At 42.4% G+C, this 61,492-nt stretch overlaps 2 protein-coding genes across 7 annotated transcripts; one reads left to right on the plus strand and one right to left on the minus strand.

The window, feature by feature from the left end:
* Positions 1-201: 201 nt before the first annotated feature.
* Positions 202-18,986, plus strand: NIM1K (NIM1 serine/threonine protein kinase). Of its 5 annotated transcripts, none has more exons than XM_036402959.1 (4): positions 202-230; positions 8,952-10,128; positions 15,911-16,179; positions 18,129-18,986. In XM_036402959.1, exons 2-4 carry the CDS (start codon positions 9,837-9,839, stop codon positions 18,876-18,878), a joined length of 1,311 nt encoding a protein of 436 aa, XP_036258852.1. In that variant the 5' UTR covers positions 202-230; positions 8,952-9,836; the 3' UTR covers positions 18,879-18,986. The 5 variants fall into 5 exon arrangements, with proteins under 5 accessions (XP_036258852.1, XP_036258855.1, XP_036258856.1 ...); XM_036402962.1 differs by lacking the exon at positions 202-230 and having other exon boundaries at positions 8,685-9,334; positions 9,798-10,128; XM_036402963.1 differs by lacking the exon at positions 202-230 and having other exon boundaries at positions 8,685-9,235; positions 9,798-10,128.
* A 1,520-nt stretch (positions 18,987-20,506) lies between these two features.
* On the minus strand, positions 20,507-32,092 carry HMGCS1 (3-hydroxy-3-methylglutaryl-CoA synthase 1). Of its 2 annotated transcripts, none has more exons than XM_036402957.2 (10): positions 31,976-32,092; positions 26,826-27,283; positions 26,344-26,469; positions 25,667-25,831; positions 24,797-24,965; positions 24,509-24,679; positions 23,618-23,724; positions 23,146-23,271; positions 22,710-22,873; positions 20,507-22,312 (listed from the first exon to the last, which is right to left on the minus strand). In XM_036402957.2, the coding sequence occupies exons 2-10, from the start codon at positions 27,271-27,273 to the stop codon at positions 22,220-22,222; spliced, it is 1,569 nt and encodes a 522-aa protein (XP_036258850.1). In that variant the 5' UTR covers positions 27,274-27,283; positions 31,976-32,092; the 3' UTR covers positions 20,507-22,219. The 2 variants fall into 2 exon arrangements, with proteins under 2 accessions (XP_036258850.1, XP_036258849.1); XM_036402956.2 differs by lacking the exon at positions 31,976-32,092 and adding an exon at positions 28,458-28,480.
* Between the last annotated feature and the right edge of the window lie 29,400 nt (positions 32,093-61,492).

A 61,492-nucleotide genomic window follows, 5' to 3' on the forward strand; every position in this document is an offset into this window, starting at 1 on the left:
GGCTGCTGGAAAGGGGTGTAGCATTAAGCAAATCCAGGAGAGATTAGTCAGAGAATGAAATGCTGGCAGCATTACATTGTTGTCTATTTAAAAATAGATTGCTATTTCAGAATTTTAGTCTAATAGAAATAGCTTATAAAGTCATCTGCATATTTCTAGTCTCAGATACATTTCTGGATTCTAATCTGAAATTCTCCTGCAGATTTCTTTAAGGAAAAGATTGAGGAAAGGTGAGAAACTAGAGTCTCTTACCTACAGACTTTTAAATAAACTTAGGATTTTGGATTGTGTTATGTGTGTGGTGGTTGTCCACAGAACTGTGTCATGGAAGTGGATGCTTGCAGGAAAGATTATAGCTGAAAGATATTCTAAAATTTGCTTATTTGCTTATTTGCTGTACTTCTGTATATATTGGCTTTCTGCTTCCTTAGTGAATCTATGCTCCCTGAAAGCATGGAATGTAATTAGTATCTGTGTAATCCATAGAGTTATATGTAATGATAGAGTTACTTGTCATAGCATGGACTTATTCCTAATTTCCATTTTTGCAGATTTGTCAAAATCTCTTCCCTAAGCTTCAACATTGAGTGTGTTACTCATTACCATTTTAAGAAAGTATCAACTGTTACCATCTTTTTTACTCAGATTTGCTCTGTTTTTTCTAAGGAAACGTAGTTCACATAACCCTTCATTCTCACAGTAATAATAGTAGTAAGAGCATTATTATTATTATTATTATTATTATTATTATTATTATTATTATTATTATTATTGTAATAAATAGTCTGACTTCCAGGACACATACTCAACAAATGTCTATAAGACTAGCTAATGAAATTAAATGCTAGCAAAATTTATTAACATTAATATTCATTGAATTCAGGAAAGTTTTTGCTGTTTAAATGTGATATGAAAAGTAGCATGGGTTTTAGGGATTTGAGATATAGCAGCTTTTTCACATAACTGTCTTTCAGTGGATCAGTAGTAAGGTCTGTATTGCTTGGAGCTCTGCAGTGTTCCTCTTCTGTAGTTTCCCAGGCTATTGGTCTGTGCCTGCCCTCAAATACTGTGTGCTCTGCTGATCCTCTCAGCAGGAGAGATCAGTTGCCTAAATGTGCTGGCAGCTTCCTCAACACACACTGCTGCACTTGGAAATTCAGTTTGAGACAGCATTATGAATTTTTCACTGCTCCAAAACCAGGTCAGTTAAAAAGGAAAAAAAAATAAGGCTTGTAAAGGAAGCCTAGGATTTAAGATGCATGTGAAGCATTAAGCTGCAATACTGAAGTTGAAGTCTCAAGAGTAAAATCTAGAGTTGTGCTTCACCTTGTTTGGGTTAATATCCCTCACTTAGGGTGTGCACCACACTGATGAAGCTGACAGAACATTTCTTTCTGCAGTGGGCTGTCTTGAGTGTTTTTTCTGCCTTTGTACTGTTTGTCTAGATCCCAGTTTCAAAAATACCTATTCTGTTCTCAATCCAGTGGAAGAGGCATCTTTAGTGGGAGAGATGTCTTTGATATAGAGATTAGTGACTTATGACCTGTAGGATGTCAAATAAGATCAGATTTCTTCCTGCTAAGCTCCTTGCTGCATCTTGAAGATTTGCTATGCATTAACCATTTTCCAGAGGTTAATGAAAGCTTCAGCAGCACTAGGGGAATGAGCTTGTGCTTATTCCCCTGCTCTGTGGCTCTGTGCCTGCAAGGCTTGAGGAGGTCATATGGATGGCAAACCTGGTTAGCAGTGCACTGCAAAGGTTTTTCAGCATGTGGTACCCAAATAGAGTTCCAGAGGTGGGAGCTGGTGTGAAGGGCATGTGGTCTGCATGGGAAGGGGACCCCTTCAGTCTGAGAAGGTGGCACACACTCTTACAATACCAGAGAAATATGTCTGGGACTGTTTTCCATTTCTGTGTTGTTTTCTGGTGTATTCTACATATTTCCAGTCTAATGGTCAGTGAGATGAGAAATGCAAATACCTGTCTTTCTACCCAGATTTTTTTTTTCTCTAAAAGCTCAAGAAATTCTCAAAGCTGCAGTCACTTCAGGACATTTAAAATGGGTGGGGACAGAGAAGTTGCAACAACACTTTCAGGGGATAATTCTTCAGCATTTTTAAAACATTTTTAAGACTTAAAAAAAGTCTTCATGATGCTGCTCTCCTGACACTTTTATGTGGGTATTATATTACTACATCTGTGTCCTCTGTTAGTGAGGAATGTAATTACTGTAATGCACTGTTTTCTTAATATTGATTCAGGGTAAATCTCAGATGTCTTAGAGATTACTCTGAAAAATTGGAAGCTCCAATCAGTATAAAGTATATTCTGAAGTGCAGTGCAGGATTTAAAATTTTCAAGTAGGTCCCTGGAGAATTATACCAACTGCTTATCTTCTGCCCAATTACATTGAAAAATTACCTTAAAATGCTTAACCCTTTATTACTCAGTACTTTTGAGTAGTGCATATAAAGTGATGCAACTAAATTTGATTACCTTGTAAGAGGTAACTAGAGTTGTTTCTATTTGCTAAGTCCCAACTACTAAGTGGGGGTAGTGAAAGAAAACTGTGATAGACAATATGAACCAGAAAATGTTCTGTTGCTCTTGTATGTGAGCACAGTTTCGGTTTCTCTTCCTTGAAAATGACAGGGTGAGTTTATTGTAGGCTGTCTTCTTAGCATTGCATATCTGCCTAAATATGCAATCATTTTCTTGATGTAAGTGAAGACTGATTTCTTCAGTGATTTGAGCAGTACTCTAAGTATTGCCTGTTTCCTACTTCTTGGACTATAGCTTGCTTTATCTAGAGAATTTATTTTATTTTCACTGAAAAAGGAGTCAAACTAATATTTAGACAAATAACCAAGTTAGATGTAATTTTTTTCTGTTATTTAAAAGGCTAGTAAAGACTTTGTTGCATCTCTGTTGACTCAGAAACACATGCTTAATGGAAATTTATTTTATCTTGGAAGAACAATTCTGAGGCAAATTGATGTCATTTGCATTATACCTCAAAGAAGGAAATAAAATAGACTGGCCAGGCTAAAGTTTTGAAAGGGTAAATTTAATTTCAAACAGTCAGACTTCAAATTAATCCCTCCCATGTATTTCAAAGACCTGGGAAATCAATGGGTTCTACTAATGAACTTTTTTGGTCTTTGTTTTTAATGCTATTTTCTGCACAATTCAAAGACTAATTAATTTTAATTCTCTTTCTAGCTGTTTTATCAGCAGTGCTGTGCAAGGATGAAAGGAGCTGCCCCCCTGCACCCCCCCCGCCCCGATTTTAGTTTCTAGTTCACAAGTCTTAATGTACCTGCTTAGTATGGTTTGTGTTATGTAGATTTTCTTTTCCATATGCCCTGTACACTGCAGACAGTGGATTTGATGTGAGACTCCACCAGCTGGGCTGCACCCAGTGTGTGTTGGCAGGGTTGTGTAAGCTCTGGCTGCTAAGGGCTCTGTGCAGCCTTCCCTCTTCTGCCAAGAGCTTATTCCAGTCTGTTGGCAGGTGACCCCGGGGCCGTGGGCAGGTGAGTCTGTGCTGCACCCTGACACCGGTGTCACATGAAGCGCCTGTCAGTGGCCCTGTGGGACTCCTGAGCTGCTGCTGCTGCTGCCACGCAGGCATGGGCAGCCCCACAGGGTCAGTGAGTGCTTGTGCTGGCCCTGCCTGGGGTCCCACTGAGTATTTTTTTTAATTATTTATATTTTTACATTTTTATTTATTTATTTATATTGCCGTAGCAATCCTGGACTCAGGAGGGTTAGCTTGTTGAAGATCATGGAGAGATCTTTTAGAGGTGGACCACAAAACAGGGCACACCAGTATTTTTTTTCTCTATTTCTCATCTCTGGTCTTGGCAAGAAGGAAGTTAGACTAAATAAATGTGGGATGTTGCTTAGATCTACAGTTTTGTGCTACAGTGACCTGTGCTGAATAGTGCTCAGTCAGCAGATCTGGCAAGGGGCTGGTCAGGTAAAAGCCTTGAGAGATCATGTTCCATCAGTTTCCAAGGAATTGAGTTTGTCTTTAGGGGTCCATCCCAGAATGACTGTCGGGTCAGTCCAAAAGATGAAGGTTTCATCTTTTCACAGAGGTTTTGGGATACTCGAGTAAGCATCCACCTGTGTTCTGCTTCAGTATGAAGGGCTCAGGCTTGTTAAACTTTTAAATAGGCTGCAGAGTTCCCTGTCTTTTGCTCTAAGGTACAATTGTAGAATTAAGTTGCTGGTTAGAGTTAGTGTGTTCCAGTGGGGGGGGGGGGGGGGGGGGGGGTGGCTGTTTTTTTCCTTTTTATACCAGAATTTCTTGGGTTTTTGTTTTTGTTTTTGGGGTTTTTTTTTCCTTTTTTTCTGATAACAGTGTATAGAACAGGCACTTCATTGTGAGGAAGGAGTGTGTACAGTACAACTGTTGTTATCTCTTCCTGCTTCCCTTGGTGCTGTGTTAGTGAGGTTTCACACAGAAGCCTTGAAAGTGTTTATGTTCCATTTCAGCCAGGGCTGCTGCATATGTGAATGTTTCCTGTGTGGAAAAACAATGCCATGTCTTAGGCTAAGTACAGTAGGATGATTTCTATTGGTAAAGACCCTTAAGATGATTGAGTCCAATGTGTCCTGGCTTGACAGTGCAATGAAGTGCTCCCCATGCCCTTGCTCCAGCTTGGATTTACCCATAGTCTGTAGTGCCTTAGGGCTGTACCTGCTTCAAGTGGAGCCGTATCTGTGAGTCACAGCCTCCTCAGGGCTATACCTGCTGCAGCATAGATTGATTCAGGCACAGTCCTTTGAAGTGCAACTGCTCCAGTATGGCCTGCATGGGCCATAATCCCTCTCCAGAGGTGTACCTGGCACAGTCACAACCACAGCCACAGCCGCTCTGAGAGGTACCACCATGCTCCCAGCATCCACAGGTCACAGTCCCTTCACTCGAGTTCACCCTGCAGCTGCAGCCTGTGCAGTGCAGCACACGGAGCTGGCAGTGATGCCCTGGCTGTGCCTGTTATCAAAGCACTCCCAGGCACAGCAGGAAGCTGATAAGAATGATGTTCTTCATGTCTGGTTTTCATCAAACAATAAGGGGCAAACTGAATGCTGTGCCATCTAACAGTAGTAGTTCTGGGATGCATGGAAATGGGTGGCGTGTGGGCCTGGGCAGAGAGAGCAGGGAGTTTCTGGAGGTTCTCCATGGTCAGTGCCCTGTTAGTATTTTCTCCTGCGTGAGCTGGGAATAGAGGTCTGTGTTCAGCCTGTAACCATGCTGTATTTTGTATTTTGAATAGTTGGGTTTTGGGGGGGTTTTAAACAATTAATGTGAAGAAGTTCTGCAGTGTATTTTATATAGTCATTCTGTTTTCTGGCAATCACAGAAATAAGACTGAGAGTGCTTCTCGTGTAAATCAAAAACTCTGCTCAAGACAAACCTTGAACAAATGTTGACTTCGTTTGCCACAGCCATGCACTCAATATTACTTGAACATAAGCACAGAAGCCGAGCTGTTACTTTTGCTGTGGTGTCTGTCTGCAGAGCAGCGCTTTTGTGTCACCTGTGGTCTGTGCTACAGATATTGCAGGACTGTTCTGCTGGCCTCTAATCTTTTGTAAAAGATAGGTCTTCTATACCGAGGAGTATACTAAGTTTTTGGTGTTTTCTTGCAACAGTTGAACATTCAAAGCTGTGACTAAAAAATGGGCTTGATATTTTTCTAGCAGATGAGTTAAAAAAAAAAATCCCTGCTATTTTAAATCAGTTTTGATCCAGAGCTGGTGCATGGTGCATATAATCTACTAAGCAGGAGACATGATTTTCTTCAAGGGAATTTAAAAAAATTTGACTAATCCCCTACCCTAGGGAAATACCTTAAAAATCCCTATCTCCTCAGACTAGACAGCAGAGAGGCTGAAAAGGGAACTCTAGTGAATGAGTTGCAATATCCAGTGACATCCTCATTAAAAACACCTGGTATTGTGACAGTTTGAGTGGGAGCAGACCTTCCAGTGTAACTTCCTTCACATTCACTCTAGTAGGAGCCGCAGCAGTTTAAGCACTCAAAGTTGAGTGGATTTTTGCCTCTGAAAGACAGATTTAATGAAAGAGACCAATTTGCCAAACACAGTGCTATCAGAGAGCTCTGGTCTAACTGCTTCTGTGCTTTCATGTGCTCCATTCTAAGCTTCTTAAAACCAGGTCACTTTTTATCTATCTGTCAAAATGGGATTTTAGGAACCAAATTCTCTATACCAAATGATCTCTTTCTTGGTTTAATTCTTTTTCTCCTCATTCTGAACGTCCTTAGAGGTGGGGTTTAAACTGAGTCTGCAGGTGAAGCCTGAGGGTACTCAGCACTTCGTAGAATAGGAGGAGAATGTCAGTTTAAGAAACAAGGCTAAACAACATCAGTGTTAGGTCTGAAAGGATTGATACATTCGTTCACAGTCTTGTAATGCTTTTTATACTGGTTTGCTTTTGGCTTTGGTTTTCTTTTCATTGCTTATTTTATTTTTTAAAGTGATTGTTTGGTCAGATAAATTTTTGTGAAGTTCTTCTCACTGGTCAGCCAGACTGGAGGAAAAAAAAAATCATTGGTCTTTCATTGTGTTTGGATCACTCCTGATTTCCTTATTTTTCCCTTCTCTCTTAGAATTATTTTCTTTTACAGTCAGTGTCCTTTTGTATAATATTAGGACAGATTTTGCTGGGTTTGATTACAGGAAGGAATGTAGGCCATAAATAGATGGTATATATACTGCTAACACCAGGAATACTGAAATAGCTCATCTCAGAAGACAGGGAAAACCTAGCCAGCTGGCCAAGTGCCAGGAGGTTGCAGGGTTGACAGTTACATGTCAAGCCTGAAAGGGAGATTAATGATAGGCAGTGCTCTGAAAAACAGCATGTTGAGCCCCAGGAGAAATTCTGCAGGAGCAAATTCAGGAAGAGCCATGTGCTGATGCCTCAGTGCAGTTTTGCCTTTCTCTTGACTCCTCTGTCCCCACAAGGTTGTGGCATTACCGTGTGGTTTGTCTCTGTGATCCACATGGACTGGGCTAGCTGCCTCCTGTGCCTTAATGGAATGTATTCAGGAGGGGCTTGTCTACACAAGTCTGTTTGAAGGAAACCCTTCTTGTTGCACAGTCAGCCTTTTCTGTTCAGCCAGTTAACTGCACGGGCACTGATAATTTTTACAGAAGATGGTGGTAGTTCTGTGTTTCTTCTTTTGCAGGAGCAGAATTGTCCATACTTGCCACTCGGAAGGTTATAGCCACAAGTTACAGCTATTCTTTGGTGGTGAGGATGTCACCACCCAACTAAAGAAACTTGATTAAATAATACAGTTTGCACATGGCGTGCCTGACACTGCTCATGGAGGTTTCCAGACTTTTTGCATGGACAACCTGTGCTGCTGTTCTCAAGATCAAAGGGCAGAATGGGGCCAGAATTCTGCCTCTGAATTTCTGTGGCATTGTACAGCAGACAAGTAGCTTCCAAAAGCCCTGCTCTGTTAGAGTGTCACCCACTGTTAAAACTGTGAAATACAGTCAAGTTTCATATAAAGAGTTTTTTATTACCTAGAATACTTTTACAATTGTGATATGAAACAGGTTAAAGCAGAAAACCTGTGGGTCAGAATTCTGACACTCCTGAAAGAAATTGTCCTGTTCCCAAATGGAAGAAAAACAGAGTGTAAGGTGTGGGGTTTGGGTTTTTCAGTTTGCGTGGCGATAGGGTGTCCTTCCACACAGATTTTTTTCTTCCAAGGTATAAAATAATAAAATTAGGGGGAATATTTGGTGCTAAGAAAGAGTGGTTTGGTGGGAGAATACTGAAGGATTTTCTTATTTGTCACTTGGTCTCTTCCCTAATAACAGTATCAGGATTTAGCCATTAGCTGTATGCACACATACAGTGTTTGTCAGCGGTTTCACTCTATTCAGCTCCAGAGAATAATACAATTATGTATTTATTATTTTTAGTTTCTGTCAACAATGAAAAGGGCTCTTTTCTTCAAACATGAGTAAGCCAAAAAGAGTTAACAAAGGCATTATGGAAGTAGTAAATTCTCCTTCTGTTCCAGTTACAAACTGCATCAGCCATTAAGTTTGCAGCACACACAGTAAGAAGTGTCCCTGGTTCAGAGAAGTGATAGAGAGAGTCACAGACTCTGAGGAAAAGCCAGGCTTTCTGCCTCACCCTGGAGCAAGTTTGTCTGCCTGCAACGTGGCTGCAGCACAGAGAGGTAAAGTGATTTCAAAATTTCTTCAATGTGTCTCAAGGCAGGGAGCAGTGTCCCAGAGCCTGGGTCAGTCACCTTGGCCTCTCTGTAGGAGCAGATGAGTGCCTCTGTGCCACTCAAGTTCCCATTTAATGAAACCATCACCAGCTGCTTTTTCTTTGCATTTAGGTTGTGTCTCTGACCTCTCTTCCACTTGCTTACAAAGGAGATTGTGGGGTTTAGAGGGCAGCTCCACCTGGCAAATGCCACATGCCCTCTGCTAGTGTGGCACCTTAGGTGACTGTCTAGCTAAGCTTCAGGCAGTGAGTTACTAGTCTGATTCACTCCCCCTCAATCTGGTGCATCTGTCCTGGCAGTCGGGTGTCTCCCGTGTCCATCAGTCGGGTGTGCTGCAGGCTGGGAGCAGGGGAGGTGAGTGCTGCCACTGCCTGAGCTGTCTCAGCTCTCGTGCCCAGCTCACCACCCTCAGGCATGCAGCTGCAGGATCAGCACTTGCTGATCAACTCCTGGCTTTCAAGGTTAAAAGAGAAAGGTAAAAAAGAAAAAATTGGTGTGCTGTTTTAAAGGTAAGTGGTTGCTTGTGTATTTAGGGTAAGTATTTCTGTGTCTGTGCTGCCAGAGTTAAACTGGTGAAATGGTACGGGTCATGCTGTCATTCAGTGAAGCTGTTATGTAAAGGTTTTAATTACTTTCTTCATCTGTCTGCTCAGGAACACCACGCGTCTGGCAAAATTTTGAGAAGGCTCAAGGCGTTAAAGAAAGCTCATCTAAATAAAGGAGGGTTAACGTGACATTGCAGTTACTTAATCCTGTATTGTCCTGCCATGTGACTGCAGGGATACTGAGGCGCAGCATTTCTTTTGCCTGGTGCACAGATTATGCTTTTCCTGTCATCTTCCAGAATCAGTTGCTTTGTTGAACACACCATGGGAAAGAAACAGAGGGGCAACATACTTTTTACAGCAAGGCTTCCACACACAGTGACATTTTCAAGGTACAGTGACAAGCTCACAGGCTGAAGAATGAATCAAAGGCAATCCCTACAGTCAGCTTTTGGACTTTTACCAGAATCAAGGAGAATGACGCTCTTAAGGTCAGCTATTCAAAATTAGCTAGAAGTATCTGGATTTATTCGGAGCAGTTAATCAGCTTTCTGTTTGACCTTTATCTATCGAGTTAGTTCTCAAAGGATCAAGCTAAAATCTGAATATTTGTGTCAAATATTTTGCATGTGTCAAATGTACTGCATAGACAGCGAGCACCTTGCCACTTTCTTGCACAAAGTTTGCAGTTTTAATTGCAAAGCCTCTTTTACCTTGCAGCTGAAGATCCTCACACACTAACTCTGTTAGTGAGGAATGGATGTTTTAGCTCTGATTTTGAGCAGGACATGCAATATGTAGATGTGCCAGATTTGTTTTTGAACAAATTTCCAAACTAATCTTTGGACTTTCTGTAAGCTGCTATTTTTTTTTTCTTTTGCTGCATTTGCCACAGTGTCCGTAATGTGCAGAGCTTGCATATTCATACAGAATTACTTCATTTAAACTTCTCAGGACATCTTGTTAAATGGGGAAGTGATCACCCTATAGACTATGACAACAGGATATGTGAATGAAGGAAGTCTTGGAAAATACCGCTGTTCCAGGTGGCATCATGAGGACAGCAGAGACGATGATGGGCGCCCAGAGTGCCACGAAGGAGATGAAGAGGGTAAACAGCACAGGCTGACCCCATTTGAGAAACTGATGCAGGATATGTCTCATAATGAAAAGGTGGTGAAAGAATTAACACTGGGAAAGAGAATTGCCTTCTATCGAGTCAGAGGAGAAATAGGAAGTGGGAATTTCTCACAAGTGAAGCTTGGAATTCATTCCCTTACCAAAGGTAGGCACCATTGCATGCTGAGTGACCTATATAAATGGCTTCTTATGGAAGAAAGAGGCTGTATGAACCTTAAATACATATATAGAGTTTGTGTGTCTGTGTGTGTATGTGTGTGTATTTTTAACATTTTTGAGTTAATCTATAGACAGGGTCACACATAAATCCTCAGGGTTGGATTCTGCTTTAAAGAAACTAGAAACATTTTCTCTACATGGCAGTTATTACACGTGGAGTTCGTTGCTGCACTTCATGGAGTTTACACATCCTGTGGCTCAGACACTCCACACTTTGAAGTGTGGTATTGGGCCTCCCCTCCTGTAACCTTCCCTCTCCATCCACCCTCTTCCCTGCCCCAGCTCCTGGCCCACAGGGATACAGGTGATGAATGCCCAGGATAGCAGGTTAGGTATGCTCCTGCCTGCAGCCAGAGGCAGCAAGGCTTCCTTTGTTTCATCACAAATTTTACTAGTATGGACAAAATATTTTATTTGGCCTGGTAATTTTGGTGAGAAATGCTAGGCCCACTTAACTGACTTGTTTGCTGATGGCTCTTGACTGTAAAAAGCTAGGATGGGAGCTATAGGTGTGGGAGAAACTAGCTATAGGTGTGGGAGGAATGGGTGCAGGGGAACAAGCTCTGGTATCACCAAACTGGTGTTTGTGTTGAATTGTCAGTTAGTTTTATTGTTTTAATTATACAAAGCACCCTATCTACTGCTTCTAGGAAGGACTGGAAGGGCTAGGTAACTCCAGTGGACACTTCAGTCATAGGTATAACTAAGAACTTGTCATCAGCTGTCCTGTTTTGTCTTCTGCTTTGTCTGACAATAATAGAAATTGTTGTTTTCTGTCAGGGTGACTAGTTTTCTCTGTATCTTTGTACACTACTATCTTGTTTTTCTTCTAAGAGTCTTTGCTTTTCAGTTTGATTGACTCTCCTTCCCTTCATCGTCTGATAGGTGAGAGAACAAGATATGCCCCAAAACTGTGTTATCTATTGTTATTTTCTTTCAGCCCAGATCTGAGAGGGGTGAAAGGTCACAATTATCCCTCGGGGGCAGTGGTTGTTACACTGGGAATCTAAGTGGAGAACCAATGGTACTTAATTTTTCACATTTAAGCCTGCCAACACCCAAGGGTTGCTTTAACTGGGTTTTGAGTTTTTGGTTATTCTTGTTTCAGAAAAGCATCTCTTTTCTACTTGGTTGACAAATTGTTTCCTCTTCTGTGATTTTTCTTTTTCTTCCCAAGGTAACTGTTTTGTGCTTACTGTGAAAAAATGCTGCTCCTGTACTGGGAACATAAGGAATGCTAATGAAAGGCAGTTAGAAATTTGATCTGGGTTAACCCTTTGCTGAACTTACTTAGGAACAGGTTCCTTTAGTATCTAAACAGAGCTGATTGAAAAATTTTGAACTTCAGTGAATACAGTAAGCTAAATACCAAAACCAAAACTGTACTTTTTCTGAAGAGGTTATTTTTCAAAAGAAATATCTCAAAATATTTTCTTTTGTTTGTTTATAACTTTTTTGGTTAAAAGGGAATTGATTTATTGATGTTAAGTTTGCAACTCTCATGAGGAAAGAAGAATGAAAGATAAATATTTTCTGACTCATTCTCCTTGTGAGTTTACCTGTGCCAATAAAATACATGGACATGGACAGAAAAACAGGAATGTGCTCATAGGCATTCATGTATACACACTCACCACCACCAAAGATCATTGTTTTTTGTGGTAGATACACATTGTTGTGTTGGCAATGAAATTATGTTCCTGCACAGTGTTAATGAGTGCAAGTATTTTTTTTTTTCATCTGATTATATAAATCAAAGGCTTCATCATTAATGCTGGTCTGGTCTCTGTGGAAGAGGGTGGTGTATGTGTCAGAGGGCTGTTCAGCTCTTCAGTTACTGCCAGTTTTAATATGGTCTCTCTCCTGTATCATCCTGTATCAAAAGAGGAAACAGTTTGGGTTTTTTACAACAATGAGCCTTTGTGAAAATTACATATCTATGTTTTTCTCTTGCCCATGTGATCTGTTGTAGCAGGACACATGATTTCTAGAGAGAGAGAGAGAGAGAGAGGAAAAAACTTCAGGATCATACTGGATGGTGAGCCTTGTTTCCCTCACAAGGGCTGTCTTTGTTGTTTAGAAAACACAGAAAAATCTTTAGTGCTATGATGTGGATGCCGTGTCCCATGGCTTGGACAGGTGCACTCTTCACTGGATGAAAAGCTGGCTGGCTAGCTGGAAACAGGGAGTGGTGCTGAATGGAGTTATATCCATCTGGAACTAGTCACCAGCAGAGTTCCACAAGGCTCAGTGTTGGGGACAGCCCTGATTAATGTCACTCAGTTTGCAGGTGGCAGCACATTAGGTGGGAGTGTTGATCTGCTGGAGGGCAGGAAGTCCCTGCAGAGGGATCTGGGCAGGCTGGATCATGGGCTGAGGCCAATGGAGTGAGGTTCAACAAGGCCCAGTGCTGGGTCCTGAGTGCTGCCCTTGGGTCACAACAGCCCCAGGCAGTGCCACAGGCTGGGCCAGAGTGGCTGGGAAGGACCTGGGGGTGCTGGTGACAGCAGCTGAACATGAGCCAGGCTGTGCCCAGGTGGCCAAGAAGGCCAATGGCATCCTGGCCTGGATCAGCAATGCTGTGGCCAGCAGGGCCAGGGCAGGGATTGTCCCCCTGTGCTGGGAACTGCTGAGGCCGCATCTCAAATCCTGTGTTTTATTTGTTTTGGACTCTTCTTTACAAGAGAGACTTTGAGGTATTGGTGAGTCCAGAGAAGGTGAACAGAACTGGGGCAGGATCTCTGGAACACTAGTACTGTGAGGAGCAGCTGAGGGAGCTGGGGGTGTTTATCCTGGAGAAAAGGAGGCTCCGGGGTGACCTTATCACTCTCCACAACTGCCTGACAGGAGGCTGTGGCCAGGTGGGGGTTGGCCTCTTCTCTCCCAGGTAGCAAGGGACAGAGTAAGAGGAAATGGCCTCAAATTGCACCAGGAGAGGTGTCACTCACCTGCAAACTGAATGACATTAATCAGGGCTGTCCCCAATACTGAGCCCTGTGGAACTCTGCTGGTGACTAACCCCAGATGGATATAACTCCATGCAGCACCACTCCCTGTTCCCAGCTATTCCAATTGTACCTTGTTGAACCAGGAAAGGCTGATGTTTAGGTTGGATGTTAGGAAAAATTTCTATACCACAGGGGTGGTCAGGCCTTGGAATGGATCCTTGTAGATACTTAAAAGATGTGTAGATGTGCCATTTAAGGACAATGTTTAGTGGTGGGCCTGACAGGTTGGACTTCATGATCTTAGAGGTATTTTCTGATTTATGTTTCTGTGTACGTTGTGTTATTCAGGGGCTTTGCCCACTGTATCTGAATTTTGGCAGAGATTTTCTCCAGAAATTCATGGCATTTTCTTGCTAAGGACTGTTAAATTCCTAAGCCCTGTATAACTTTTATTTTACATGCCTTCCATCTGACAAAGGAAGTGTGAGAGCACAGCTGAATGGAAGTAATTGTATACAAAATTTATAGCTAGTAAGAAGTCTGTCTAACACAAATTGCAAAAGCAGGAATGTCCAGGCACCTTGTTTGCCTTTTTTTTTTAAGCAATTTTAACTTGGTTTTGTTTGTATATTTTTTCCTTCTGACATGACATCATACACCATTTCCTCCTGAAACTGGTATTTCCCAACTTTTTCCTAGTTTCTATTACTAAGATTTCACCTAGCACTTTTCAAACCTCATACACTGCATATAGTCAATCAAAATCTCTTCCAACTCTTTTTGTAATTATTTTGGTAAATAAGCTGCCTGCTAAAAATGTCCTGTTCAGCACAGCTGCTAAGCAACAATAATAGAGGATTTGTAAACAAAGCATTCTTTGGAAGCAGAAAGGAAGAGTTTAGAAAAGAAAAGGAAGGTGTCAGGTTTCTTTGCATGGAATGCATTTGCAACTGCAACGATGTAGATTTAAAGGAGTTTGTCCTGATTTATGGTGGTGTTGGAGTAGGATCAAGCTCTTCCATGCAAAATCTTTTTTTCCTCTCCTCTTTCCTTTTAAAATGTAGCAGGAAAACTTACCAGGAGGAAAAGTAGAGCAAAAAGACAGGGGGAAAAATTAACTTAGAAGATTTTATTTTAAAAGCCCAAATGTCCCCACCTTGCATGGTTAAGACTGTAAGTGTTGTAAGCATTTAGTTGTGCAAATATCACCTACTGCAAGCTGATGCTCTTTCCTCTGGGTTTAGGAGATCCATGTGCTATGAGGGTCCTTCACTCGGTCAGCAGTCACTGTCAGTAGCTGCATTTCCTCCTGGTTCACCCAGCTCCACCCCACACAGGAGGTACCTGCCTCCCTGAGGGGCTCTCCCTCAGCTCCGAGAGAAGTAGTGTGACCAGGATAACTGCCCTGTACTCAGCAGAGACTCCTAAAAATAGGCACATCAAGGGATAAATCAGCACCTTCCACCACAAGAATCACATGTGCTTCAAGCATCTGCTGCACTTCAGTAGGGAGATCAATTGATATATATATCACACTAAAAAATGTAAATATACCAAATATGGAGTTTTCTTGATCTGTACAGACACATGCATAAGTATCCTTAACATTCCTTTATATATGTTGAAGTACTAAACTTGAGTTAAAACTTGATAATATTCAGTAAAAACTTGAATGGTTTTATACCTGAACATGTGTATAAATGTAATAACCTTCTCTCTCTTTTCTTACAGCAACAAGTGAGCAATACATTTTTTTCCTAATTTATTCCCATTTACTAGAAACCAAGGGGAAGTTTTTTTCTGAAAGATTTATCAAAAGTGATTAATTATTAAGAAATGTGTGATTGTTTGACTGAGATAGTCTTGAGGGGAAAAAAAGCCAAAACTGAACAACCAAGAATCCCTTCTTCCCAGGAAAAAATAGTTGTTTTTATTGCTGTGATCCATTTTAATTTTGCTGTTCAGACAAGTTATACAAAGCCACCATAAACCTGTTTTAACCAGACTAATCCTTCAAATACTGGCTGTGTTCAGAAGAGTAAAGACAAAAGCTGTAACCTACAGACTAAAACAGGAACATAAGGGCAACTGTGATTTACCTATTCATACTGCTCTGAGCTACCCTGATGATGTGATGCAGCTGCAGATATGTATAAGTGTTTTGTGGCCTTTGGCTTCTCTGTATAGGCTTCCAGAGACATGTAGTAATTAAAAGCAGCTTTGCATAACCAGAACAGTATGTGCCAGCTAGATTTGCTGTCTTACAGGATTCCTGCGACTTACTTGACTTCACTGCTCAGCATAAAATAGCCAAAGCCTCTAAATTCCCCACAAATTTGTCTGCCTGGTTGGAAACAAAGCACACAAATTTCACACCTCCATTAGTCTCCAAGTACCTGGCTCATCTGAGGAGCTCTGAAAAAGCACAGACTCTCTACCAGCAGTGAACACCAAAAGCAGATGCTGTACCTTCAGACTCGTATAAGCCTGGCACAGCAAAGCACACCGAGGCACCAAGATCAGCCCTTGAAATACTCTACCAGCCTTCAGTTACCTCAGCACTGAGTAGGATGTTGTAGACAGAAAGGGGCAGGGATTGTGTGAAAGATCACAGGACTTAGTAAGTCCTTGCAGCTTAGTTTATACTGATGAGATGAAATTTTATTGCACTTCTACAACCAAGCATCATTGTATGTAAATGGTATTACCATTTTGTATTTTGTTGCATTAACAACATGGAAAAAATGTTTTTCTTCTCAGAGAAAGTTGCAATTAAGATTTTGGACAAGACAAAGCTAGACCGGAAGACTCAACGTTTGCTGTCTCGTGAGATATCCAGCATGGAAAAGCTGCACCACCCAAATATCATCAGGTTGTATGAAGTGGTGGAGACACTCTCAAAACTGCACCTGGTGATGGAGTATGCAGGAGGTGGGGAGCTCTTCACTAAAATCAGTACAGAAGGAAAGATGCTGGAAACAGAGTGTAAAATAATCTTCTCCCAGATTGTGTCTGCTGTGAAGCACATGGTAAGTTGCTCTTACACAGGCATGCTGCCTCTCACTACTCTGAGCTCATTTTGTGGATATTTCTTTTGAATTTCAACAGTAGATTTACTGTTACGCAAAATTTCAGGCCCACATTATTAAAAAGCAAAACAGCTAGCAGCTATAGAAGAGCTTTTAAAGGTATCTGAGAGTTTTCACATCCACCTCAAGTTACTGCCTCTCTGTTGACAGCTTTTGGGAGGAGACTGGGAACACCTGATGGGTGGAATCACCCTTCTAGCACCAGTGTTCTGTTTGCTTTAATGTGCTGTGGGCATCAGTGAACAAAGCTTCATTTCTTCCCTCCCTGTTTCAAAACATAGGATCAGTCGCTCTTCCGCTTCCAGAGAGGCTGGTTAGGCGTTGCAAACATCCAGCTTGCTCATTAATGAATGCACAAATCTGTCACTTAAAGACAGTCAATTCCTGCTCCTCACTTCGATGCAAGTCTGTGAGGTTAACACCCAACAAGTCACTCCTTGCCTGGTCTTCAATATATACATTTAAGATGATGCTGTTTGTGTAGAACCAAAAGCATCTTGTCAAGGCAGAAAAGGAGCAATTTAGTACTTCGGTACATCTATAAATCTTGCAGAGTAATTACAGCTACTTCAAAAAAAAAAAAAAAAATAAACGGAGAACTGTTCTACAAGTCTGAGAAGCAGCATTCGTTAAAATTGGCTCAGGGTGCCCTCCGGTGGCTCCTGTCCTCCTTGCCACATTACAGCTTCTGGCGAAGTCAGAAGCAAGGGTGATCCTAGGTCAGACGTCTGGAGATTGCATCGCACGCTACTCCTGGCTTACATAAACAGCATGGATTTCTTATTTATTTTGACGAAATGATTGTATGTGCTTTAAGTGGTGGATTAGCTTCAACGTTTAATCCATAGGACGGGCACCCTGCAGCTATAGGAATTCAATTTGCATTTCAAAATTACACCACGTTTATTTCTTAGAATTAAACATAGACTATCAAGCTGGCCAACCTCTTCATTTGTACACAGAAACTTCTGCACATTTCACTTTTGCTAAGCCATCACATCCAGGCTACATAAATCCTTTCTCTTTGCTGCCAGTCCACAAGGACAGAGGATCCCTTGCTGTTACTCATGAAAGTTGAAATAGGATGCCAAAGGGTTTCTTTATTGCCTCCAGATACTGTATGATGTTACTCCAAAGGATAAGGCAGAGAGTGCTCATCCATTCCTTCTAGTTATTCCAAAGATGAAGCTTAACTCTTACTTAATCAAAGCAGGTATGTCATCAGTAAGCAGAGCAAATTAATTTTGAGTCCTTAGCTACTACTGGCATTTCCAATGGGAAGAAGGTAGAAATTACAGTGTATGTATTATAGATTTCTAAAACTAGAACACCACTAAACTTGGCTGTCCAGGAACATGAAGTACTCTGAAGCCCAACTCTGTGGTCCTTTTCTCCTACCACCACCAGTTCCTCATAGGACATTAGATCACAGAATGTAATGATGATAGATTTCTTATTTTATCTGTGACAATGTTCAATCAGTGAACTACATATTTAAATCTGTAAGTTGCATGTAGTAACTGCAAAAACAAGTGCCGTGAACCCCAAAAAATACTGATTTTGCACATGAATCTGTCTAGTCTTGTAGGATTAGTCACGCTGCTCTCACACATTTGCTTCACAAAAATAATTGCTATTAGTTAACACGTTGAGAGTGCTGTGTTTAAAAATCCCAGCATCCTTCTCCTCCCTCTACTCAATTGGTTTTCTATCCTTGGAGAATTAAGTTAAATTTGAGTAATAATTTTAATTTTAATAATTACAATACCAGTTTCAGAATTTGCCCAAGATAACTCCCTTTCTCCTTCAGGCTAATAAATGAATTAGAGGTAGCCATTGAGAACTTTCCTGGGAACAAAACAATACCAACTTTTCCTCTTCTTCCACAGCATGACAACAATATCATTCACCGAGACCTGAAAGCAGAAAACGTCTTCTACGCCAGTAACACCTGTGTTAAGGTGGGAGACTTTGGATTCAGCACAATAAGTAAAAGAGATGAAACTTTAAAAACTTTCTGTGGCTCTCCTCCTTATGCTGCTCCTGAACTCTTCCGAGATGAAAACTATATTGGCATCTATGTAGACATCTGGGCACTGGGAATCCTCTTATACTTCATGATGACAGGCAGCATGCCATTCCGGGCAGATACAGTAGGCAAACTGAAAAAGTGCATTCTTGAAGGGACATACACTTTGCCTCCCTGCCTCTCAGAAAATTGCCAGAAACTGATAAAAGGAGTCCTTCAGCCAGTACCAACCAAGAGATACTCTGTCAAACTGATTATGAACAGTGAATGGATGCAAGGAATACAGTTCCCCAAACCTTTACAGACATTTAAACTGGATCCGAAATATTTATCAGACACCAGTACACTAAAAGAAGAAGAAATTGAAGTGAAAAATATTCTGGAAGACCTTGGAATCACAGAACAGCACATTCAGAACAACCAGGGAAGAGATGCGCGCAGCTCCATAACGGGGGTCTACAGAATCGTGTTGCACAGAGTACAGAAGAAAAGGGCACTTGAATCTGTTCCTATCATGTCCCAGCCAGATCCAAAAGAAGACAACTCAAGGAACAGAATCACTCCTTACAGTGGCTTTAAGCACACATCCAAGCTGTGTTCTATTTTATAAAATTGCACTGCAGGCTTTATGCTCAGCACATTTGACAAAGGGGATTATTCACTTATCCTTAAGTTTTAGTGTTCTTTTGTAATTTTTGAATAAACCAAAAATGCCTCATTTTCTTTGCATTTCTCAATTGACAGTGAAGCACTCAAAAACAAAGCTCTTGTGCATTTGTTTGACCCTCTCTCCATATACTTGGTATAGCCAGTGCAAGAACCCAGTGACTGAAAAGAGTATGAGTGGAGGGGATCTTTTAATAAACACCATGCTACTGCACTTAACACACTTGGGAGATTCTCTGCACAGGCATCTAACTGCTAACTTCTGAAAGCTGTATCTAAGCTCAACACAACTTCACCACTGCAAACTGGGACAGTTGCAGAAACTAAATTTAAGCAGAGACCAGACTAATCTAATCGATTGCAAATTCTTTTGAACTTCCTCATCAAATTTAACAAGTTTATTTTTAAAAAGCATTTTATTTTCTTTCAAGAAACATCAAAGCTGTTGTCGGCTGCAGTTCCCAACTTGTCACGATTCCAGAAGACAAATCAGGATTCAGCACTTTAACCCTGTATGTGTGGGTGCCTGACTGGTTGGGCTACCATCAGTTACCCTTCTGACACCTTCCACTGCTTGCATGATTCTGCCACTCTGGAACTGCTTGGACTCCACCTGCATTCCAATAAAGAAAGATTTAAGCATACTCCAAAACCCACGTAGTTTTAAGTTCTCTCCTTAGCCCTAGTTACCAGTAGCTGAATGCAAGCAGCAGCAAAATCTGCTTATATTCACTGAGCATTACAGGCTTGTCCTCACTCCTGCCATCCTGCTTTGGCAGCCAAAGCTTGCACAAAGCTGATTGTGACACTTGATCACTGCAAGTTAAAAGCTGCACAGTCTGACAACTCCAGTTGTTCTGAGCATCACCAAAATGCAGATGCTCTGATTTTCATCTTTAGTCATTTATTCTATGCTTAGTTCTTCAACAGCATCAACTCCAGTGCAGAGGACAAGTGTGACAGCTGTTCTCTGAACAGGGACAGCTGACATGCCTAAGCTAAGAGGCAGAACCTCTGAGTTTAGCTAAGGAAAGATACCCAACACAAGGTGTACACAGGTACAGCTGGTGCTGTCACATTTAAAGGCAGGATGCCTTATCTGTTATGACACTGATGCGACACCAATTTCACTTTAGAGGGAATAATTCATATAAATGAACAGTGGAATGAATCTGAAAGGCCATGCATGGGAAACGACTCAGTGAGGCCCAGGTGTGCACAAAGCAGGAACCAAGCCTCCTTCACAGAATTTAGAATTTGAGGGTAAATAATATCAATTTGAATTAATTACTGATTTATAAAATTTCATAAAATGGGTATTAATTCCTCCACTATAAACAGGTTCTATATAAAAGCATTTTAAATTATCTTGAAACATGGCCCTGATAAGATTGTTTTACACCAGCCTAAGCAATTCTTTTTTCCACTTCTGTAATGGAATTACTAAGAAGAAAGACGCAAAATGTCCACACAGGTTGCGACCCCACAACTCTGGGCTTTTACCAGAGCCAGGTTCTTCTTTCCTGTTAAAGAAATCCATCCTAAAAAACCAACAAGTCAGCACTACTCCAACAGGTTTCAAATATCTCAAACTTTATTTTAATAAAGGATCAGCCTCACAGACCTGTGAGGCCTGTGCCAGTAGCTCACTTCTTGGCTTGTCCACTGCCAGCAATGGACTTTGTTCCATGACAGTTTGTATTACAGGTGTCAAGGTTAAGTTTCATGAGGGCAACCTAAACCAAAATACTTGCAAACACTATCATCATGCATTGCTCCATCATTTTCAGCAGAACAAACAGATTAGTATTCATCAATTCATAATAAACAACTATTTTACCAAGGCTTGACTGTACAAATACAGCAAGTTATCAAATTCTAGTGAGTGACAGGTAATACAAACACTTCATTACACACACACAAAAAAATGTAATTAACAGAAATAATTTTTTGCTACTTTATATTAGATAATGTAGCTTTGTAGAATTAGCAAAGAAATAAATTCAATGAAACTTCATTCTGTACATTAGCTCAACTTAAATATATATATACATATATATGTATGTATATATATATATTTTACAAGCTTAAAAGGCTCATATCATAGTTCATTTCCAATCTGGGCTTTAAAAATCTACCAGAATGGACTCCCCATAACCACTGTAAATCTATCTACTGCTTGCAAAATGGATAGCTTTAGCTTGCACGCTGGGGAAGGAGGGAAAGAAATAAAGGACTCCACTCCTACAGTATTACCAATAGTGAGAAGGACCTCAAAGTAAAAAGCCAGATTCAAAGCTACAAAGAGTTTTTTGGAAATGTATTATATAAAAGACAACTAATAGGCTAGAGTTCCAGACAAAGTGATAAACATCACTCTCTCCTTTGTTTGCCAATTAAAACAGCGCCACAATAGCTCTAAATTTTATTTTAAAATTTTGCTGTCTTGGATATTCTACTAAACCATCTATTATGGTGTCAAATCAATTATCCCCTTTCTTTAGAATAAAAAATTTACTACCTCCCTTCTTCTTCATCTTTCCTCCCAGTCTCCTGTGACTTAAAATGCAGGTATAAATCACATAAGATGTTAGGAGGAATTACATAGTAACTAACACAGTGAATCACAGAGTTTCTTCTAAGAAAACCACTTGTCAGCCTAGCCGTTCTTGATCCAGTCACTTTGACAGGGAAGAGAGGCTCTATTCCAGCAATGGATGTTCTTGATTCTGTGCCTGTCCCAAAGCAATGGGGTGATGGGAGGCAGACTAGGAGATGAAAGGGAAGGTGATAAAGTGAAAGAGAATTGCAGTATTCAGAAGATTGACTGCTTATTGTCAAGGCACTGAGAACCCTAACATTAAAAGCTTGGACAATTTTGCACACAGTTGAGTACTAGTAGAAGTTAACAGTGTAGGTTTCAAGTCATTTTACATGGAAGAGCAGGCAGAAGATTCCTTTTTTTTTTTCCTTTCTGTGTACGAAGACTTTGTAATAGACTACAGCTACTTCTCAGCAATTAAAAAAGTTCAGACATGTTAAGGAATCCCCACAGCACCTGGCAAGTCCTTCTATCTCCAATATACTCCTGATGTAAGTGTTCTGAAAATACTATAAAATCAGCACACCATATTATGATGATTTTTTTCAAGGAGCCTAAAGAGTTTTGTCATGCTCCAATTAAGTACTAGTGTACACTGAAACTTCAGTGCTACTGCAATCCTTTTTCTCTCTCTCTCACCCTGCCCTCACACCTCGTTTCTTTCCCCACCTCACAGAGGTATCTTAATGCTCCCCATTGGAAATGGCGACAGTAACGCCTTCAGATTCTGTTGTTGCAGGGATTCTTGGCACTTTCTTAGCAGGGCTTGGGATGTGCTAAGAAGAAGGGAAAAAAAATATTAAATACAGTTTTCTAGTTCACAGACATTCATACTTCATGGCTAGTCCAACTCTCAAACAACATTCATGCTACAATGGACAGCTTGGCCTTAAGTCAATCAAATTGGTCATGCTTCATGCAAACACATCGTGTGAGAAGAGCCAGTTTGTTCCTCTTTCATTCTTGTGCAGTTTTGTTCTTTTTATGATGAAATGTACTTTTTAAAATCGCAGTTTCAACTTTTTACTTCTGGCTTGTATGTTACATGTGTTAACAAAGTATTCAATGTAACTCATAAAACCACTTCCTCTTAACATACATGCACATGCTAAGACAAACATGTAAATGGTTCCACCATTTACATCAAACTTTAAAAGAGTGCTGAGTGTTCACCTCATGAACAATGCCTGGATGGACAACTCCAACTCTTGCTTCCAGAGGTCTATCACTCATGAGCGGGCGCCGGGCGTAAGTTCTCCTGTGTTTTTCATCCACACGCACAAGGTACCATGTTCCTTCAAAGAGATCCTCGACTGAACACTGCGGAATATAATTGGCTGTAAGAAAGGGAGGAACACATTGTTAGTTGTTTCCTGGTAAGAGTTTTACTCAACACAGGCCTTGGCAGACTGGATGCACTGAGACAGGAAAAAACAAGCCACCATTTTTTACTTCAGACATGTTGGGTAAAATGAACACAAGCTACTTAGAGGCAGAAAGGGTTGGACATTTCCTTCATTCTACACCCTAATCATTTAATGTCTCTCAGATTAAGTGATAAGCAATTTGCTCAAGGACTAGGAATGATTGATATTTATTAGGTTCTTACCCAAATGATGTGTTTCCTGTCTGAGCTTCATGTTTTCAGCAAAGACATCAGGTGCAATACATTTTCTTGAGTCAAGTCTTGTTTTGAGATCAGAAAGGCTGGCAGTTATTTTGTCCAGTGCAGAGCCTGCAATATAGAACCATCCAGGTAGGGTAGAGTCAGTACTGAGAACTGCATACTAGTATGTGAATATTTCAAGCCCTTTCAAAGTACTTTGCATTACAGAATCTAAAGTATTAGTCATTTAAAATATTCCCAATTACCAACTCAAAACATTTAACAGAGTTTGAAGACTATTATTTATTTGTTCAAGGAGACACTTAAACACTCCCTGGAGCTGGACATTCCCAGTGTGGCACTGCTGTCATTAAGGCACTGCCCTGCAGGTTTCCTTATGCCAGTGGGTTGTGCAACAAGGCAGCAAGAACGAGCTGAGCAAGGGAGGCAGATGACATCACCTCCAGTCACTCACCAGGAGTGGCATCCTGTGTGACCCTGATGGAGTACAGGGTAGCAGCAAAACCAGAGCCATATGAGAACACGCTGATTCTCTGTCCCGCAAGCTGCTCTGGGGAGTACCTGCAAATCATACCACAGCTTTTTAAAGTCAGAACTAAGACAAAGTTCCAGTTTTAAATAACTAGAAACTGCATCTAGCTTTGGAAAAGCAACCAGCTTTTTATTATAGTGTCTATAATACAGATTTAGCATACTATGTACATAAACACTGACTTTTAAAAACACAAATTCAAATACTGCTGTTATCTGCTGAATTTGAAAGCTGCCTAGAGCAAAACATGCCTGAGAAATGCCCAGAATATAATGAAAGCAAACATATATCATTCTTAAGCAAACTAAGGCCAAAAAATTAACACATCTTGGAAGAGAATGTCAGAATAAATAAAAATAAAGAAAAAGAAAACACAGGAGGAGTGGTTTTATGTAAACTTAATATGATTTTGTAAAAGGATGTATTTGAAAAAAAAAAATTAAATAGTAATTTAATTTGGCTTTACTTATTATAGTAAGAGAAGACATTCAGATTTTTTTTCCACTTCAGGAGTGTTTCTAGGGGAAGGAAGAGGGGGGAAGTTGGGGCTGAGAACAGACACTACCTTACAAATAAGATCCTGCTTTGCAAGGCCATAAGCAGCTGTTTTGCATCAGCTTCTGACATGGACATTTTCAATCTGCACATTACTTGAACTGAATGTGTGTGCAGAATTGTGTTTTAACTTTAGTTTTTCTGCTTAAGGCAATCTTGTAGGGAAAAATTTGCTATATTACGCTTTTACAAGAAACTTTCTGAAAAAAGCCTTTTATGACCTTATTCATAAACAACTTTTCCCAATGTTATGCTTACTGGGCTAGAAGAGAGGCAAGGCAACCGTAGACTGAAGGGGTATACATATTTCCATTCTGATTGGATACAAGTAATGAAGCTTTGGTTTTCTGATTGAAGAGCTCTGTACTAGCTTTCATAAAAGCTTTTTCCACATCTCTGTCAAAGTATGTATCTTCAAGTTTTATATCCCTATTCAAAAGAGGAAAAAAAAAAGTTCAGAAACAGTTAATAAAATAGCAGAAAGTAAAAACACACTTTGGATGTGTAACAGATTATGTGACGAAGGTAGAGAGCAGCCATTCTCACCTAAAAGCTTCCAGACCACTGAAAACACCATTTGCTGTTTCTGGATTCTGGTCACTGAGAAAATCATTCAGCAAGAGTCTAGCCACAGATTTCTGTACCAGTTTACAGTATGGAGAGTGGAAGATCATGAATCCAAAGTCATTCAAGGTGAAACGTCTGTCTGTCCCCTCTGGAAGTGGCAGAAGTGTTATGTTACAACCTCTGTTTAGTACTCACTTCAATTATGGAAATAAAGTAGGGAGCTGGCAGGACACCAGTCATCATAACATGTTGGCATAGAAGAGACACAAACATACAAGTAACACTAACCACTCCTGTCAAGTGCACTTAACACACTGTACTGCTTCTGTTTAAAATTTCTTTTTTTACCACCTTTTGCACCAGCTAACAATGTTTGCTCTTTCTCTAGAACAAAAAGCTATGTTTAACAGAATCTTGGTATTCCTACCCAGTATTTTGACGTAATAATCTACTTAATTTGCCTCTCTTCACACTTATGTCTCTTAATATAATTAAAGCAATTACTAAACATATTGTGTTAAAAGAAAAAAATCAGTATAATTACAGAACATTTAAATATTAACCTAAGTTTCTTAAAAGTCTGGATGGAGATGGGTAATAGTATGCTTTTAACCAAGGCATTATATCTTACACCAACAAATGCCTGTAGAGACTACTACAGACTGTCAGGAGATTAGCCATACCAGAACAGAAATAAATAATTTCTTACAGGAGAAATATTTCAATCACTTCAGAACATACAAACATGAAGAGACTCAGACTAGCTTTTAGATCACACACTAGACTGCCTGTGTGCTACACACTCAAGCATCTGCCAATGCTGCAGTAGCACCGGGAGAGGCTACGCACCCTTTTGCCACTGGGCGTGGATTTTGTTGCGATAGACGGTGTAGCAGCGGTCCAGAGCACTGAGGTAGCACTGTATGGAGAGTTTGCCATCCACCACAGGATATTCAGACACCATGTCTGGTTTATAGAAGTCATACGCGTGCTGCATGTGGGTTCCACGCAATCCTGGTGGACAGAAATGGACAGAAGTTGAAAATTAATTTATTCAGCTGCTTTGAGTCAATTGGGATGTGTCAGTTGCCACATGTGGGAAAAGAAGCAGTTTTGGCCCTGTTCAGCAGATTTTCATGGCACTTCTGGCCTTTTAAGATAAGGTTTCACACAGTCCTCAATGGCCTGTAAAGCAGAGTAGGACTGAGCATGACAAACACATGCAATAAAGGATTGTCATATTGCCCTGGAAGTAGAATGTTGTTTTGTTCAGCTCTAGTATTACTCTATCAATTTTACTGGAGAATCCTCAAGGAAATAAACAAATAGGAGCACCTTTAATTGTTCTCCTCTGTGTCCTGTAACTGGACTCGGCTGAGTTAGCCCAGACAAGAAGAGATAAAGAGCAATTTCTGACATTAGAGAGTTGATCTGCTGCTTCAGCAAGGCACAAAAACCAGGGAAGAGGCTCCAGGGCAGATGCAGTAATCTGACCTGAGCAGTGTATGTTCTCCCATGGGACTAACCTCTCTCAAAAATCAGCGGTGCATTTGGGCCCACCAGCATTGCAACGGCACCAGCTCCCCCAGTGGGCCTGGCATTTCCCGAGGCATACACAGCGATGTCTCCAGCCACCACAAGGGCGTAGCGACCTGCGAAAAACACACAGGGAAAACGATGAGAAGGCACATCTTAACATCCATCAGCAATTTTTAGACTCTAGTTATTGAGGAGATGACACCAAGATTAAAGGGCTCTTCAATTTTGATTTTTCTCCCACATTTCAATTGGCAATCACCTGAATTTACAGAAGACCTTTACATTAGTAGCTATATCATTATTCATGCTGTAACTGAAGTGGCAAATACCCAGAGCATTTAAGAAAAAGACTTTAGAAGAGAAAAACAGTTTACCCTCTGAATTTTATATGGTTAAACATGACCCTGTCATTGTGGGGCAGACTGATGTAAGGATGATGTAACTTTTCAAGAAAATACCCATGACTTACCGTCCCAGGAACTGGACTCAATCCAATTAATAGCATTAAAAAGAGCAGCAGTGCCTCCATAGCATGCATTGGTGGTGTCGATTCCTTCTACATCTGTGTTACCAGATTCTTCAAAAAGCTGCATCAGGACGGTCTTCACAGATTTTGATTTGTCAATTATGGTCTCCGTTCCAACTTCTAATCTCCCAATGCAATCATAGGAAAGGTTGTTCCTCTCCATGAGCTTCTGGACCACAGTCAAGCAGAGGGAATTGATATCCTCCCGGTCAGAGCAGAACCCCATCCTTGCCTGGCCCAGCCCAATGGTGTACTTCCCAGCATCCACGCCATCGTACTTCTCCAGCTCTGTCTGGTCAACATACTGAGAGGGAAAATATATTTCCAGTGCCACAATTCCCACATCTTTGGGCCAACAGGATTCAGCATTCACGGGAAGAGACCCAGGCATCGTGGCAGATCTTTAAGAAAATAAAAGAAAACCACAAAATCATGTGATTTACTCAGGTATACTTAGAGTAGCCTACTTTTAGTTCCTGTAATTGTAAGGAAAAAGTTGTGTTGCATGTTTTCAATAATGTAATTTGCAAAAGGCAACCCTTTGCCTCTGGTGAAGCTTTGGTATGAGTATATTAAGTGAAAATACAGATTTCAGCTCGGGAGACGAACAGATGTAGGTAAAACCCTATCTTTCTGAAGCAAAAACACACACTTATCAAGTGTTAAGTGTTTGAGAAATTAATGTTCAATATCTTACTTCTGCTTATATGCAAAGTCTCAATTTTGCATATAACCAAGCTAGAAAGATTGGATATTTTTATTAGCATTGCTAGTTGAAAACCCTTACTAGAGAATAACCATCTTAAGACAGGCCAGAAATCTTCAAAATAGTATTTATTTTTAAACAAAGTGACATAGGTCACTTTGTTTTGTTTACACTTGCAACAAGGCAGAAATATTTCTGTGTGGGTTGTTTGTTTTTTTTTGTTTTTGTTTTTGTTTTCAGCGGAAGTGTTGGTGTTTTTTCTATTTGTTGCATATTCTATTCTGGCATTCCAGAACACTGGAACTCCTAGTACCATGCCTGGAGGAGTATTTCATGGGCTGAGATGAACAGTGTTCTCCCTGATAGGCCGAGTTTCCTTATTCTAACCCCACAACTTTCCTGTCACCACACTTGGGGATTTACTATCCCAAGGACACATTACACCCCGTTACTTCAACCCTCCCTCAATTACACAGGCCGGCACCATCCTCCTCAGCTTACATCCCGACAGGGCACCGTCCCTTCCGTGCCCAGCTCCAAGCTTCCAGAAGCCAGGACCAGCTGCATAGAGGGCCAAAGAACGGCCCTACAGCGCACTGCGCGGTTTTAAGCAAAAGAACCAATTTCGCCTTGCTGTGTCCCCTGCTGCCGCCCCCACCACCTCAAGGTTATCCATAACCCACCCTGGAGCCGGGCAGGAGCCGCGGGAATGTGCGCACAGGGGCTCGCAGCGCGCCTCAGCCGCAGGCGGAGCCCAGCGCCTCGCCGTGCCCCAGCTGCCCCTCACGCCGACCCGCCGTGCCCCAGCTGCCGCCCTCTCTGCCTCTCCCGCCGCGCCCCCGCTGCCCCTCACGGCGCCCGCCTCTTACACGCTGCGGAATCCCATGGCCGCCTCCTGCCGCGGGCAGGGCGCATGCGCGCCGCGGGCAGTGCGCGTGCGCAGCAGCCGCCACGCCGCCCAGCGCCGGCACCGGACCGGGAGAGCGGCGGGACACAGGGCAGGGACAGCGCCGGGACAGGGCGGGACAGCGCCGGGACGGGGCAGGGACAGCGCCGGGACGGGGCAAGGACAGCGCCGGGACGGGGCAGGGACAGCGCCGGGACGGGGCAGGGACAGCGCCGGGACGGGGCAGGGACAGCGCCGGGACAGGGCGGGACAGCGCCGGGACGGGGCAGGGACAGCGCCGGGACGGGGCAGGGACAGCGCCGGGATAGGGCAGGGACAGCGCCGGGATGGGGCAAGGACAGCGCCGGGACGGGGTAGGGACAGCGCCGGGACGGGGCAGGGACAGCGTCGGGACGGGGCAGGGACAGCGCCGGGACGGGGCAAGGACAGCGCCGGGACGGGGCGCTTGGCTCGGCCGGCGGGCACGGGCGACAGCTCCCACGGGAAATAAAACCGAATTCGCCAGCATCCAAACCCCTGCTGCAGAGAGGCTTCCTGTGTGGTCTTGGCTGTGTTTGTTTTGTTGTTTTGGACAAGCCCTCGGCACCTCGCTTCTGTTTCCAAAGTGGAGCGGTGCCGTGCCGCCTTATCTTGCTTTAAACTAGACAGATAAAAAACCCCCAAACAACGCACAAGCTGAGCAAACCCATAATTATTCCTGCCTCCTGGGAGCTGTCGGGCAGGGTTTTGGATTTGTTCTGGTACAGCAGAGGGCTGATGCTGTTAGCGGAGGGAGGGTGCTGGTCCGGGAGTGCCCCGGAGCTGCGGGGAGCGGGGAATGTCCCTGCCCAGCACCGTGAACAAGTCACACACACGGCTTGGGGACATGCAGCAGCGCTGGGGTCCAAAACCTGGCCCCAAGAGCTGTGTGCTATCCCAAATCTGCACAGGCACTGCAGGAAGACGCTTTCTGGCTCCCATATGAGTGTAGACACACTGCCCCACAGACAGATCCCAAGGTACCAGCTGGGAAAAGGGCTTTGGGGTCCAGCTCCCTTTCTGGCACAAAACACCTCATTTTATCAAAGAGGAAATTCCAGCTCATCAATGTCTGGCAGCCACACCGAGGGTGAGCCATGTACCCAGAGCAGAGCTCATTGCTGCTCCATGGGCCAGAAAGCTTAAATTTGGAGGCTGCAGAGAATCTCAAAAGGCCTAACTTTATTTAAGATTCATTGAATCTTAAATCATTGAATAACTTGGGTTGGAAGGGACCTTAGAGATTATCTCATTCCCACCCTCCTGCCATGGGCTGGCACACCTTCCACTAGACCAGGCTGCTCAATGTATCCAGCCTGGCTTTAAAATCCTTGCAGGGATGGGGCTTTCACAGCTCCTCTGAGCAGCCTGTGCCAGTGTCTCACTACCTTCACCCTAAAGAATTTCCTCCCCATATCTCATCTAAACGTAGTCTCATGTTGAAACCATTCCCCCTTGTCCAGTCACTACACGTTCCTGCAAGAAGCCCCTCTCCCTCTAATTTTTAATAAGCTCATTGTAAGTACTGAAAGGGTGCAGCGAGGTCTCCCTGAAGCCTGCATGGAGCATGGACTTGACAAATAATGGGTGAAAAACAGCAGCTTTTAACCAGGCAGTGAATTGTTGGGAAAACCAATATGCCAAAAGGAATTACATTATTGATGAGAGCTGATGAAAACAAGTGTTTTCTGTGCTTGCTCCTTGCAGAACTTTGAGATGCCAAAACCAGCATTCAAGTAATATTACTTGCTGCAGTTCTCTCATCAGAAAACTTTGTGTAGAACACAACTGAAGAGAGGGTGTTTCTTTTCTGTTCCCAGGCTCACCAAACACCAAGCTCGCCAGTCACACCCAGCAGGGCGGCAGTCTGGGCTGCCAGGCTGTGCTGCCGAGAGCAGCACTGCTCTGTAAGCACACTCTGACCACTGAAGGAAATGGGACATATGACATCTCGAGTCAGTCAGTCATTACAGAAAAAAAAAAATTGTTTACTCAGTATAAAACAGACAGTCTTTTGTCTTCCTGGTCAAACAGCAAACAACATCCTATCATTGAGTTTTTACTGAAAATGAAAACTTTCTCAGAAGTATCATTTGTTTTAAAATAACAAGAACCCCAAATGCTTTGGTTTATGGAAATGAGAAACACACTGTTTCATGTCTCCTTATGATTCTGCTGGGAATGAACGAGAAGCATAAGTCAAGCCACTTCTTTCTGCTTGTGCTACCAGAAACATGTTTGCTTGTAACAAGTGGTAGCGTTACTGCCTTTCTTAGGAATTTGAGCATATTATGTCAATAATCTGACTGTGTTATTTCCTGCCTAAGTTTTTAATTCTAACGGAACACTTTACTCAAAGGTAGAAAATAAGCTCCGGCCTTGTTTGCTACAAGCGATGCCTTTGGCTCCGGAGGACCGGTGGGAGGGGCAGTGCCCGTGGCGGCCCCGGCTGCGACATCACCGTCTTGTCCCGCAGGGGCCCGCCGGTGACACTGGCGCGCACGACACCTGTGCCGCCACCAGAGGCCGCCGGACCGCGGCCACCTCCCCGCGGGACGCTCGGCTGCGGGCGCCGCGATGGGCCGGGACGGGCATCCCGAGGGATGCTCGCTCACCGCCGTGCGCCGGGATACAGGCAAACCGCGCAGAGCCGCGGGGACGGAACTCGGGCGGAGTCGTGCGGCCCCACCCGCGCGGATGGCGGCACACCCGAGCACGGGGCTCCGTCACAACACGGGTGGGCGCCGGGATGCCCACACCCTGCGGCAAACGCCGTCAGGAAAGAAGGCGGCGGCATCTCCCGGGGCAGCACCCGGCTGCCTTTGCCTGGGCACGGGGGTGGCACGGGCAGGGAGGCACGCTCGGTCCGCCTTTCCCGGCTTGGGAGGGCGACGCTGTCGCGACATTGAGAGGTGGATAAGGGACACACGGAAGGCTCCTCGGTTGCCTCCGAGACGGGGGTAGAGCCCGGCGGAGCCCCGCAGCAGCCGCTCACCGCAGCTCACACAGCCGGGGGCCTCCCCCGCGGGCAGGGCGGGAGGCGGCGGCCGGGACCCCATTGCGGGATGCGGTTCCTGCGGGACGCACCTGGTCACCTGGGCAGTGAGCATCGCCCGCTGCGCCGCCCGACGGCCTGTGATGTTCCGAACAGCGACTGGCGCGGGATACGAGGTGACACCTAAGTTAGGACACCCTGACACACGTTTTTGGGGTGATTTTTCATCCTTTTTTTTTTTCCCTCTCTCTTTTCATTTTTAATTTTTTTAATTCCCCTCAACCCCCGGGGCCGCTCTACGGATGTTCCTCCGAAGGCGCTGTATCCACAGGAAGCCGCTCCCAGCTATGCCGACCCTGCGTGCCGCTCCCCCTCCCAGCCCCGCCGCCCCTCGCGTGCTTCCCCCACGCGGCTCCGCAGCCCTTCGCCCCTGGCCCGAGTGCCTCCGCGGCCCGAGCCGCGCTCACCCGTCGGAGGTGATGGCTCCCGGTGTCGTTCCCGATGTAGCTCCCGATGTAGCTCCCGGTGTTGCTCCACACGCACTCAAGACAGCACCAGCCTCCGGCGGGCGTGCGGCCCCTTTAAGCAGCTGCACCGCCCGCCACCCGGCGCGCGGCCTGAGCGGCAGCGCTGTTCACCAATCACAGCCGCAGCCGCCCCAGGTCCCGCCCCCCGCCCGGCGAGCGGCGGGCAGAGCGGGCGGGGGGAATGGCGTGAGAAAGTGACGCGGCGTGGGCAGAGGGCGGTGCGCCAATGGGGACGCGGCAGGGGCGGCGGGCGCCCAATGGGAGCCGTGCGCCGTGCGGAGACAGCCAATGGGAGCGCGCGGCCGACCGCGGGTGAGGGTAGGAAGGGCTCGGGCCGGGCGCGAGGCGGTTGCCTGGCAACGGGAGTGTCCGCGTGTCCCGGCCCTAGCCGCCGCCCGGAGTGTCCCGGCCCCGGCCCCGGCCCCGGACCCGGCGCATCCTCACCCCAGTGCATCCTGACCCCGGCCCATTCCGGCCCCGGCTTGTCCCGGTTCCCGCCCATCCAGCCCCCAAGTGTCCCGGCCGCGGCGCGTCCCAACCCCAGCGTGCCCCAGCACCGGGGCTCGCACGGGGCTCTGCCTACAGAGTTGCTTCACGCAGGATGTGATGGATGTCCTGTCCTGCCCTGCCCTGCCCTGCCCTGGATCTTCCCGTAACATTTTCGTTCGAGCTCGTTAAATCCTCCGTGTGCCAAGCCATACATCACGGGGTTACTGCTGTCTGACAAATTGGCATTGTGTGGGTTCCTTCTGCCAGCCTGGCTTGCCTTTAGGTCGTGCGATGATTTATTGCCACCTAATCCATTGCTGCACACCCCCGGAGAACTGGGAGAACAAACTTCTGCTGTAGATGGGAAGCTGCTTGACAAAAGTCTAAAACAAATTTTGTACCCTGGATAATTGGGTTGTAAACCACTGCTCAAGTCAAGGAAATGCACTCCCTTGGCAGCCGTCAGGTTCTGTGAGATCTGTCTGCTGAAGCCAGCAGGAGACACCAGCCTGCTCACCTCACTCCACTCCAGGGTGTCAAACCACCATCTTAGGGGCAGGTAAAAACACTGCTAAGGAAATGGGAAAGCCATCATTGAAAGTTTGAACTCCTATCCTGTTTGTTCAATTTGTTCTGCCATTGTCATGGGAAATCATCACAGATTTGTCACATAACTATCTGTAGTGTGAGGATTGAGAAATACTACTGAGAAATCAAGAAAAGTTTTGCTTGCATGTGCTACCCTGCAGTCTCATGATAAGCTTGTGCCAGTCACTGTTACATGCCAGTTCCATTTGTAATTCTGAAAAAAACATGTTGACAAAATGTAAATTCAGTAGGTGATGGTGTAGTTACATCATGTAGACACAGTTACCTCCTTTGCCTACAGAAAAAAGGGACTTGTCAGGAAAGTTCCTCTTCTGTTCTGGGACTCTAAAACTCCATTTCCTTCTTTTCCTTCCTACCACCGGAAAAAAAAAAAAAAAAAACCAAACAGAAAATCAAACCACAAACAAACAAAACCAAAACTCCCCCACCAAAACCAAACAGAACAAAAACAAAACAAAAAACCTACCAAAAATCAACCAAACAACCAACGTAAAAAAAAAACAAAACTCAAAACTACACAGTATGAAAAAACAGAACCAGAGCTGTATCCTTGTTCTGGACATCAAAATGGACTCCTAGTACCAGCCTCAATATGCTCTTGGTGACAAAATGTTTCCTGCCACAGGGATGCCTGGATTGCCCAGGCTTTCTGGAAGAGGTGCTGGGGAGCAGAGGGACCACTCCACTTCCCTGCTCCCTGGGGACTCGGTTGCCTGTGCTCCAGGCCACCACTGGCTGCCGCATCTCAGGTACCCTGGGCTGGGGCTGTCCTGGAGAAGTCAGTGTGATGGAGCTGTGGGGAGCGTCCTTGACTACCTCGTCCCTTTCACTTGGGAGCTGTGTTCAAACTTGGGCCATTGCCAGACGGGCGCCATGAATGTGCCTGTGCATGGTACCGCCCTTGCTGACCCTGACCCAGTGACTTGACTTCCCAGCTTCACCTCCGACCTACTCTGAAAATCTGGACTCTTGTTTGACCCTGTTTTGCCATCGCTGGCCCTGCTCTGCACGTTTGTTTGGGCACTGTGAGAGTGCGCCCTTGGTGAGGTCACTGGCCTGCCTGCTGCCTTGTCATGGCTCTGGCTGCTCCTGGCAATGCAAGCCTGGGAGCCTGCACTCACCTGTGAGGGGGGTTCCTTCTGATAAATGTCTTACTTGCTTTCAAAATGGTGATGTCAGAATTGGGTTCTGCAATTTTTTTTGGTGCATGTATAGTCAACACTAAATGGAGATCTTAAAAATGCAGATCTTCTACAGATGTCATAAAGAAACCCTGCCAAAATTACTAAGATTAGCTTGGGGAGGTGAGCCATGTTATTGCTTTCTTTCCTATAGTCTATGTATCTCTACTCTCTATTTAGAGATTTACCTGGTCTTTACACTGCTAAAAGCATTGGTTTTGTCTCCTCAGGATGTTTATGGATCCAGATGCTAATTTAAATTTATATGAAGTCCAGACATCCTCCTCTTGCAGACTGGTTTGATGACTAATCCTTTAAAGCCTAAGACCTAGAACCTACTTTTTCTTATTAATCAGTGCAATTTATTGTATAATTGTTGTCAATAGTGTTATTATTTTTATTCAGCTTTATGACACTATTTGCTTTTCCTGCTACAGACTGTATTACAAGGGAAGACTTATAAAAAATTGCAGTCATTTCTTCACAAGAAAGGATCTGCCTATGCTGCTGTTGCAATAGTCTACAATTGTTTTACATTAATTTCTCGTAAGGATTGCATTAATATCATTAAAGTTGTTGGTGAATCTTATTCCAAACCTCTTAGTTAATTAATTATAGTTTTCTAACCGAATTATGCTCCAGACATGCAACTGCACTATTTCCAGCCCAGCTAGTGAGAATCCCTTTTGTGGCTGTAGAGCTTAACCAATCTGCCCAGAGAGATATTCAATCAAAAATTGTATTTGCAAATTGTGTTTATTTGTTTGGACTAAGAACAGGTTGTTTTAATAAAAATGGTACTACCAAAGAAGCTCAGCATAACTCAGAATAACATTGTCTCAGAAATGTGCTCAGGTGTGCTAGTCAGGGGGCAAGCAGGCATCCTCTTCCTCTGTTAAAATCCAGGCTGTTTTGGTAAAAGAGGGGTTTGAATTTGAGCCTCTCTCAACATTTTTCAACTGTGTAAAAGTGTGTGGTAACTCCTAACCTAGTGTTTTGAAAGGAAAGTGTTTGCAATCTTATGACTCTAATTTGACTTCTAGTTTTAAGTAAGAGTATCAAATTCAGGGTGCTTGTTTTGCTTGAATAGACTCAATAGGTTCTTTGCTTTTGTTTAGCACTTCTTAAGCAATGCTACCTGTGATTTCGTTAAAGCATCCTAAAGACTTAGAGGCCGTCACATTAAGTTAATAACTCTTAAAATAAATTTAAAAAGTGGATGATAATAATCTATTAAGCTGTTTCTTAAAAGTGGTTGAGTGACTTTATTGCATTTCTCAAGAATATTAATTACAAGTCTAATTAATTCAGTGGAAGTTGCACTTCTAAGCCACTAAGATACTCACTGGTGTTTTCAAATGCATCCAACTATATCTTTTAGGCACCTAAACCTATTGAAGAGAGAGCTTTTTTCAGCATTTTCAGGGAAAACAAAGTAATGTGCCCTAATAATCTCTTCCACAAAACAAGATGTTGAGATGACTTTAACAAAAAAGGCATTGATTTTATTTTGCTGCCAAGTACAAAATAGCAAAGGTCAAAAATAATGCTCAGGTACAGAGAATATGAGATCATTCAAGTGAAGGTTTGGAAACTGGAAGATTTTTCTTCTACATATTTTTGTGGCAGCGTTCAGGGCTAAATGAAACTGTATGAGGCAGTGGATCTTTCAAGTGTTGTTCTTGGTACTTTATATACCAATACCAGGAAATAAAGTTTTTATTAGATTAAATGACTGGTATAAGTTATTTCTAATTCAATTCCCAAAAGAATGCACAGTAACCAGAACTTGAAATACAGCTGGAAGCAGGGAATGGATTTTGTAATCTCATAATCTCTCAGATTGATCTACTGATTCCAGAAGAACCTGACAGGAGACATCACACTGATGAACTGGAAGATGTAAACAAAAATATCAAAGCCTGTCTTTAAAGTAGGTCCAGTAAATGCAAATATTTCAATAACATTTGCCTTGTAGATCTGATTGGGTCTTTAATTTCAATACAAAGAAGGAATTGCTAAACTGATAAGAATCATGGATTTGGAGGCCAGAAAGGCTGACAGTACAAAAATCTTTTACTAGTATCTGTACTGCTTTCCAAATGGGAGGGATAACTGCAGCTGTGCTGTGATCCTACAGCTGTCAGAGTTGGTCTGCAAGCCAAGACTGCATGGAACTTCCCAGCAGCCTGTACCTTAACCAGCATGAACCCCTTCCCTTCCCTTCCCTTCCCTTCCCTTCCCTTCCCTTCCCTTCCCTTCCCTTCCCTTCCCTTCCCTTCCCTTCCCTTCCCTTCCCTTCCCTTCCCTTCCCTTCCCTTCCCTTCCCTTCCCTTCCCTTCCCTTCCCTTCCCTTCCCTTCCCTTCCCTTCCCTTCCCTTCCCTTCCCTTCCCTTCCCTTCCCTTCCCTTCCCTTCCCTTCCCTTCCCTTCCCTTCCCTTCCCTTCCCTTCCCTTCCCTTCCCTTCCCTTCCCTTCCCTTCCCTTCCCTTCCCTTCCCTTCCCTCAGCTTGGGAAGGTTGTTCCATACTTTGTGAAATGCTCTCTCCCATAGCACAGCCATGGAAATTAGGGTACAGCCCATGCTTCAGTCAGTATGTTTATACTCTCAAAAGGTCACTGGTTGCATTGATGGCACAGCTCTGAGGAGCTGAGATGCCATCATAAACCCACCTAGAAATCGGAAGGAAGAAAGAAGGTTCAAAATCTGAAAGGCAGAGCAGAACATGAGGAAGAAAATAGAACTGCCAGAAAGAGCAATGTGCTGCTCCCATATTGTAAAGTGCTTCAGCAGTTTTGCATTCCTGGTGCTCTGCTGACCTGGGCCCAGGGGGTTTGGATTCTGTGTGATACCCATTAGCTAATTATCTGTGTGGTGTCCAGGCAGTGCAAATGAGAGGTGGGAAGCATGTGCCATTTCAGCTTGCATTAGTCAGGGTCACATCCTCTGCCTCAGCAGTGTGCCAAACACAGGTTTGGGAGGAAGAGCCTCTGTGCACGCTCGGAGTCAGAGAGAGCAGCCCCAGCTCCTGCTCCCAGCAGCAGGCTTCCTGCACGCTATTCCAGCAGCAGAGGATGGGGCTGTGCCAGTGTACATGCTGTACAAAATATTCCCTAGATTCTGGAAGAATATATCAGTTGCCTCATCCCTGGCAGTTGGCTCATTAGAGCAGTAATTGTTTCTCTTACCTGTTTTGAAAGGAGTCAGGTTTCTTTCACCAGATTTGCATCTGTATATGCTGTTTGTCTCTAGTGACCTTGCTGCAGTTTTCATCTTTCTTATTTTTAGGGAACCTACCAGCATCTGCTTCTATCCCCTGTCATCAGACTTGCTTTCTCTCATGCTTGCAGGATGTAGCTTTACATAAAAATTTCAAAGCAAACACTAGAGGCAACTCAGAGGATCTCATTTAAGTCAAAAGCAGTCATTGAAAAAAACCAGTAATTGCTAGGGGAAGAGGAGAAAGAGTAGAGTTGTGCTGCTAAATTAAGTATTTTTGGCTTATGAGATGTGTGCATTCTATGGCACTGACTCTTTTAAAGACTTCTCCCTATTTGCTGCTTTCTGTATACGTGTCTGTGAGAAGAAGTGCTGTTGATGACGTCTTTGTGGAAATACTAAATTACTTTGAAGTTTCCAAGGAAGGAGGGAGGGAATCCAGACTGTGCCACACAGGAGAAGGCAGTACTGTACAATGGAAGAGAGGCTGTGGAGTGGGTAGCCAGACTGTCATCATTGCTAGTCTTTGAAAAAAGGCCTTGAGATGTAATCCTCAGTCTCAATTATGAGAAATTCAGCAAAGAGAGTAGGAAGGACCCATATGAAGGATCTGAGTATTTGAATGAACAAAACTGAATGAAAAAAAGCAATAGAGATGATATTTATTGCATAGCTCTGAGGGCCACACTTTGAGTCTTGTGAAGAGGATCAGATATTATCACTGAAATTGTATTTCATGATAGTAACAGTTGGGAGCAGAGATTGTTTAAAAGAGGCAAAAGACAGGGTTTTGGCAAACAAGCTGGAAGTATCTGAAAAAAATGTTGTAAATCAATGTAAAATGAATCAAAAAAGAAAGATTAGTGACTGAAAGACTGACTGAAAGACAGAATATAAACAAGACAGGCAACAGCAGAAAGATGATTGCAGACCAGAAAGAATAGGGACCAAGTATAGGACTGGGAAAAAATGGAGGATTGAGAAGGAGCAGCATGTTAAAACAGAAGTCACAGGGGAGGTTGCCATAAAAGCAGGGCGAGAGAGGGGAAGATTTAAGTCTGCCAAAAGATCCAGGAGGTACAGTGAGCACTTGCTACAAGACACTACCAGGAACACTTTGTCATTTGTCTGATCAGCATCATTCTGAGTACAGGTGATGTTTTCTGCCTCTGCTTTCTCTAGCACATAGAGATTTGAAAAGTAATTTTAGTGCTACAATAGTCCATCAGTGGTGAAATCTGGTATCCTTGCCCACAGTGCCATATGCCACAGAATCTTCATCATGCGTCATTTTGCTTCATTTTCCATCATCTTGCTTCATTTTGCTACTGCTTCTGTTCCTTCTCTCTGGTTCTTCTGGTTCTTCTCTGCTTTCTAACATGAGATTTGCTCCTGTGAATCTTGTGCTTCATCTTCTTCATCATTTTTTCGACTTTTCTGTTCCATGGATTCACACAAAATTTTCTGCCTTTCACGTGGAGACTAACATTTAAAGAAATGGTTGTCAGTTTCAAAGAAAAAAAGTAAAAATCCCACCTTTTAAAAATCATCATAATTATCACCCACCTATGAAAACCACAAAGTTAGACTTGGTTAATCTTAAATTATATTTTATGCTGTGTTTATTAATTTTTTTTCTGGTTTAAAATACATTAGGATCTAAGTTTTACGTTATTAAACTTTTATTCCAAAATCTGTAAAAAGGCTTTACTACTTCAGTGCAAAAAGAACCACAGTGCAAAGCAGTACATTTTTTGGCAAATAAATAAGCAGACTACTGTGTAGTTATTATGACTGTGATGATTATCATGCAAAAGTCTAGGAAATGTACCAATTTAATCCAAATGGTGTGATATTGTACCAGAAAAAAAATCAGATATATGTTTATGTACAAAAGTAAAGCTGATTTAATGAGTTTAGGCCAGGGGTTTATGGGATAAATAATTGGAAAAAGCAGAGAAGTCTTAAGGTGCATGAGTAATTTTTCAGTTCTGAAAATAAAGCAAGTGTCAATGAAGGCTGAATAATATTCAGTATTATTACTGAAAAAATAATTAACTTTTAACAATCAAGTTTAAATAGCACAAGGAAGGATAGTTCTTAAATCACATAAACCATTGTTTTTTGAATTTGTGTTAGCTTTCCAAGATTCTCCTTATTTAAATGCTGCATGATGGATTTTAACTCGCAGTATCCCTTTCACAGTGAAGGACACAAAATATCTCTTACATAACAGCGTCTAGGTGACACAGGCCACCAGCTTTCTGGATTTCAAATCTCTCCACTCTTCTGAGAATTCCTTTGGAAATTTCATCTGAAATTTTCATGCAACAGCTAAAGGCGCCAGGAAACAAAGCTAAAAAGAGGAGTAACAATGTTAGAAACAACACAGATATAAGAGGGATAACTCATAGTTTGACTGCACAGAATCACAGAGGTGTTGAGATTGGAAGGCACCACTGGAAGTCATCTGGCACAGCTCTCTGCTCAAGCAGGGCCATCTGGTCCCTGGGTCCTGCTTGAGCTCCACTCCCAGCCCCTATAATGTGGTTAGCTTAATTAACTCCATTTTATGAGACAAGCAGCCATGACTTTCTGTGACCAAGCAAGTCATGTGTTCATACCCCTTCCCTCATTATCAGGCCCTGGAGGTCCTGTGAAAAAAGAGACAAACCAATCAGACTTCTATTTCTGTTCCCTAGCAGCCCCCAGCCTGCCATCATTGCTCCCCAGATGCAGGACTTGGCATTTCCCCTTGTTGAACTTCCTGAGTTTCTTCTCTGCCCATTTCTATGTCAGCAAAACCATGTGGTTCATCACCTACTGCTCCCAGTTTGTTACCATCTGCAAATATGGCACAGGCACATTCTGTTCCATCATTCAGGTCTTTAATGAGGATGTTGAACTCTGTTGTCTCCCGTGGTGACCCCTGAGGTTCGTGGCACCGATTACAACAGCCTGGACCTGGTCCTTCATTCAGTTCTCTGTCTGCCTCAATCTTTACTTGCCTATCCTGTACTTTGTCAGCTAGTCTATAATGGCATTACAAGAAACAGTAATCAAAGCCTTTCCTGAAGTCAAGATACACTAAGCCCATGTCTCTCCTCTTCACCAATAAGCTAGTCACACTATTGGAGATGGCTACCAGGTTGGGAAGCATGATGTCCCCTTCATAAATCCACGCTGACCGCTCCTGATGACTATCTTGTCTTTCAGATCTTGGGAAATGCTTTCTCAGAGAATTTTCTTCATCACCTTCCCATGGACTGAGATGAGGTTTAGCAGCCTATAGTTCTCTGGATCTTCCTTCTTGCCCTACTTGAAGATAGGGGTAATACTTGCTCTCTTTCAGTCTTCAGGAACTTCTCCCACTTGCCATGACTGTTCCAGGGTAACTGACAGTGGCCTCACAATGGCATCAACCAGCTTCCTCAGCACTGGTTGTGGTCTATCCTACTAGTCCTGTGACCTTTAAATATGTGTAGTTTTTAAAAGTGCTCTCTAGTTTGATCCTTCTCCACTGACGATAAATCATCCTTGCTGCAAATATTCCCTCTGGTCCCAGGAACCTGGGTTTCTTGTTAGATTGCCTAGTTTGCATGGTAAAGAGCAAGACAAAGAAAGTGTTGAGTGCCTCAGCCTTATCCATGTAATTTGTCACCAATTTCTCTGCCCAGTTTAGCAGTGGGCTTTTGTATTCACCCCTCTTTCTTCTGTTATTTCTATACTTATGAAACATTTTGTCACACATCACATTCCTTGACAGATTCAATTCCAGCTCAGCTTTGTCTTTGTCTTTCCCAGCAGCATTCCTGCATGATCAGACAGCCCTATACTCCACTTGGGTCACCTGGCCCTGCTTCCACCCCTTTGTTCCACACATTTTTTTATGTTCTGATGCAGTTAAAAGCTCTGAGAACATCCAGCCAGGCCTCCTGCTTGGGTTTTTATTTGTCAGGACAGACCTTTATAATGCTTGGAGGGGGTGACCCTTGAACATCAGCCAGCTCTGCTTGACCTCTCTTCTATCCAGGATCACATTCCATGGGATTCTTCCAAACTTGTGAAGAGGTTGTAAATCAGCTCTTATTAAATCCAGGGCCATGATCTTGTTTTTTGCCCTGCTCCCTTCTCCTAGAATCTCAAACTCCCCCACTTTATGGACACTATAGCCAGTGCTGCCTCTGATTTCATGCCCTTGACTAGATCTGCTCTGTTTGCAAGTATCTTGTCCACCTGAGAGCTTTTCTGTGCCAGTTCCTTGATCACTTGTTGTGGAAGATGTCATCAAAGCTTGTGGATTGCTTCAGCACTGTTGTATTGTCCTGCCAGCAGATATCAGCATGGGTGAAGTCCCCCATGAAGATTAAGGCCTGTGAATATGAGAATTTTTCCAGCTGTTTGAAGAAGGCCTCAGCTTCTTCTTCCTGGTCAGGAGGTCTATAGCAGACCCCCACACTACCAGATCACCCCGGCTGGTCTGCCCACTGATCCTGCCCTGTGAGCTCTCAGCCAGCTCATCCTCCATCCCAGACAGAGTCGATGCATTCCTGCTGCTCTCTTGCCTAAAGGCCGTTTCCTTGTCATTCCCTCTCCATCCTGCCATTCCTAAAAGCCCGTATGCCTCAGCTGCAGCACAGCAGTGACATGAGGCACCCCTGAGCACGTCCCTGAGCCCAGTGAGGTGTGAGCCCTGCAGCTGCAGCCACCCTTTGTGCTGCTGCTTGTCCCCATGCTGCATGCCTGAGCGGGAGGGCAGCTCCGAGTGCTGACAAGGACTAGTTATCCCCACAGCTTGTGCCTGAGATCCGTCCTCTCTGCTTCTCCCACAAGAGAGATTGGTGGTTTAAATCAGTTTCCTTCCCTCCTCCTTCTGCGTGCATATGTAAAGGCTTGTTACAGTAATATAAAAGTAATTTTAAACGATTTATTTTTACTCGTGGAAGATCACTAACATTTACCACACAGGAAGTGCCAGGAGTATAATTTAAAAGCTCTGCCTTTTTAGGTCAAATCAGGCCCATTATGTTTTGCTGTCTTTTTGAAATGATAAATGCTCTTGCTGGGCTTTGTGTTTTCTTTTACCCCAAGGGCTCCCATGGTTGAATGTGTCTCCACTATGGAATTATCTCCTGCACATTTTTTCCTGTTTGCAAATACCATCTTAAAAATTAAAAGTCACTGAACTTTTAAGAGCAAATAATAAATTTAGGTGGGTTTTTATTTTTTAAGAAAAATACTAACATTTTGGGACTTGATTTTCTTCTGTGCTAGCAGAGAAATAGATCTTCTAAAAGGGATTTCCTCCACTAGCTCAAGGACAAGCAAAGCTGTATTGCTCAGGGATTTATCTAGGAAGAAGGTCTCAAGATTAAACCCACTCTTCAAAATGAGCACAGCAAAGACCCCTGTGTTCCAGACCTTGAACTAATCTGGGAGAAGTGGAGAGAGAATCTTCTTCCTATTTGTTTTCATTTTTCTTCCTATCCATGCTTTCCCTAAGTAATCATTTGGCCTTGAATGCAAGAGTCATGAGCTAGGAAAAAAAAAAAGACAGAGAATCAATTTCAGCTTCTGTAAGCAGGAGATAAATCTGTTTAAACATTTTCCTGTAAGCAAGACGATTGTGTGCCCTTCTTATGAGAGTGCTTGCTGAGTGCTGGAATAACAGATGCTGGCACAGCTGAAGCAGTGAGCTTGAGCAGCCAGCAATGGAGCTGGAGACCTCGGAGAGCACTCACACTGCCCACTGCTGCCTACAGGGGGATTTTGTACCTGTGGGGTTGATGGCAGGGCCCTGGGATTTCATGGTCAGAGGGGAGGTGGAACGACAGAAGCTGGTTCAGCAGTTGTCTCCTCAGCAACCCAGAGAGGAGGGCTATAAATAATCATATGGTGCAGAAGGACTAATTAAGTGTTGAGCGCTACCTGTGCTATTTCCCCATTGTCCTTTGTTTTTCTCATCTTCAACAGCATACTTCTTGTGAAGCAGGCTAATTGGTGTTCACAAGTGGAAATTCAGCTCATTGAGCACCACTAAGTTTAAGGTTTTTTCTGGGTCCTCAAGATAGAGTTGGTAAAACTAAAGTAAAACTTTTGTTGTTGCTAGTCAGCTCCTGACAGAAGAATTCTGTCAGATGAAAACTTAAGGAAGGGTAATTATATTTTCAACTCTGTCTGATGTTGTCTGCTAAGCTTTTAAAAGAGGTCTACTCCAGTACTTCTTTGGGGTCTAGTAAACTAAAATGCTTGGCAAGACCAGTACTACCAGCTTCTGTAGAATGGCAGGAGGTGTTAGAGAGAGCCAGCTGCCAGCTGTCCCCTGAACTATTCCTCAACTGGTTTTGCTGATGCTTGACTCTCTCTTGCCCTCATCCTACTTTATGTGCTTAAAACCATCACTTGCTTTGATACTCAGATCTGAACTGTCACTATTGCAGTTTACAGTGCACTATATACCACCACGTTAGCCATTTGTACACTTTATAACTGGAAATTATTAAATTAATATTGATGTACTTTTATAGCTTTGTAATGAAAAACATACACAGGCTCAACCAAGGAAAATAAAGCAAAACTCCTGATGCATCCAGGTAGGCTTGTGAGTGTCTCACTGGCCACTTCTGACTGACTGATTGCCCTTTTGCAAAAATCTTAACCAACAGGAATTGCATCCTTTAGCAACTTGTTTATAACTGCACATTTAGACATCACTTACATGACCAGAGTTGCCATTTTAGAGCAAATTCAATCTCCCACTGCTCAGTCAGTCTTTGACCCAGGGCATTGGATGCCACTGACATCCAGCCCCTGCAGCCGTACAAAAGCTGTGCCCCACAGCTGTGAGCACAGGCTGCATGGGAAACTGGGGAATGCCCCAGTAAAAAACAGATTGAAATTCTGCATAAAACGTAAATGAGTAGTGCTAAAAGGGCAAGAGCATTTCTTATGGACATTGAGAGCCTGCTAGTACATTTTTATTAGAAGTATGTGCCTGGAGAGGTTTTCTTGCTTTCATATGTATGTATTCCCTGTTGTGCACTGTTTTTTTGATGAAAAAGAAGCTCTCACAATTTTTTTTGCTGCATTTTTGTTATGTGTATGAAAGCACAGCTACAATATGGAAAATATAAATCAATAATCTGTGAGTCATAGACGAAAGCATGGCATGAGGGTCTTTCTGTCAGAGAACATGAAAGTGTCAACAGCAACCTTCTGCTGACAGAGGCACTCAGGAGAACTGGTACCTTTCTACATGGAAGTCAGTAATAAAAGCAATATTTTTCCTGTATATGAAGTATGAGAGCAGTGAGCTGAGGAAATCCTGTAATTCCCCAAAGCCCAGAAAAACTGATGCAGCTCTCATGGAGCACTGAGCCATCCTGCACCTCCATTGTTACTATAACTTCATTCTAATCCTGAAAATGGGAAGAAATTAGGAGGTAATCCTAAACAAAGATAATAATTTCAGCCCAGCCCAGGCCATGTTTTTGGTTTTTTTTTGTTTTTTTTTTTTTGTGGTTTCAGCAATTAGATAAGGGTTATTAGTAGTTGTTAATCTAAACAGTAGTTAAAAGGAAAGAACTGTGGTTTTGCATATGGATGTTGGCACGGCCTTTTTTGTGCCGTCTATCAGTCAATAGGATTTTTTCAGTGCTGCTGATTTCATTTGTCTCTATTGCTCAGTGACATGGTAAGAAATACACAGCAGCTTACCCAAAAATTATTCAGACCTGTTGTCTGACACTGAGATTCTTAGAGCCTAAAGGAACTGCTGAAAGGACTAAGCTTAGTCGTGGATCTTGAGACAGAAAGGATTCCTCTGTTGTTATTTTAGCAAGTGATATTATCTATTTTGGTATTTCTTCCCTGGGAACTATCTCCAGGGAATGACCTGTTGTTTTCAAAGTTATTTAGCACATTCAGAAAAAGAAAAGAAAAAAAAAAAAGGAAAAAAAAAAAAAAAAGAAAGGTGAAAGTTGTCCAAGTTTTCCCTGCACAGGACAGAAGGGGTTGGAACTGAATGATCTTCAAGGTCTCTTTCAAACCAAACCATTCTATGATTGAAGTGGAGTACTTGGGAATGGAGCACAGTGAAAACAAAGCCTTTCATGGAAAAATACCTCCATGAGTACTGTCCATTATATCTGCTTTTACATTTAAGTTGATCAGTATCAAATCTCCTTGATCTGCCTAAACTTTCCTATTCCATTTCCTCTCTGCCATCTGACCAAACTTAGTCTATAGAAACTTGTCTTACTCTTCTGCTCTACTTTTTTCATTGTGATTCTCAAACTTGAGAGCCACATGTTAATCACACAGAGAAGGCTGGTTGTCTAGGGTTCAGGCAAAAATCCAAAAAAACTTATTGGTGCATGCTTGGTTTCTGGGGCCACAAAGAGCTTTTCTGTCCATCTTCAGTTCCAAGCTGATATTCCTAGATTTGCCAAATCTTTTAGGAAAACTGTTGTGCCTGATGAAGAGCCCTCCTGTGGCACCCAGTGGGAGCCTGCCAGGCTCTTGTACTGCTCTCCTCTGCAGTTTTAGGCAGCTGGGCAGAGCACTGGTAAGGACAGACAGGGCAGTCAGTGGTTCTGCCAGCCTCCTCCATAGAGAATTTAACATGGCAGGGCAGGTCTTTGCCTCATGAGGGAGGAGGGCCAGATGGAGGAAAAAAGAGGAGATGATGCCCCATGGAAACAGATGTTGAGTGATGGAGCCATTGTGCCCCCAACCCCTCTGCTTGCTCTTACCTATTGGTTTAATTTTGGTCTCTTTTGACTAAGCATGATAAAGAAAAGGTGTGCTTTAAGTGAGAACAGTAGGGAAGGCGTTTTTCCTTCCTTTCTCCATTTCCCTCCACTCCAGACCCAACCCAGCTGCCCTAGGCAGGACTTGTGCAGCTCTTTTCTTCACAAGTTTCACTCCAGCAGTTAGTGTTTTGACCAGGCCTTTGGTGGTCCCTCCTGAATCCTGCTGGCAGTGCACGGGAGCCTGTCTGATGCTGGCAGAGCACCTGGTTCACTTTTGTGAACTGGACTGCTTGAATGAAAAACCATGCTGTACTTGTTCTTTTATGTAACCAAGAAAACCAGGACAGTTCTTGAATTTACACAAAATGTCGGAGCCCAGCAAATATGGGTAACATTATTAAGCAGGATGTGTTCCCCCAACACTTTGTGTGTTCTGAGGGGAAGCTTCTCTTGCACAGTGAGATCCATACACCTGAGGCACTTTCTGTGCTGGAATGTGAGACCTGCTGGTAATTGTGCCTCAAGTTCACTCACCCTGAACTTGCAGCTCTGCACACATTGCACAAGTTTGGCACAGCTGTGCTATTAGCAGGAGGCATTAGTGTTTCCTAATGGAATTCTTTTGTGGTTACAAAGTAGGCTTTGTACATCTTGAAAGAAAACCCACATAACTTTGCATTGTTTAATTGTATTACGGTCTTGCTTAGTCAGAACATGGTGTTTATTGATATGCTCTGGTATCAGTACAGCCACCTCGACAGACGAGTTTCAGCACTTAGTCCCATGTTGTTGGCTTATGAACATAGAATCTGCCCTTGTAGGGAAATGGACTATCACATCATCTACACTTAATATTAGGTACTGTTAAGCAGCTTGCTTAGCACTCATTTCATAAAGCTGACAGAAACTGTTTCTCTCATTTAAAACAAACTTGAGGCTATTTTAAGAGCTCAGCACCTCAAGGAAGGTCTTTTTATCTTAACCTAAAGAAAGTCATTAACTATTTCATTATGTAGAAGACTGTGATCCTGATTGACAGGTGAACAAAGCTGGATGCTAGAATTCTTGGGAAATGTAACAACAAGGAGGTTGCTTAACAGCTGGACTTGACAGGGGAACTCAAATGCTGAAATATGTTCCAATGCATCCTACTATTTTAACATGGTAATGCACACAGTTAAAGCACAATTCTGAGACAGAGTTTAAAAAAAAGATAAAGGGATTCTAAGCTATAACCATATAACCATAAACAATAATACATAAATCTAAAAAGCATATTTAAAGAATAAATATAATTGAAGTTGTGGAGTGATGCTTTTCCTGTTTTGCTATGAGGACTGCTCTTAATATGGACATTTTCAAAGCTGGAAGGCTGATAGGAGATGGATAGATGGGTATTTTCTATAGGTTAGGATTTTAGGATGGGGTTTTGTCCATCAAATCAGTTTGCAAGCTGTCTGTCTTCACACAACATCCTTGGTGCTTGGGTTACAGAGCATCAGAGAAATGCAAGCTGAAAATTGGCAAAAGAGAGTCTAATATTGGCGTGGTCAAAAAAATATTTACTGCCTTACCAGAAGGGGAAATTTCTGCTATTCCTAGCAAAAATAAATATCACAATGTCTTGCATATTAAGATGCAGAAAGAAGCCATCATTTCAACAGAAATCTGGTTTGTTTCTATAAAGAAATACATTTTGATAAGAGGGAACCCATCTCCCACACTGCACAGCCCAGACTAATATTACTGTAATACCTTCAGTAGGATAAGTGCAGATAAATCCTTTGGGAAGTGTCAGACAGTCTTACTTAGTTGTTGTTCCTATGCTGTAGCATCAAACATTTGATTTGGATGATTTTACTGTATGAGAATTACCAAATTTCTCCTTTTATGTCTTCAAGATGAAATACGTGTAGGAGCTTCCAGAAGAGAACTTTTGTCTTCTCAAATTGAAATTCAAACCAACCATCTCTGGAATAAGCTCCATTGTCCAGCCTGCTGCATACTTCATGCAGTGCTGCCTCCTTCACTGCATATGTGGCACCCTGTAAATCCCTGGCACTGAGATGTGATCATGGAAGATTACTGGGATTTTTGAAGTAAAATTTCAAAAACTTATTTTGAATCATATTATGGGAAATTGGGGTAGAGAATGTGGAGGGGGAAATCCCCATCACACTCTACAGAATACCTTGATCTTTGTTTTCTGGCCTTGCCTGGCTGGGTGATGCTTAAGCCTGTAGCTAGGTGTGATTTTGGACAATAGATGGCTTTCCTGGCCCCTGTCAACAGCTGCCAATTCACATCCACCAGCAAAGGAAACCTCTGTAGCTGCCAGCCCAGATCTTACTTGTATGTCTACTGTCACCCTGAAATAAATGGGTGCATAAATCCTAGGTAGGGTTACACTCAAATCTGGTTCAGCACAGGTAGGGCATGCCTGTAACCCAGCCAGGCACCTGAAATTCTGCTCAGTTTTATTGTGGGTTCTGCCATTTGAGTATTGCAGTCAAGTATGGAGCACATCTGTTTGAGGAAAGTTGGGTGGTAAAGGCATTTATTTCCCCTGCGTCAGGTGGTTCAGTGTAAAAGAACAGTTTCTAAGAGAGCCTTTGCTTTGGCCTGAGCATGCAGGTGTCAGTTCTGTTGTGCAAGACCTTGCTGACTGGCCAGATCATTTATCCAGACCAAAAGCACTTGCAGAGCATTCCCATGCCAGCAGGTGTAGTGGCCATTTCAACAGGATAAAATTCTAAGGCAGATTTTGTCCATATGTTATCAAAATCTTCAAGGAATTCCACAATTCCTACTCCTACAGAAGCCAGAAGAGCCTGAGATGGATTGTCCTGAAGAAAGTGCTCCAGAATCTGAGTTACCTTCTCTGTGAACACAGTCTATTTTACAGTAAAAAATTACAAAGAAAAATTAAGGATTCAAGCACAGCATTGCCTAGATGGTTTTGAAAACTTTTAAAGTTGTTTAGTTGTTTTTTTTTTTTTTAATTTTAAGTTTAAAGTTAAGTTTAATTTTTGAGAGTTATTAGATCTCCTGAATCCTTGAGATGTGCTGCACTCAACACAGAGCAAAGTTGCGTGCAAAACTGCTTTACTGCTGGGAAAAATCTCTTACTTGAAGTTTGTCATAAGAAGTTTTTTGAAACCTGTGCTACCCAGGGCAACTTCACCTTAAAGGAAAAAGACCAAGTGACTTTCTAAACACATTTCCTCTAGGAAGTTTGTAAAGGAGAATTTACACCTGAACTTGAGAGATCCATTTGAACAAATACTGACATTTTACAAGGTGTTCTCTCAGGAAATCACTGCTTTAAATTTCTTACACCTTCAGCAGCTAAAATCTTCTTGAAATGTTTCCTATGACAAATAGCTCACATGGCTTTTCCTTGCTCAAGCCACTTCACAGAATTATAGTGTGCTCACACCTGCTGAGGAAACATCAGGTTTGCAGAGGAAATTCTCAGGTGAGGCCCTGACTCCACTGAAAATGCCAATTGCTCTGTGCAGTTAAGACACCCAAGTTTCACTTTTTGAAGAAAAGCAGCACAGACATTTAAGCTATCACCTCTGGTCCCATGCAGAGCTGCAAAGGCTCAAGCAGACACAGTTCCAGGTAGGCACACATCAGGTTTTTTATCTTTAAGAGAATAAAGTATAGAAATAGATAAAGTACAATTACTACTTACTCTCAGATGTCTGACTAACCGTGACTGCTAGAACAACCAGAACAGTGACAAGTTTCACATCCATTCCTCCTGGGAGCTGCAGGAGCACAGCCACAGAGCAGGTGGTGAGCTGCAGGACTAACACCTGACCCTACCTGCTGGTTGCTGGGGATGAACGTGCCTTAAAGCCCCACCCTGAGCAGCAGCTTGGCGTCAGTTCTGTCCTGTGTGGCACTATGGACTTGAACAGGATCCCTCCTCTCACCTGAAGATGTGTGGTTCAGTTTTTTGCCAGGTGGGAAGACAGGCTGTATTCCACATGGCTCCCCAAGAAGGTACTGCCTTACATCCAGATCCTCACAGCCCTCCTCACTGATGAGGCTCTTCAGCAACAGACTTGCCAAGGGTAGGAGTACTTCAGAAACAAGTACTTGCAGGATTGAGGATTAAGAAAAACACCCCTCTGCTATTAGGTGTCACCTGCATGGAAGCTACACGTGCAGCGCTGTGGGCCAAACCTGCTGTAGCGCAAAAAACACAACCTCAAGGAGACCCCAGCCTTGCCCTAGCTTTGTGTTTGACCTAATTTTTTCAGTCTATAAGGACCATGCTATTCCTGGCACATTTGGCTTTCAGCACAGTTTTGAAGCTTCCAAACCCCTAAAAAGATTACTGCGTGGTTTCAGTCTGGACTGAGCACAGTGGCTCTAAGAGTAGCAAGCAGCTGCTGTACTCCACCACAGCCAGTGCAGTGACAGCTGCCTGCTTCATCCTTTTCCAGGGCTGAGCTAGAAAATCAGTCTGGGAATTTCCTACACTATTCAACCAAGCTCATCTTTGCACTGGCTCATAACATCATTCTTACTATTACTAAATTTTCAGGCCACAAGGTAGAAGAAATTGTTACTTCAGGGACTTTAGTCTATACTTACATTGTCCCAACACTGGTTTTGCAATTTCTTCTAATAATAAATTAATAAAGTGTAATCAACCTTTCTGGCTATCAGTGTTTTACTTCCTAGCTATTTGTTTCTGTTATTCACTGTTATCTACCAGGATAAAAGACCAGGGCAAATCCAGACTACTGTACTGTGAAATATGTCTACTGTAAAAATAAAAAAAAGAGTAGAAGATAATCATGTGTGTTGTTTAAAGTATGATTTTGAGGAAGTAATTTATGTTGAAATCAGCTAGTTGATTCATTATCACCATTTAGTTTGTAAAAGCTACACCATCCTGGCCAAAGCTAAGACAGATCACAACAGCTTTATTAACCTGAACCTACATAAGGACAAGAATATTAGCAGCATTATTGTTCTTCAAAGTAGCATGAGGAGGAGAAAACTAGATTAAAAGAAGTACAGTGAGACAGGTGCTACTGGAGTAGCATGGTAAAGAAACAGCTTCAGTCCATATTAGATTTTGTATTCCAGTGCCTGGTTGATGCTGCAAATCAGGATGCTTTGTTTCCTTGCGGATAATTAATTTGTTTGTCCTGGCAAATTCTTCACAAGGGATGATAGAGTTTTAAAGACCTGATACAGATTACAAGGGTCTTTCCACAGTGAGAGTATGGAGTACAGGGAGCTGTAGCAGGGATGGGGATGGAAGAAGAGCCAAAGCATTTTGTGTTTCCTAAGACCTGTTCCTGTATGATGAGTTCTAAGTGCTCCCCAGAGGTAACTCAGACGTGCACAGCTCCTGTGCTCTCAGAACCATGGAGTAAATACAGGAATCTGAGTATTATTTTCTCTGCTGCTGGCAACAAACAACAGCACACAATAAAACTTACTTCTTTCAGCTTGAGCTCAAGTTTTATATCTTATGTTCCTCTGTCCTGTGTTCATTTATAGGTTCTTACAGTGTCATTTATAGGTTCTTAATTAAGTAAATGGCCATTTGCTTCAGCATTGAATGTGCAGCAAGGAAATTAGGATTGTGTCAGAACCAGAACATGCTTCCCACTTTATGGAGGCTATATAATATGTCAATAATTTAAAATGCTAACCTATTGGAACAGGACAAAATGTAAACTAGGGAAACAACACTGATTTATGAGACTGAGAAATTAAAAATAAAAACAAAGAGAACAATAGCAAATATTGTGCTATGGCTCCACATGAATGTGCAGGCAGTCATCCAATTTAAAAAGGAAGAAGGAGTTAGCCAGAAATTCTTTTCCAAGAACTGGGCTGACAGGAGTTGACAGTGGCATTAGTTACAGGTATAGCTGAAAGAAGGCAAAGAGTTCTATTGACATATTGACTTGGATTGCATTCAAAGCTCAAATCAAAGCTCAAACCTGCAGACAGAAATTGTTGCAAAGGAGAAGCTAGTCATTCTTCTATCCTGAGAAACAAAGTAAATGCTTTTAAAAATCCTTTTTGAAGTTCTACCTTTTATTTGTGAAAGTAGAACAGCTAGCAAGGCTAAAACTGACCAATCTTTTAATCTGAGCCTTCAGTTTTTGAGCAGAGGTTAATGATTTTAACTTCTTCTACTTCAGTGTGCACTGTAATATAATCCCCTCAGTTATGTATATCTTTCTGCAGTTACTAAGCTGAGGCAAGAATAAATGCTCCTTCCTTTACCCATTCCTTGCAGTCAAACAATGTTCTTTTGCCACAGGAGTGTTGATTGCTGAGGAAGACTAAGTCCAGTTTGCTAAAGCAGGATAATTAATGTTAAAACAACTTTGGATCTTTACTGTTTCCAGCAAGACTTAATTTGATGAAGGCTTCCAACACATTGATAGATGCAATAGGCTTATCATAGTACTTGTTATGCTGTAAATGATCATAATAACCAACTCACACTAATAAATTTTTTTTCTAGTTTGATTTAAACAATGAAAGGACAGATTTCACAATGAAATATACTTTGGACTTCCTAGTCTCAACTGTTTATGTGCGTATCAAAACCTGAGACTGGTCTCCTCAGATGTCCCCTATTCCAGACTGCAACGGCTGGCCCTGTGCCTATCATAAACCTCTGACTTTAAAATGGTTTGCATGCCTCTCATTCAGCCCTCTCCATACCAGATATTTTATCTGTGGGTACTTCATTTTGGGGAAAAAAGAGGAGTCCCAAAGAAAACTTCGGGCTATGAAAAATTATTAGTCCTTCATATGCAAATTCCAATATGCAAGTCAGATTCAGTCCTCTGCCCAAGAGGGAGGGTATGGATACATCCACATGTCAGGATACCTCTCCAGCAGCCAGCTAGGGCCTCAGTGGGATCTATCTTACATTCAGCACTCCATCTTATGGTGCATAAAACAGGGAAAAAACTTGAGGAGGGACTGGAGCACCCATTCCCCTTGCACCAGATGAATGTCCCCACAGATGATGTTCACATGCTGCTGCTGTGCTCAGAATCCCCAGGAGGTGACAGAGGTGCAGCACTTGCAGGAATTGTTGAAAGTCTTGTCTCTGTCTGTGCTGTTTCCTGGCACTCAGGGCATGGACTTCCCATTCCCTGACTACTAAATTTTGACAGAATAGGATGAAAGTTGACTTCTTGGGAAGAAGATGCAGGTTTTTGTCCTGAAATGACACTTTGGCCTTTACAGACCAAGAAGGCAAAGGTGCCAGCTCTGGATGCAATGCTAAAATTTCAGAGAAATACCTACTATTTCCCATTGTCTATTTCATCAAGCTTTATTATGGGTATTTTGAAATCCATCTGGAGCAGCTGACACACAAAATCATGTACAGACAGACAGAGTGATATACAACCCCAGGTATTTTACCTGAAGGTGGCTGTATGGACTTCAGCTCTTCCTGTGGCAGCAATTATCATCACCAATGGAAAGAGCACAGAGGAAACCCCAACCACTAGCACACTACAGAAGGGATTGTTCCTCACAGGGCAGTGCTTTGGGGGCCAAACCACAGGGGGAGGAGAGAATGCTGCGGCACAGGTGCTAACAGAGAAGAGAAGATGACTGGCATTCAAAAGAGAAGTGAAAATCTCTCTGAAGTGAGAACTATGAGAAAACTGAGGCTGATATAATTTCTGTGATTCTGTTCCTCTCTGAAAGAATGAAACAGACTGAAGAGAAGGTGGCCATGAAAATATTGCAGACTAGAGAGGCTGACACCCAGAAAACAACTACTGAAGAAGCAAAGAGTACCATTTGATAGACTGCTGTATTAGCATCATGTTGCAGATGTTGGCTGGGAAGACAGCCCTGAGCAGAGCCCCAGGATTCACCTCGGAAACGTAATTCAAGACTGCCGAAGAGTACAATATTGCTGGTAAACTGAAAATCTTGGCTTCTGATAGCATGTTTTGGCTATCTGAGATACATCCAGTATGATATTTAAGCCTGACACCTTCTTATGCAGCTTGAGAAGAAGGACGTAATTTATTGAAGCAATGAGCAAAAGGACAAACTGAAGACCCTTCCCTTCTCAACCTCTGTTTTTAACAAAATAATAATAATTCAGAGGATTACAAGATGAGTGCTGAAAAAAAGAATGTCAGATGTTTTCCATGGCTGAACAGCTCAGGAGAAAACCTGATACTGAGATGCACAAGCAGAAAATAAGTACATTGGCAATTGTGGTTTTGAACAGAACAAAGACCAGTAATTCTGCATGCTTCCTTATTATTTTAAAAATAAATGTATCTTCTTGAATACATAGCTGAGTTGTTCTTGAAACCAAATAAAAAAAAAAGAAAGACATTTACATGTTGTGTCCACATAACCTCTTTCCAACTCTACCTCCCAGGAGACTTTGCCTTCTGTCATGACAAAGCTGAGTGCCAAAGGCCAGATACCCCTAAGTTTTGGATGCTTGATTTGTTTTTTGTCCTAAGCCTTAACTGTATCTTGAATGAGGAAGTGAGTCTGTGATTCTGATTCCAAAAGGCAAAAACCAAAATAGGGAATGGACAGAAGGTCTACTCACAAACATGTGAAAGCTCATACCCTACAGAGGCAGTATCTGACCACACAGGATAGTGGTCTGAATCAGCAGGATGTTCTGTTCCTAACCCACTTCTCCTGCATCCTAAAAAACTTGAAGCTGTCTTTCTGGACAAGATGTATCCTGAGCATGTGTTCTGATCTCCGTCTTTTAAAACCCAAAATTGTATGCACAGGATGATAACAAAAAGTGACAAATGTTCAATGGAAATGCATTAAGTCAAGTTTTTTAAAAAGGTTGCTTCTGTTTTCTACCAACATAAATGCACACAGAAGTGTCCTGGTGTTCCAGTTTGTCCAAACACATTTAGGGTCAGAGAGGCTTGCGCAGGACGAGCGCAAACAGAGCCCACACAAGGTTATACCAACACGAGTGTGAGCGGGGCACGTGCAGCACACTGCAGCAACGTGTGGGGAGCGGCAGCCTTGCCCCACTCTCACAGAGAACAAATGTCATCCTAGTTCTTTCCTCACCCAAATTCACTCACTCTGACAGCGGCTTGTGAAGTCACTATCAACCCTGAACTATGATCTCTTGCAGCCCTTGTTTATATCAGGAGATTAAATTTTGTTTTACAAACCGTCATGTCCTCATGTTACATTTTGTTGTTTAGCTAACACCGAGGCTTTTATAACACTTCACATGACCTCAGGTCTGCCAGGTAACAGGCAGCTGTCCCCTCACATCCCTGAGGCCTCTGAGGCCATGCTGCACTTGTCAGTCCTGCACAGCATACTTGGTTCTTTGTTTAGAGCTGAATTCACAGTCTCTTTAACAACAGTAGAGGCCAAAACTTCTTTCATGCTTTCTATATCCCAGACTAAGAAATGTGAAGGTGACACTAATGAAGGATCTTTCCTTCCTGAGCAGGCCTTGTGGCCCCCTGTAAAAGAGTGTTTTCACTCCGTGTCTTTGCATAAATTTCCTATCAATGCCCATTCTGTCTCCGGGGCTGTCAGGTAGCTTGGCACAAGTGGGGAAACTCACCATGGAAGGAGCAGTCACCCAAAACAGCTTCTTCCCCATGCCATTTTGATTTTTTTGGTTCATTTTTTTCCCACAGAATGGAACAAAATAACTTCAGTGTACAATTTCATCATGTGTTATTATGAAACACAGTAGACAGGACTGCAGTCTGTCTCATTTAGAAAAAAATTGGATTTGCTGTGCTTTCAAAAGACCCAGACTCTACCAACAACAGGACACAGAGAGAGTACATTTTTGAACAGTAAAATGATGGATGAATTGAATATAGATCCTCCCCATCATTCTCCATGAGCTCATTGTCTCAGGAAAACATACTTAAGAAATTTTTTAAAACATGAATTTAAAGAAAAAGCACAAAAAACATGGGAGTATTCCTGGCCACTCTCTTTTTGGAATACCAGAAGAATTTAACAACTCCCTGAGATACAGAAAATGCCAACAATTTGAGAAAAGAACTACTCGCATTCATTAATTTTAGTTTACATATTTTAAGTCTGTTACTCGAATTTAAGATTACAATCCCTTTCTCTATTCTCATATTTTTACAGTTACATGTTACCTATCCTATATGATATAAACCAAACTATTTACATTGTAAGACTACTTGAGCACAGATTGTCCTACTGTTAAACAACATCTAATACAATGAGTGACTGAAACCTCCCTGCGCTAACCCAGACAAATAAATTATTAATAAGGATTAATTAATAAGGATGTTATTAATAATATGTAATAGCACGTTCTACAGTTCTTGCTCATTAATACCAGAAGGCTTTGGTTGTTGTATTTAGCCTGCTTTTCTTTTGAATTCCACTTGAAGAAATGTGGTCACTAAATATTCCTCACTTACAGTAGAGGTTACATCATTAAATTACCACAGCAAACCAAGCTCATCTCACAGCCAGCAGATAGAGGCTGCACAGATGTAACAGAATTAATTTGATTTGTAACGATACACAGGTATAAATCTGCACTTTAAATGCCTTTTAGATTATGTTAGCCACCTGAAGTTTGGCAAGTAAATGTTTTGTTTAATTTCATTTACACTCTAATATCACTGACTGTATGTTTCCAGTGAAGGATGGACCACCCTGAACTGTTCACTTCTTCTGAGATCCAGTCTTTGGGTTGCAACAGAAATCAAACAGGAATAAGAGACAAATCTTTCAAGTAAATGCTGACTGTCCTGCCATGGGGTGGTTCTGTGCCCTCCAGAAGGAGGACACACGCTGTCTTCCTGTAATCTCTTTCAATGCCTGTTTTTTTTCAAATTATCCAGTGGTTTCCAGTCCATCAAATACTTGGATGAAAAGAGTCCTGCACATTTATATTTATTGAGTAACTTGGGGCATGGAGTTGATTTACTTTGGCAAGTGAATTTGATATCTTAGTTCCTCATCACTATTCCAGATCCCATTTCCTGGCACTGGAAAGTTGTTTGCAAAACTGCTCTGTTTTTGTAGTTTTAAAACCCAAACTATTTCATCACTTTAGGTCAGCTAGCAGGAAATGACTGGTACATAACATTTAACCATGAAACTCCAAGCTAGTCCTTACAGAGTTTGAAACAAGCTCCTCTCTAGATCAGCCTTTTTCTAGAAGAACTACATTTCATTATAACATTCTCCATTTAGGTCCCCTTCTTTAGCTTCAAAGAATTTATCTTTGGACATACTTATTGGCTCAGCTACTCCATTTTTTCATATTAGACAATAAGATTTTTTTTCTCCTGTAAACTAATTAGGGACCCAGTGAGATTGGGTAATTCTTACAAAGCACATTGAAGACAAATTTGAAATGCTACCAGGAGACTCTTGGAGATAGAGTACAGAAAGGACTAGCCATGGACTGGAGGAAAGAAAACAAGTGGCAGTGAAGTTTTATTTCTGTAAAGTATGAAGGAATAAAACATTCAATAGCATTGAAATGTATTTTCTGTATGCCCCATAACACCTCTGATCAACTGTTTTGACTTTGAAACCCTAGCAAAAAGCCTTCAGAACACTGATAAACCAGATTTTCTTCTGTATTTAACTCTACAAGTTCTTTCCTTCTGTGTGAAGCAGCTAAGGCAAGTGTGGTTAACTTTGGGATAGAAAGGAAGCAGAAACAGCGAACACCCCTTGTAAACATGGCAAGATGTGAGTGTTTTCAAACAACATCTCCAATGCAAAGTATTCTGTTGCCTTTTTTTTTTTTTTTGCAAGTCCAGATATAGCACAAACTTGGAAAATTTTAGTAGAAGCTGTTCTCATTACACTGAGAACATCAGTGTTTATTCCCTCTGTAGATGTAATTTTGTCAGTATGGAATCTCAGCTGAAACGTAAAGCTTTTATCTCCAGGAGTAAAGTAACTCCTGCCAGGTTCCTTGAAATATCACCAGGGCCAGGGAAATAATTTGTTCTCTACCTCCAATCAATAGTAATCCTTTTGAGAGGTGCTTCCCCCATCCCCTCTTGGTATCACCTACCACCAACTGAGGAACAGAGCATTCTGCTGCCATCAGGAAACTCACCTTTGCCTGTGCACTTGAAACCTTTCCCCTTCCAAATAAGCTTGGTGTATGTGCACCCTGTGTAGCAATGAGAACAAGCCCACTCAAAGGCCAGTCCCCCTGCAAGGCAGGGAGGTAGAACTACTGGGTGAAGAAATAACCCAAAGCAAAGCAATTCTGTTTTCAATGATTTGTTTCCCAATAGACTTTTTCACACTATCAGTTACTTTCTCGCAGAGGAGATGCGCCTAGACTGCGTTGTGAGCAGTTTGGACACATTCTGATTAAGTATTCAGTGCATGCCTAGTCCAAGGCATTTTCCATCTTTCGTTGAATACCTTTCATAACCATGACAGGTGAATGCTTGTGAATATGTGCCAAAGGCAAAAAGAGTTGTCCTCAACGCTTTCAAAGCCATCTATCTGTTCACTAAAAAGAGGGGAAATGCTCACACTTGGTGACTAAGAAAACACATCCTTTTCTGCAAAGCTAATCCAGGCAACAGAGAACTACAGAAATGTGCCAACATTCCTCACTTTGAAACAGACAGCAGGAATATGCTTACTTGTAAATCAAGTCCCTGCCAAACTGGTTTTCTTATCTGAAATGAGTTTTCAAGAAATTTGATCATCCAACAAGACTTTCAGCAACTGAAATTCATTGGAGAAAAAACCCGTTTCTTTTTGAAACTCATTTTGTTTGTAACAGAAGCAGGTTTTGACTGATTTTCTTTGTAACAGAAGCAGGTTTTGACACTCACAGAAACCACTGAAGTGTGGAGCGCCATACAGCACAAACCCGAGCCATGGTTTCCCTTAACTAACACTGCAGCACTCGTTCTTTGCACTGAGTCTGCAGATGGCAGCAGCAAATACAGCCCACAGCTCCCTGGGAGTGCTGCAGAGCAGCAGCAGGGTTTCTAACTGCAATAAATGTGTATCATGACAGTATCAGGCAGTCAGCTTTTCTGTATTACCACAGAGCAAGACTACCTAATACAAGCTCTACTTTAGGAAACTTAAACAGAACCTCTTCTGCGTCAAGTTTCAAGGGAGAAAAAGGTGCAAACTTTCAAAAGATTTCACGTTGCTAAGTCCCCATACACTGAAGCTTGAATAAATAGTAAGCTGAAGCAAAGATTTAACACTGAAAACTTCAGCCATGATAAATATTCTCACTGAAATTGTGAAATCTTTCAAAGAGACACTCCTGTGTTTGGACAGATAGTCACATAATTGTCAAACTTTACAATAAAAGCTTCATCTGCATTTCAAAAGTTAAAATTAATTTTAAAAAGATGGTCGTCCCTTTACTGAAATATGCCAGTCTAGAAGCAACTATAGCATCAGTGCCTCTTGAGAACTCCCTCTAGTTGTTTCACTTTTTTATGTTTACATTATTATGTTACAGATCAAAGAATCCCTGGATAAAATAGTCCTTGAAAAGATGGTTTACTTCTCCAGCAAGGGGAAATCACATGAAGGAGAGTAAGACAAGCCTAATCTACAATCCCAATTAGTACCATCTAGTTAGAACAATAGGTGATGACTGGAATGCAATTCAGTACACCAGAAGCAAAAATCTCTTTTAGGATGTAAATTTATATCTTCTTTTAGGAAGATATAAATCACATTTTAAGCACCACTGAATAGACTGAGCAGTCACATACTGAATAGAAAGGGTCTCTATGATTGTTTACTACCAGACAGATGTCTAGCACTTACATTTGCTACACCCACCTGAGCAATCTGTACACTGAGGCAGTAGGATCATGCTTATCATCCAACCTGAGTTAAGCACCAGGAGAGCATATGAAACACTAACAGTGTCTCTCTAGCCACATAAAAGTACTAGAAATACCATTTGGTCAACATTTATATAGATATTTAAATGCAAGATGCATTATGCTAAAGCATGTGGAACTATTTTTCACCATGGGGAAAAACTGAAAATAAAGTGCACATGTGCACACATTTTTAAAGTTCTGAGTGTCTCTGCTTTGCATATTCACGTACAAGGCACACAAAACACACAAAAGATGCTGGCAAAGCACTCAAACTTTCAACTTAACAAAACATATCAAATAGAAGGGAACATCTATCTCCACATGGACTAATGAAACAAAAACTACTTGAGTTCAAAGGTCATGCTAGCTAGAGCATTTTGTACCAAATCTCCCCAAGCCATAACAATGTTTCCACAATAAGACCAGGAAATAACTGAGTGTTTGTATCTACACATTGTAAACAGCTACATTAACAAGATGACAGAGATGATTTTGTTGGAAATAAGTTCGTAAAGCCTCACTACTCACTTCTTACAGTATTCACTTGGCCCAGAAAAACCTGAAATTTTTAGAGCAGTCACCACAAACTCTGCTTCTAAATTGCTGGCAGTAATAAATAAAAAGGAGGAGGTTTTGATTATCAGCAATTTGAATGGAAATGTGAAACTAGAAACATTCTACCTTCTAAATTCCTTATGTCAATATTATGTCCACTACCTTTGATTTAATTTATTTTGCAGAGTTACTGTACTGAGCTTCTTTGGCTCATTTGTAAAAACTGATGTGAATGACTGGACAGCAGTTTAAAGAAATTACTCCACACCAGGCAAGGAGCTCTTGCTCAATTTAATTTTTAAAGGGAAAAATGAGATCAAAGTAAGACTAAATTCCCTTGGAAACATGAGGAAAGCTCCAGAGATATTACTAACATTCCTAGGCCAAAGGAGCTGTTTCTGTGGTGGATATAGCAACAGCAACTTGGCCGATTATCCCTGCAACAGTTTCAGTATACAAATCCAATTTCATGAAGATTGTTCACTGATATTTACTAAGACAAATGTTTTCAGTCTATTAGTTTTGATTAAACAAATCTGTTTTCAAGAACTGCCTAGAAACCAACTGAATGCTTCCATCAAAAGGACAGCATAATCTCTTTTCTTGTTTTCAGTATGTGAAGATTTCCTCGCACTAAAATGTTTCTGCTAAGTTGTAGCATGCCTGGTTTTCCACAGTCAGCGGGACAAACACTTCTACTCACTCCAGGAAAAACCAATACTAAATTAGCTGAAGAAATGCAAAATTATTATATGAACATAGAAGGAA

This window comes from Molothrus ater, chromosome Z (assembly GCF_012460135.2).
Source record: "Molothrus ater isolate BHLD 08-10-18 breed brown headed cowbird chromosome Z, BPBGC_Mater_1.1, whole genome shotgun sequence".
NCBI classification, from domain to species: Eukaryota; Metazoa; Chordata; class Aves; order Passeriformes; family Icteridae; genus Molothrus; species Molothrus ater.

Bases quoted from the DNA above. Each gene is read 5' to 3' on its own strand.
- HMGCS1 (XM_036402956.2), bottom strand. The intron at 25,832-26,343 runs GTTAGTCCCATG...TCTGTCCACCAG, and splicing joins ACCGCTGATTTTTGAGAGAG to GATTGCGTGGAACCCACATG. The intron at 23,272-23,617 runs GTGAGTGACTGG...TCTATATTGCAG, and splicing joins CACACAGGATGCCACTCCTG to GCTCTGCACTGGACAAAATA.
- NIM1K (XM_036402959.1), top strand. From the start codon at position 9,837: ATGACAACAGGATATGTGAATGAAGGAAGTCTTGGAAAATACCGCTGT. The intron at 10,129-15,910 runs GTAGGCACCATT...TTTTCTTCTCAG, and splicing joins AATTCATTCCCTTACCAAAG to AGAAAGTTGCAATTAAGATT. The intron at 16,180-18,128 runs GTAAGTTGCTCT...CTTCTTCCACAG, and splicing joins TGTCTGCTGTGAAGCACATG to CATGACAACAATATCATTCA.